The 66841-nt window shown below is 58.1% G+C and overlaps 5 protein-coding genes across 7 annotated transcripts in view; all 5 read left to right on the top strand.

Annotated features, from left to right (window-relative positions):
* Positions 1-3015, top strand: part of LOC115642505 (surfeit locus protein 4-like) — a 10839-nt gene extending 7824 nt beyond the window's left edge. For both annotated transcript variants that reach the window (XM_030546072.1, XM_030546073.1), the window contains 3 exons: positions 934-977; positions 1502-1688; positions 2503-3015. In XM_030546072.1, the coding sequence (XP_030401932.1) occupies positions 934-977; positions 1502-1688; positions 2503-2769 (498 nt within the window). In that variant the 3' untranslated portion in view covers positions 2770-3015. The remainder of the gene's footprint in view (positions 1-933; positions 978-1501; positions 1689-2502) is intronic.
* A 7610-nt stretch (positions 3016-10625) lies between these two features.
* CCDC130 (coiled-coil domain containing 130) lies at positions 10626-18712 on the top strand. Its single transcript, XM_030546046.1, has 10 exons — positions 10626-10691; positions 11799-11841; positions 12190-12243; positions 12870-12952; positions 13641-13696; positions 14900-14960; positions 15824-15966; positions 16059-16231; positions 16768-16906; positions 17516-18712. The coding sequence occupies exons 1-10, from the start codon at positions 10654-10656 to the stop codon at positions 17944-17946; spliced, it is 1221 nt and encodes a 406-aa protein (XP_030401906.1). The 5' UTR covers positions 10626-10653; the 3' UTR covers positions 17947-18712.
* Positions 18713-21288: 2576 nt separating this feature from the next.
* MRI1 (methylthioribose-1-phosphate isomerase 1) lies at positions 21289-24837 on the top strand. The gene is made up of 6 exons (XM_030545952.1): positions 21289-21521; positions 22248-22489; positions 22567-22736; positions 23157-23333; positions 24159-24383; positions 24551-24837. Exons 1-6 carry the CDS (start codon positions 21390-21392, stop codon positions 24682-24684), a joined length of 1080 nt encoding a protein of 359 aa, XP_030401812.1. The 5' UTR covers positions 21289-21389; the 3' UTR covers positions 24685-24837.
* Positions 24838-25491: 654 nt separating this feature from the next.
* On the top strand, positions 25492-30344 carry CUNH19orf53 (chromosome unknown C19orf53 homolog). The gene is made up of 3 exons (XM_030546002.1): positions 25492-25634; positions 26018-26073; positions 29471-30344. The coding sequence occupies exons 1-3, from the start codon at positions 25544-25546 to the stop codon at positions 29612-29614; spliced, it is 291 nt and encodes a 96-aa protein (XP_030401862.1). The 5' UTR covers positions 25492-25543; the 3' UTR covers positions 29615-30344.
* An 8065-nt stretch (positions 30345-38409) lies between these two features.
* Positions 38410-61836, top strand: ZSWIM4 (zinc finger SWIM-type containing 4). 2 transcript variants are annotated; one of them, XM_030546034.1, is made up of 15 exons: positions 38985-39047; positions 40500-40681; positions 42463-42664; positions 51785-52141; positions 52917-53065; positions 53406-53556; positions 53683-53862; positions 54165-54479; positions 54760-54897; positions 55155-55418; positions 55685-55820; positions 57102-57259; positions 58175-58338; positions 58778-58859; positions 59249-61836. In XM_030546034.1, exons 2-15 carry the CDS (start codon positions 40661-40663, stop codon positions 60112-60114), a joined length of 3183 nt encoding a protein of 1060 aa, XP_030401894.1. In that variant the 5' UTR covers positions 38985-39047; positions 40500-40660; the 3' UTR covers positions 60115-61836. The 2 variants fall into 2 exon arrangements, with proteins under 2 accessions (XP_030401895.1, XP_030401894.1); XM_030546035.1 differs by lacking the exons at positions 38985-39047; positions 40500-40681 and adding an exon at positions 38410-38452 and having other exon boundaries at positions 59249-60114.
* Positions 61837-66841: the final 5005 nt, after the last annotated feature.

The raw sequence follows: 66841 nt of genomic DNA, 5'->3' as shown, positions 1-66841 counted from the left end.
CCTTTCTTACTTTCGTTCCTCCTTATCACTCCCCATTCTGTTAAACTAAACTTCTCACCTGTCATGGTGTCCTGCCCCCCTTCAACTATCTTTGTAGATCGTTATGTCCACCGACATCTTAATAATTGCTAAGTCTCTCCCAGCGAGAGGGTTAACTCTTTTAAAGATGGTGCGGTGGATAGAGCACTAGCATGAGACTTGGGAGAGACTCCAGTTCAATTCCCTGCTGTACCATAGACTCCTTATGTGTTCCTGGGCATAAGCGCTGATTCCGTGGGTGCTCCAGGGCTGGAGCACCCATGAAAAAAATCAGTGGGTGCTCAGCGCCCACCCGTGGCCCTGCCAGTCAGCTCCTCCCCCTCGCCGCCAGTACCTCCTGCCTGCCAGCTGGCCCTGCCAATCAGTCGCTCTCCGCTCCCCTCCAGCACCTGCTGCTGATCAGCTGTTTAGCCATGTGCAGGAGGCCCTAGGGGTGAGGAGGCAGAGTGTGTGCGGGGCGGAGTAAGGGCAGGGCATGCTTGGGGGAGGGGATGGGGATAGGAAGAGGCGGGGTGGGGGCCTGGGTCAGCGTGGAGGTTGAGCACCCCTGGGGAAATTAGGAAGTCGGCACCTGTGCTCTTGGGAACTGAAGCCCGGAGAGAGATGTAGATGACTTGCCATCTGCACAGTGGAGATAGTAGCCTTGGCCTGCCTCACAGGATAAATACGCTGAAGACTCTGAGGTGCTCACCATTGACTTGCTGCGGGGCCGTGCGCAAGAGGCCTCGCTGCAGGACCTCTCTGTGCTTCAATTCCCCCTCTGTGACATGAAATTGAAACTGACTCATCTTCCATGGGGCTTAACTTTTGAACAACTCCTTGAGATCATCTGCCGCAAGCAGCTGAACCTGTTACCTGGCCACAGGGTTTAAACTGGTGGTTTCTCTTTTGCAGACAGTCGCTTACAGTATTTTATGGGATCTCAAATTCCTGATGAGGTGAGTTACAGCCAATGAATGGAATTGGTGCCCTCATTTCTTTGTGGCTAAGTAGCAAGGCCTGGCTCCTAAAGGCAATCCCTGACTCCAGCGATTAGAACAGGAAAAATGGAGGAGAGGACTCCTGGGTGCTTAACTGCGCTCTGTCACTGGCTTCCTATCTGACCTTAGTCAAGTCACTGCTACTCTGTGCCTCAGTTTCCCCACCTGTCAATCCCTCCTGGTAGGGTTCAGGTTTCTCTAATGAACCCAAGTGCAATTTGATTCAGGATGGTAAGGGCTAGAGGCAAGCAGTGTTGCTTGGTGGGGGCTTGTGTAACCCGCTGGTGAGTGTGTGCTCCTGGTCCCCTTCTGTGCCCGACCCACAGAGGATACGAGTCTGTTACAGCCCCAGCCAGGGAGACTGGGCTCTTGCTTTTAAGCTGGAGGTGCCCGGTTCGGTCCCTGGCATGATAGTCATCACACTCACGTTAGAAGACAGCAGCTCCATGATCCATTGATCCTTTCACTTCCCCCTGCTGCAGGAACCTTGCCCTAGGAGGTGGGCTGCTGCTGCTGCTGGCAGAGTCCCGCTCTGAAGGGAAGTCCATGTTCGCCGGCGTCCCCACCGTGGATGACATTTCACCGCGACAGTACATGCAGCTGGGGGGGAGGCTCCTGCTGGTGCTCATGTTCATGACACTGCTGCACTTTGAACTCAGCGCTTTCACCGTAAGTAGCCTCTGTTACGCCCTGTCACTTGTCCTGGGGTCCCTCTCTGCTGCAGGCAGCCCATCCAGCAATGGGGCTGCACCCTGCACTTAGCCCTGAAGCAAAGGTGTTGCCACGTCCCTCCATGGTTATGCCTGTGATGTCCTCCCCTTTCACTTCAGGGACCCTTAGTGCCATTGGATTCTCCCCTGTAATCCATGCACAGCAGCAGTGTAGGCAGGTGAGTTGGCTGCTCTGTGTTGCAGGTTCCACGCCTTGTTTGGAATGTGTGTGGGAAGGAGAGCGGGGAGGTTACTCCACTGCTGGTTAGTCACGAGAAGAGTGAGCAGAGGCCTCAGACCTCCCGACCCACCTGACCGTGCCTTGAGCTAGTGCAGTGGGCAGGATAACGTAGTCTTGCATCTCTGCTGCTTCCGCATTCCAGTCTGAACTGCTTGCCTTCCAAGCCCTCCACGTGCAGCCAGCTCCTCTGCCCTGAAGTGTCTAACAAGCAAGACCCAAAAAATGGGGAGAGTAGGCCAGGTATGGGAGGCTGCGGAGAAATAGGGGGGGTGACCAGTGTAGGAAGAATTCCTAGTCGGAACTGGGTTTGAAGGAAGATGGAACTGAGTTGATGATCTTGGGGTTTATTCTCAGTTCTGCGGAAAAGTATTGCTCTAGCTGTGAGCAGGGAACTGAGAGCCAGAACACCTGAGTTCCATTCCTGGCTCTGCCGCTGACTTGCCATTTGTGAAAAAGCCGTTTTATGCTTTCAGTTCCTGGCATAAAAGAGCTGTGCAGGTACTCATGTCTCCTGATATTCTCCCCATCCCAGATCTTCCAGGACATCTTTGGCATGGCACTGATCATCTTGGTGGCCATTGGTTTCAAGACCAAGCTGGCCGCCCTGACCTTGGTCATCTGGCTCTTCGTAATCAATCTGGTACAGAACGCGTTCTGGAACATCCCCACCTACCGGCCTCTCCACGACTTCCTAAAGTATGACTTTTTCCAGACCATGTCGGTAATAGGAGGCCTGCTGCTGGTGGTAGCGCTGGGCCCGGGAGGAGTGTCAATGGACGAGCACAAAAAGAAGTGGTGAAGACAAGAGGACAATGAAGAACGGGAAGGAGGCTTGGGGCAGACGGGGGGGGGGTGGGAATCTTTTTCCTTACAACTTTTTTAAACTTAGTCCCATTTGTATATTTTTTTTTTTCCTCCCCCATTCTGTTCTCTGGAGGTTTATCATTGTTCACTGTTGCCTTATCAGGATAGAAGAGTCTTTTTCTTCCTATCCGGTTGGACACATGTGTAAATTAAAATATATATTCTATTCTACAGCCCTTGAGCCTTGTGTGCTGGTCCGTCCCTCAAGGCCTGGCTTTGTAATGAGCCCCTCTGCTATCCTGAGCTTGGATTGTTATAAAGGGCTCCTTTTGGGATGTAGAAAGAAAGCCCGAAAGGTTTACTGTCCTCTGACCTCTAGTCTCCTTATTGTGGGTCAGCAGAGCCTTGCGGAGACCCGGAATAATTACATGGCTGTGAGCACAATGTAACAGAACAGAACAACTGAAAGAGGGTACAGAGGCAGCTACCTTCCTGCTGCTGGTGTAATCAGCTTCCTTCTCTCCCTGAGCCAGGAGGCACACACATTTCAGAGTTACTTCCTGAGATAGGTGCATCCTGTAGGGGCTGTCTGTCTGTGCTAGACACATGCTCCAAGCCAGCTCAGTAATTCTGTCACAGTGTTACACTGTAAATATTGGAAACGTCAAGGCTTTCCTTCCCTGGCTTTGCTGGAGGACTCCCTGAAGGTCTGAAAGGCAGAGGGTGAGCTTTTGCAAACCTTGACTGAAGGATGCTGCAGTGTTGACTCTTTAACTTTGAGATCTTTTCTCCCAAATATACGTGGGTGTTTGAGTTAAATAGGTATTCAACATCCCCCAAAAGACAGTGTTTTAAACGACTGATCAGCCATTTATACTTCAGTATCTGCAGTGTTATTCTGCCAGTTCTCCATAAAGCCCTCTGAGGCAGATGTGGCCTGACTTTTTAGTGTAAAAAGCAGAAATATGCCCCGTCTTATCTGTCTTCCAAATTCCACTTCCTGGCTTTCTTTACGTGGAAGCACAAGTCACAATTTTTGTTTCCCTGGGAGTGGCGGGGAGGGAAGGTCACCGTTAATAACATTGCAAAGGGTGTCACTTTAACAGTACACAACTTAAGGGGTCCTTTGCCACAAACCCTGCAGCCTCCTCAGTGGACATTTGGCTTAAGGCTTGGATTGTTTGACTTTCTTGGGGGCTGTCTGTTTTGAAGGAAGGCAGCGGCTCCTGAAATGAGCATCGTGCCCAAGGGGGTCTCTGTGCCTGATTTCCAGTTATGTTACCGGGGGCAAAGCTGCTACTTTTGGAGTACGATCCCGACTGCAAATCTGCTGGGGTGGACAGGCTATTTTGAGTGGCAGCTTGGTCTCCAGGTTATGTGGCCTCAGCACTAGACTGTAATAAGTGAATGCTAGCAAAGGTAAAAGTGAGCTGAGATGGGGCGGTCAGGCGCTCTGGCTGTGAGATCCTGAGGGTAGAAGTAGGAGATGCATGTAAGTAGTTTTCTGTCTCTGTACACCAGGTGGGAAGGCTCAAAGCTCTTACTGCTGCTATCCGAGGGGTGTGCATGTATCTGCTAGGAGAATCCTAGAAATATAGGATTGGAAGGTACCTCGAGAGGTCATCTAGTCTAGCTCCCTGAGACAGGACCAAGTAAACCTCTAGACCAGTGGTCCCCAACGTGGCAGGGCATCTATGTGCGCCCGCCTACTGACAAGGGAGCGCCCCGCCGCCGCGGAGCGCGGCCACCAGACAAGCAGCCGCCGAAATGCCGCTGAGAAGCAGCAACGGCAAGAAGCGTCGCTGCTGAAATGCTGCTGCTTCTTGGCAGCATTTCGGTGGCTGCTCGTCCGGCAGCCGCTGCTCCTCACCCACATTTCGGTGGCTGCTGGTCCGGCAGCCGCTGCTCCTCACCCACATTTCGGTGGCTGCTCGTCAGCCGCCCGCCACACTGAGAGATTGGGGACCACTGCTCTAGACCATCCCTGACAGGTGTGTTTAACCTGGTCTTAAAATCCTCCAGTGATGGCGATTCCTCAACCTCCCTTGGAAGTCTGTTCCAGTGCTTAAATGTCCTCACAAAGTTTTTCCTAACATCTAACCTAAATCTCCTTTGCTGCAGATTAAGCTGATTACTTTCTGCCCTACCTTCCGTGGACACAGAGAGCACTCTCTCATCGTGTTCGTTAGAACCACCCTTACATCTTTGAAGCCTGTTACCAGGTCCCTGCTCAGGCTTCTTTTCTCAAGGCTAAACATGCCCAGTTTTTCTAACCTTTCCTCAGAGGTCGGGTGTTCTAGACCTTTCATTATTGTGGGAACTGCCCAATCCCGAACATCTAGAATCTCGCCTGCCACACAGGGACAGAGCTCTTGTCAGTCTGATACTTTTGCCTTTCACTGTTGCCAGTGTCTGGTGCTTCAAAGGAAGGCACAGATTCCTGTGAGGCAGCTTGTCTGCTCTGTGTGGCTATTACATGGCAGGTGGACAGTTTGGCCAAGGGAACCACATTCAGGGGTAGCCTTGAGCTGCTCTTGATAAGCTGCTAGGACTCTGTTGGGGGGGATACAGCTAGCCATGGAGCTGGCTGCTCTGAACCTGCCCCCCACCTTTGTTACTGCTCGGTTCTGGTTTCTAGCGTAGATGGGATTTGCAAACAGTACAGGCCCTGGGCAGGCCAAGCCTTTGACGTATACTCATTGGTCCCTGTCTAGGCTGTTATCCGAGAATTGGAGCATTCTGCTTAGGGGCCGTGATCTTGAGCAAGTTCCTTAACTGGCTGTTCCGTACAGAAGATGATTAAACAAATCCGGCAGCGTTTTATTTCCCCTCTCCTCCAACAAGAGCCTGCCTAGAGAAAAGATTTGACGCATCGTAGTGAGATCAGGGCCGCTGGCCAGTACAGCTGTTCTGCTCTGGGCCTTTTGTGGATGTGGGGTAAAGTTCTGCAGAGCTCCTGCTCTGGAGCACTGAGCCAGGCTGGCTCTTCCGCCCACACCATCCAGCACCTCTACTGCAGCTTGCTGTCTGCAGTAAAGCAGTCTTGGAACCGCTGGCAGAGATTAAGAACGTTGCAAGTGTTTTCCATGGCTACGACTTGCACTGCAGGTTATAAAATCTGATAGGAGCCTGGCTGAATCCTTGGGAGCTCTGATAATATGTCACATTTCCTATAGAGCACTTTGTGCAAGGGTTTGAGAGAGCTTTGGAAACACAAGTCCCATAATCCCTAACTTTCAGATGGGGAGACTGTGGCACGCTGACAGGGGACTTGAGCTGGCTGAGCCGTCTCAGGCTGGGGCCAAGAGAAATGAAATGCCTGCTTTATAATCTTGTGAGTTGCTCAGATACCAGGGAGAGTAACAAGAACCTAGAAAAGGACAGCTGGGAATAGCATCCAGCAATCCTGGTCCAAGCCCTATGCACTAGCCAACAGAGCATGTTGCCTCCAGTTGTAAATTAGCTGGTGTAGGGATCGCCTGTTAAGAATAATCTACTAGCCTGCCCTGTCAGTTCTTAGCTAATTCTCCGGTCTCCCAAGACTCTTTCTAGTCAAGGATGTGAACTCCATTGCTCGTCGTGGTCTCCTGCAATCCCACCCCAGCTGGCAAAGACGTCTTTCATGCTGCTGCTTTCTCCATTCCAGAGACAGCTCTTGGCAATTTCTTCTCTTCTCCCCCCCCCGCCCCCTTTTCAGAAGCTGTCAAACTGGTTTAATGCTCTGACATGTCTCACAGAAAAGGTTGTGACACCTTGTCCTTGAGTCAAACTCCCTGGGCTCTGAGGCCAGAGCAGAGGGAGTGGATGGGCAGTGCCAAAGAGGGAGGTCTCTTCTACTGTCAATAACTCAAAATCCACCTGGGTAAAAAATGTAACGTTTTATAGCGAACTCACTCTGATTTTGTCCCCACACCAACCATGAGACTGGCTTAAAATGTCCAAGAAGTTGGGTTCTGTCCATGTGCCGACTGGTTTCAGAACCTTTTCGGAGAGGTATGTTTCCAGGAGTTCCCCTGCAGCTGTAAGGTCTAGAATTTTTTTGACAAGAACTGGGAGGGATATTCAACCATTTCTTACTTAATCTTGTGACTCCAGGAACTGGGGCTCTAAGGGAAATGTGGCATCCCCGTCCCATGCCGCTCTGTAACCCCATCCCCTGGGATTCACTAACCCTTCCCCCGGTGCCTTCTAACCCTGCCCTCACTTCTACTGCCAATGGCTTGCAATGATGTTTTAAAAGTGAGCAGAATCTTATAATTGGCCAGCAGATGTCCTGACAATAAGACAGAGGTTCTCAAACTGGGGGTCGGGACCCCTCGGGGGTCATGAGGTTATTACATGGGGGTTCGTGAGCTGTCAACCTCCACCCCAAACCCTGCTTTGCCTCCTGCATTTATAATGGTGTTAAATATATAAAAAAGTGTTTTTAATTTATAAGGTGATCGCACTCAGAGGCTTGCTATGTGAAAGGGGTCACCAGTAAAAAAAGTTTGAGCCACTGCAATAAAAAGTGGCATTAGCGTTAAAGAGACATTGGTTTGTTGGGCTTGTTCCATTGTTTCAAAATACAATGGCTTTTTATTCTCTCTGGGGCAAAGCAGCTTGTTAAAACAGGGCATTTTTAAAGTCAAGATTAGATGTTTTTCTAAAAGATATGCTCTAGTTCATATAGGAATTAATTCAAGGAAGTCCTATGGCCTGAGTTGTACAGTAGGTCAGGTCTGATCTACAGCAGAAAATTAGGTCGGTTTAATGACATTGGTCAGGAGTGGTGTGAAAAATCCAAGTGTTAAGCTAACTTAAATCCCCATGTAGTCGGTGCTGGGTTGATGGAAGAATTCCGTCATCGTGTCGACATAGCTACCGCCTCTTGGGGAGGTGGATTACCTATGACAAAGGGACAACCCCTCCTGTCGGTGTAGGTAGTGTCTACATTGATACAGTGCTCCTATAGCATTGTAAGGATAGACAAGCCCTCAGATGAGATGGTCAAAGTGGCCCCTTCTGGCCTTTACAATCTATGAATACGTATAACTCCTGGAGTGCTCTCTTGGTTCAAAGCACTGTTTATTAAGCTTCCCATCATCCCTCTGGTTTACAGTTGTGGAAACGGAGGCACAGAGCCATGACTTGATCAGAGTCATGCAGCAAGTCAGCAGTGGAGCCTGGATTTGAAACCACGACCTTCCATGCTGCTCTCTGCCCCGCAGCTCTAATGAGGGCAATCCTTAAAGCAGAGCTCGTAGGAGGTGACTGGCCCATTTGCCTTCAGCTAATTACACAGCATTGGGTTGCATTTTGTTCTTTGCAATGACAGTGTATGACAAATGTAGGCGAAGTCATAGGTGTGGATTAGGCAGCCTAACTATAGGTGAGAAAACATGCCCTGTTTAAAGGCAATCAGCACTTAAACCTTAGTTTTTCCCAAATTGTCTTAGAGCTTCAGCAACTGCATAAACAAGGGACCAATGCTTAGCACCACAGCCTTCTTTGAGTTGCTGTGAGTGGTGTTCTGCCTCTCTCAGTCTGTCCCCACTGGGGCCGTGGTTCCAGACAAGAGGAAGAGGGGGTCCAATGGTGAGGTCACTCCCCAGCTCCAGTGTAGCCTCACTGTGTGGCCTTGTGCAAGTCACTTAGGCCCACATTTTAAAATATATTTAGGTGCCTAAAGGTACATTTAGACATGGGAACTTTTCAGCATCCCACTTCGGTGCCTATCTGCCTCCTTAAGACACCTAAATACATTTAAAAATCTCATTCTAAAGCCCAGATCCACAAATTAGACTTCTGTTAGTTTGGAGACTTGATACCTTCATGGATCTGGGGCTTAGCGTCTCTGTACCTCCCAGCTACAAAGTGGAGTTGATACTTCCCTACCTCCTCGGGAGGTTGTGAGGATAAATATGACAAAGATTATGAGGTGCTCCTCATGCATCAATAGGGAGCCAGGACTAGAATGTAGGATGACTAGAATGGCCCCCCGTCACCTGCTCAGCAGTGGACCCCTTAGGCAGATGTTCAATACAAAGTTTTCTGAAATGGAACATTTCTGGCTGAACTTGCTCTCTTTTAATGAGGAATAATAATACAACCGTTCCACTTTCCTCCCTTCATCCCAAATTGCTTTACAAAGGCTGGGGAACTCTTGTGATCCTTGATTTACAAGTGGGAGAGGGAGGGAGAGGGGAAGGGACTTGCCCTAAAGGTCACCCACTAAGTTAGCCACGCTGCCTGGGAACAAAAATCAAGGCGTGCTCCCGCTCAGTTCCCCACGCCACACCAGCCACCCTCGCCTGCCAGAGCTGGGGCTAGAACCCAGGAGTCGTGATACCCAGCTTCACCAGGCACTTGCAGCCTGACATGCAGTCTCTTCCTATTACTTGGAAAGATACCCTGCCCGCAAGCCTGATTGTACACAGATCTAACCCTATTGCAGTGAAAATATTCTGCCTCGCACTTTGCTGCTGATTCCCATTAATCTCAGGTTTGCCATGTTTCTTTTATAAACGTGGCCAGCCACTGAGTCATCACCCTAAATCCCTTCCCTGCACGTCTGTCCCATTTCAAATGGCCTCTCGGCTGTTTCGCTGCCCCGAGTGGGGTTATGTTAGTGTCCCTGCATCTGCATTTTCCCTTCCCGCTGTCTTAGTCACTTACAAATGGCCTTATTTGTCATAATCTTGCTTTGTTCCTCAGCAACTGCTATGAGGAGAGGCAGTGTGGTCCAGGGGCTAGAGCGGGTTTAGGATCAATACTCCTGGGTTCCATTGCCATCTCTACCATGATGCCCTAGGTCAGCTCAGGCAAGACACCGTATTCTTTGTATGTCAGCAGTACCTAAAAACTCTGATCAACTTTGGATTCAGGTCCATTGTGCCAGTCTCTTTTCGTGCTCTCTGGCTGTTTTCCCCCTTGATAATGGTATATAATACCTGCCTACTGTGTGTGTGTGGGGAGGGAGCATGCCTCATCCCCTGTGTTAAGAATTACCTAATGAATATGTACCTGTATTGTTACCCCGTTTACCTGATGAGGAAACTGAGGCCTAGAAAGGGGATGTGATGTGCCCACAATTATGGACTGATTCATTGGAGGAGTCAGGGATAGAACTCAGGAGTCCTGCTACCCAGCTACCAGCTGTGGCCACTGGACTCCACTCCCAGCCCAGATCTGGTGTCCAAACCCAGGATTCCTCTAGCCCTTAGATCTCACCAATGGGAAAAGAAACCAGGCATCCTGCCTCTCAACCAGCAGCTTAGCCATGTGCTAAAGCTGGGAAGGGAGCCCAGGACTCCCAAGTCCCAACATGCAGGGGGAGCCCTGGCAAAGGCTCAGGCTATTTCCCCACCCCTACGATTGTGCGAATCGCCCCTTTTGATCCCAAAGCAGGTTTCAATGCTTGTCTGCTGAGAGGGGCTGGGAGTTTATTTCCCAATCCTGCAGGGCAGGGGGCATAAGCCTGAAGTATTCACTGCCTCCCTCCCCCTTGGACCCATTCCCCCAGCGCTAAGACCTGGTTCTTCTCTCCCATGTGGAGACTGCGGACAGGGCAGCAGAGTTTTGGGTTGTTTAGGGTTGCCAACCCTCCAGGATTGTCCTGCAGTCTCCAAGAATTAAGATTTCATGTGATGCAAGTTCCAGGAATTCCGCCAACCAAAGTTGGCAACCCGACGCCTTGTTATTTAGGGCGAAGGGAGGGAGTCTCCTCCCCGGGGCGGGGGTTGCTGGGGCTTGCGGGCTCCCCAATGGAAGCCCCGCTCCCGCCCCATGCGGCACCCAGCCCAGCCAGAGCCCGCCACGTGAGTACTGCAGCAGCTGGGGGGCGGGGCCAGGGGCGGGGCCACACGGGCTTGGGGGGGCCGAGCTAAGGCGGCTGTTGATGACAGGGAGGAAGAGGAGGAGGCAGAGGCGGAGAAGGTTAGCGATCGCCCTTGCGTTGGGGGCGGGAGATCTCAGGGCCCCCCCCGCCCAGATATTGGAGGGGGGGGATTTGCTGTCTGCCCCCTCCCCCACATCCCCGCACACTGGAGGGACCTCTCTGCCCCCCCCATATTGGGGGGCTCCCTCTCTGCCCCCTCCCCCGGGCTGCACACGCACTGGGGAGGGGCCCCTCTCTGTGTGTCCCTCCCCCCGTTATCTGGTGTGTGCGGGTTGAAGGTTCCCTTGAGTGGTCCCCAACTCCCAGAAAGGCCCCTTATTGCCCCCCCCCCGTGTAAGCAGAGGGGGAAGTCACTGGCCCCCCCCCCAGCACACACACTGGTGTTAGCAGCAAAGAGTCCTGTGGCACCTTATAGACTAACAGACGTATTGGAGCAGGAGCTTTCGTGGGTGAATCCCCGCTTCGTCAGATGCATGTTAGTTACTGGCGGGGGGGGGGGGGTTCTGGTGATGCCAACCCCACCCTTGGGCTTGTGTTCCCAAGAGCTTCCTGGTGCTGACTCGTTTAGGGCCCTTTGGCCTTTGCTCTGCTTGGGGGAGGGAGACGGGGGGGCTGCAGCAGCACCCCTTCTCCCTGCCCCATCATAGCTCTGTCTGGTAGCCTCTGAGGCTAGCGTGCTGCTTGGGGACATGCTTAGCCCGCAGATGGGGCCTGTTTACACTACTAAGCCAAAACTTGTTCTGAGTATGTTGGGCATGGGGGGAGGGCAGTGGGGTCAACCGGGCTACAACCAGTCTGTCTCCCCCGACCCCCCAGGACAATGGGAACTGGGAGCTGAGCCAGCCAGCAGGACAGGCTTGCAGTCACCCTTGTGAGATCAGTTTAACAGGCAGCGAAAGAGCTAGAGAAGCAGTGTGGCTGAGTGGACTGGGACTTAGGACGGATGCCCCTAGTCTTCTGGATGATCTTGGGCAAGTCCCTTCCTGCTGCATGCCTCAGTTTCCCCATTTGTAATAGGGGGATAATGATACTGGCTTTCTTTTTTAAAGTGCATTGAGATCTATGGATGAAAAGTGCTTCATAAAAGCAAGTTGTTGTTATTTCTAGCCCCGGAAATGACCTTCTCTCCTTATCTTTTCCCGTAGACTGTGTGTTCCAGGTGCTTGGAGCTGGAGAATTTTCACAATGGTGAGTGGAGCTGATCCCAATGTTGCCATCCCGGGATATTCAAAAATCACAAGTCAGGCCTCAAAAAATCATGAGATTGTTTTTAAAATCGTGAGGTTTCATGAGTTCCTTTTCTTAGCCTTCTGAGCTGTTCCGGTCACTCAGCCCAAGTTTCTAAGCTTTTCGCCATGACTTTCAGGGGCAGGAAACTGCCTTTTTTGTTTTTAATGAAAGCTGAGATTCTCATGAAATCGCTGAGACAGATGGATAAAAAGAATTGAATCTCACCCGAGATAAGAAATCGGCTGCTTGAGTCTTGCATCCTGACGTAGGAGTTTGTTTATTATGTTTTTGCTTGTTTCCTTCTAGGGCGAAAGAAAAGGCGTGAATAAGTATTACCCTCCTGACTTCGATCCAGCAAAGGTAAGAGCAGGGATTGGACAGCAAGGCCTGGTTATAGACACATCAGCTGATGCTTGGTGTCTGGGTTTGCTTTTGCCAGCTTGAATGCTGCATTTACCAGTCAGCCTCATGGACAAAGTTCTGAGCCTGCTGCTGTAGCTGGGAATGAAACCAATAACTGGGAATTAAGCAAGTCAGGCCTCACTTTGTCCCCTTTCCTGTGAAAAAGCAACAGGAGGGCAGCAGATTAAATTCAACGGCTACATATATTAAGTGGATAAAGGGTAACTTACTTTATAAGGAACTGTGGAACTCCCTGCTACAGGATTTTAGTATATTTCAAAGCAGGATTAGGTGTGATATTGGTAAGAACGAAGTCCACCATGGCTAACATCACAAAGGCTGTAGGTCCGCATTCTTCCTTGTATGAGCTGACTTCCAGCTGGGGGGGTGAGGATGAAATTTCCTCCATGGGATATTATGGTGGGTTTACACCCCCCTCTGAACCAACCAGCATTGCCGGCTGCCATGGATGGGATACTGGGCTGGAGGGACTGTCGGTCTGATCCGGTGCTCCAGTTCTAGGAACCAAACTGATGCTGGCCTGTTATGGGTTAACGGCTGCCTTTCTATTCTTTCCCGCACAGCATGTCTCCCTTAATAAATACCGGAACAGTCACCCATTGCGAGAGAGAGCCCGCAAGCTCTCCCAGGGCATCCTTATCATCAGGTAAGAGCCTGTGCTCCCTTACCATCCCTCAGGACCCCTGAATGCACCTCGAGGGGACCCGTGGGTTTCTGCCTTGTAGGTAGAGCGGGGGATTGGGAAGCCAGGACTCCTGGGTTCTATTCCCAGCTCTGGATTAAGAGTGGGGTCTAGGGGCCTCAGGGGCCAGGACTCCTGGGTTCTATTCCCAGCTCTGGATTAAGGTTGGGGTCTAGGGGCCTCAGGGGCCAGGACTCCTGGGTTCTATTCCCAGCTCTGGATTAAGGTTGGGGTCTAGGGGCCTCAGGGGCCAGGACTCCTGGGTTCTATTCCCAGCTCTGGATTAAGGTTGGGGTCTAGGGGCCTCAGGGGCCAGGACTCCTGGGTTCTATTCTCCCAGCTACACTGAGTGGTGCTTTAGGGAGGACACTGGGGTTAGCCCCCAGCTGAGGCAGTGCAGTTGCCTCCCCTAGAAGTAACGGGCACAAACTCTCTGTGTTGGGGATGCTTGACTGTCGGTGGTTAAAGAAGCCAGGTCCCCTCTGCTCCCTGCATTCAGCCTGAGGCAGAATTTGGGTTGTTTGTGGGCTCTTGACTCAGCTGCTGCTATCTGTGCTTCGCCCCTTTGCTCCAGCTCAGTGGTTGTTGGCCGGGGAGGCCGTGGGGTTCTAGCACCAGGGTGACCAGCACCGTCTTGGCTGCTCTCTCCTAGGTTCGAGATGCCCTACAACATCTGGTGCGATGGCTGCAAGAATCACATTGGAATGGGTAAGCTCCCGCTCTCCCAGGGATCTGCCCAGCGCTCACCTAGCACCCTGGGTGTGCCCAGCCTGACTGGAGCTCTGGCCTCCATCCTCCGGATGCTCGGCGCACAGGGCCATGCCCAGGCAGTTGTGCTCCTGGCAGTGGTGGGGGCTGAGCCATGGCAGGATTGAGAAGGTGGACAGGGGATGTCCCAGGGTGTGTGTGGGGGAGGTGCCTTAGGGGGTTGGCTCCTTGATTTTAGGGGAGGGACCAAACCCAGGTTTAATTTACTTTCTCTGATGGTTGCTATTGTGCTGTCCTCTCTGCTGCCTCTGGGCCTTGGCTGAATAACGCCCCCGCCACACACACCCCTCCCATCTCCTACGGAGATATGGCCCTCCCATGTCCTGTGCACTGCCTGGGGCTTTGGCTCGGCCAGCAGCAGCTGTGGGGAAGGCGGTCTGGTGGGTAGGGCACGGGACTCAGACTTGGGAGACTGTGGTTCAGTTCCCAGCTCAGACACAGGCTTCCTGTGAGACTTTGGGCAATACCCAATACCTCCGTTTCCCATCTGTGAAATGGGGGTGATGATACGTCCCCCTGTCTCAGGGTGCTGAAAGGATGGAATCTGTGATGAGAATGGGGAGAGAAGGTTTGTCGTACGAGAGAACAGCCACTTGTTGTGAGATAGTACGGTCTAGTGGTCAGCACAGGGGGGCTAGGAGGAGAGGATGCCTGGGTCCTGCTCCCAGTTCTGAGTGGGGTCCAAGCAAGGGACTGAGGGGCAGGACTCTTCAGGGTTCTGGTCCCAGCTCTGGGAGGGGAGAGTGATAGTGATTACAGCAGGGGCAGGTCAGGACTCCTGGGTTCTCTTGCCAGCGGTGGGAGGACACTGGGGGGCGGGTTTGGGAGCCAGGACTCCTGGGTTCTCTTGCCAGCTGTGGGAGGACACTGGGGGGGCAGTTTTGGGAGCTAGGACTCCTGAGTTCTCTTGCCAGCTCATACCTCAACTCGCTGTGTGAACTGGACTTGTCCAAAAGTGTGTAGTCTTGCTGCTGACAATGTGGAGCGTCTGTGAACCCTGGGATTGAGAGCCAGGACTCCTGGGTCCTATTCCCAGCATAGCTTGAGAGCCCAGGTAGACATGGCATCCTTGCTAGTGCTGGAGGGAAATGCGGGATGTGGGTGGAGTTGGCGCTTCAGGCTCATCAGCTGTGTCTGTCGCAGGTGTCCGGTACAACGCAGAGAAGAAGAAAGTTGGGAATTACTACACCACCCCCATCTACAGGTGGGTGTGGAAAGCTCACATTCCTCCCTGTCTCACCTCCCAGGCGCTGAACCTGGGCAGAGCAGTGACTTGGGTGAGCTGCGTCTGGGGGGGCCACTGGGCCACATCGCAGAATCCCACCATTGTCTCTGGCCCCAAATGGCCTCCCCCAGCAAAGCAGTCAGGGTTAGAATGGGCCCCAGAGCCCCTGCCTGCCTCTTGCCCAGAAGGGGAGGGAACAGCCCCCTGCTGCTGAGCTGAGCTGGATTTAAAGCAACATCCTCTGGGCTCTGTGCGCCGCCACCTGTTCCCCTAGGGATGCGCCTGTGGTTAGAGCACAGGACTGGGAGCCAGGACTCCTGGGATCTCTTCCCAGCTCTGGGAGGGGGGTGGGGTCTAGTGATTAGAGTGGGGGAGACGATTCCCAGCTTTGCCACTCAACTGGATTAGTCCTTGCTCTCTCCCCCTCCCATGCTCGATTTCCCACCCTGCACACACACACCTGCCGGGTGGATAATACTGAGAGGCGAAGTAAGTGTCTGTGGAGCACGTGGCTGGGATGAGCTGGCTCCACAAGTGCATGGCATATTGTGATAGAGGCAGAAGCTGCCCCCCCCCCCCCCGCCAGCCTCCCCATAGCTAAAGAGAAATAAAACTAGCAGCTCCTGGGATTTCTTATGCCCCATGCAGCCACAGCGGCTCAGACTGGGGTCCAGCTAGCACAATATCCTGTCTCTGGCAGGATCACGTGCCAGAGACTTCAGGAGCTGGCGTAAGATCCCTCTAGCAGGGGTCAGGCGCAGAGGCCGGAGAGCTGGAGTCTGGCTGGGGCTTCAAGGAGGTGGCCAGGAGATAACCCCCCAGCCTGTCCCCTTGGGTGCCAGGTTTCGGATGAAGTGCCACCTGTGCGTCAATTACATCGAGATGCAGACGGACCCGGCCAACTGTGACTACGTCATCGTGAGTGGGGCCCAGCGTAAGGAGGAGCGCTGGGACATGCAGGACAACGAGCAGATCCTGACCACAGGTGAGCCCAGGGAGGAGCAGGCCCTGCTCCTGTCAGCGGCTGGGCGGACAGACCCCACCGGTGAGTCCGTGTGTCTGTCCCTCTGCCTCCAGAACACGAGGAGAAGAAGAAGCTAGAGACAGATGCCATGTACCGGCTCGAGCATGGCACCGTGGACCAGAGCAAGCTGCAGAGAGCCATCCCCACCTTGTCCAACATCCAGGAGGCCCAGAGTGCCTGGAAGGACGACTTCGCCATCAACAGTATGCTGCGCAGGAAGTTCAGGGTGAGCAGGGACTGAGAGCCGTGTGATTGCGCATTGCTCCTAGCTGGGACCCTCCTGGCCCTTTGGGAGGCAGTGTGACCTCGTGGATGGAGCACAGGACTGGGACTTGGGAGACCTGAGCTCTGCTGGGTGATCTTGGACAGGTCCCCTCCCCTCCCTGTTCCTCAGTTCCCTCATCTGTAAAATGGGGATAATGATATTGGCCTCCTTTATAGAGTGCTTGACGATCTGGGGCTGGAAGGTGCTAGAGGGGAGAGCTGGGTGGTGGTGCTGGGCTGGAGGAAGGACTTGCTAAGACTGCCCTTTGCACTAGACGTTGTGGCAGTTCAGTGATGTGTCTCTGTTATTCTCTGTCCTGGACAGTCCTTGCAGCATCAGTCTCATGGCCACTAGATCAGGGGCCAAGTCTAACCCTGGCGTAAGCAGGCACAGCTCTGCTCAAGCCAGCGGGATTTACCCAGGGCTGAGCTTCAATGATTTACTGTAGATGCTGCTGGCTGGGCACTCTCTCACCATCCTGTCCCTCCCCTGTTCAGGAGGAGGAGAAGATTCTCCAGGAGGAAGAGGAGAAGGACCTGGCTCTGCAGACCAAGGCCAACCTGAGCATCCCTCTGGTGCAGGAGACGGAGGAGGACCGGCGCCTGGCAGCCCTGCTCAAGTACCACAGCCTGGACTGTATGTGCTGCCGGCTGGGGCTGGGGCTGTGGGTGGGGGCTGCCTCGGGTCTTCTGGGGGGCCCTGTGCATAGAGTGATTCAGGGCCCTGTCTTGGCCTGAGGAATGTGGGCAACGTAGGCTTACGGTCACCACTGATACTGTCAGTTGGATGTGATTTACATTGGGGATGAACAAATCGGGGGAGCCAGGACTCCTGGGTTCTAGTCCTTGCTTTGGAGGGGTAGGGTCTAGTGATTAGAGCAGGAGGAGAGGGAGCCAGGACTCCTGGGTTCTAGTCCTAGCATTGGGGGAGGGAGTGGGAGCCCAGGACTCCTGGGTTCTATTCCCGGCGTTGGTGGAGGGAGTGGGAGCGGGAGCCCGGACTCCTTGGTTCTAGCCCTGGCTTTGTCGCTTACTGACGTGTGATTTGGGGGTGGGCTCTGAGGGGAGCGGCATTCAGGTCTGGGGGTCTCTGAGCCCCGTAGATCAGTGTGTGCTGTTCAGCACAGGAGCATCATGTTGGTCCCAGGGCAGGAGCCCTGAGCCAATGCTCCCAATGACATTGGAGCTTTCAGGTGCCCTCTGTGGATGCCTGTCACTACCCTGCTGCCCCTCCTTCTCCTTCCAGCTTATGAGGACAAACAGAAGCTGAAGCGCACAGAGATCTCTGGCCGCTCCTGGTTCCCCCCTGCTCAGGCTGCAGCTGGCAAAGCCACCAACACGCTTAAGAAGCTGGGGCTCGCCGGGAAAGCCCTGCCCCAGAAGGCGCTCACTGGCGGCTCACACATTGCAATCGGCCACTTGGGCATTGTGCGCCGCAAATCCAGGGAGGGGCCCGAGAGCCTGCGCAGCGCGGGAGAGAGCATGGAGCACGGGGCACGAACTGGCGGGCAGAGCTGCAACAGCGCAGCCCGTGGGACACCCCAGCAGAGCTCCCCCGTGGCCGACAGCGATATCCTCCCCGCAGAGGGCACTGCCAGCACCTCCTGCTCCGTCAGCCTCAGCTCCTCTCTCGTGGCAGACTATTCAAACTCCAGCTCTGATTCTGAAGTGGACTGACACACACCCCGGTTAGGGCTGGACTTAGGGGGCCGCATTTTTTCAATGACTCTAAGCCATAGACCCAGCAAGAACTCTGGCTTCTCCAAGCCACAGCAGGGATCCTGCCTTCTCCACAGAGCTCCCAGCCAGCCAGACCTTCAAACACCCTGTATCAGCTCTGTCGATACCCTTCTGGCGTAACTCTGGAAGGGCAGAGCCTGTATCCTGTGTATATGAGATTCCTCCTCCCAGGATTGCAGGCAACCTCCTCTAGTGGGGATTCACATCTGCCCCTCTGATATTTATACAGTGCCCCTCACCCTTGTGTCCCGCCCCTCGTCCCCTGCATCTGCTCCATTAGTCCTCTGTCCATAGTAAAGGAAAGGACAGACTAAAATAAACCTCCATTAAACTTTGGCCCTAACTGATTAACCATGTGGTTCGCTGACAGCACACACCCGGCTGGTTGTGATGAACCTTCGAGTCTCTCCTGCTTCATAGTAACAAGCCTGAAGAATGGTGGGGGAGGAAAGTAGGTAGCTGGGACTTTGCAGGGAAGGGAAGGGAATAGCTGCAATGGAAACGCTCGCAAGCTGCTGCTATCTTAAACCTGCTAAATGCAGGGCTGCCAAGGGACTTGTCTGCAGGTGCCATTTTCAAACATGGGAGAACCTATGTCCCGTTTTCAGAAATGACCTAGACCCTCAGGTCTGGTTTATGTACAGATCGTGTGTTGCCAGGACAGCCACTTCTCTCCTGAAATCATTAAAACTCTAGAACTCGCCCTGTTGATGGTCAATGAGACTAAGGCCTTGTCCAAACACACACAGATTGTACCACTTTTTAGCTGCACTGGGCTAGTTGAAACTGGTACGCCGCCCCCTCCCCCGGGGTTGTCCGTGTTATTCCCGTATGAAGGTGCAATGTAATTATTCCTATCTGGGAAGGGGAATACACTGTCGAAGGCACTTTTTATAACAGCAGGTGTGTGTGTGTGTGGGAAATGTTGATAGAATAGGTCTGCAGAATCATGACGGGGGTGGAGAAAGTGACTAAGGAAGTATTATTTACCTCTTCACCTAACTCAAGAACGGGTTCACCCAGTGAAATCCATAGGCAACAAGTTTAAAACAAAGTTAAGGCTGTGTTTTTGTCACACAATGCAGTCTACCTGTGGAACTCCTTGCCATGTGATATGTGAAGGCAAAAAGTATAACTGGGTTCAAAAAAGAACTAGATAAGTTCATGGAAGGTAGGTCCCTCAGTGGCTATTGGCCAAGATGCGCAGGGACACAGCCCCATGCTCTGGGTGTTCTGGTTGTCAGAAGCTGGGACTGGACGACAGGCTGGATCACTCAATAATTACCCTGTTCCATTCATTCCATCTGAGGCATCTGGCTCCAGCCACGGTCGGGGGATCCTGAGCTAGATGGACCATTGGTCGGACCCAATGTGGCCATTCTTATGTCCACTAGGTTCTAGAGACAGCATGGTCAGTGGATTGGGGTCGGGAGTCAGGACCCCTGGCTTCCAGCCCCAGCTCAGGGAGAGCAGTGGGGAAGAGGTCAGCACTTGTCTTCTGTCTAGGGTTGTCAGTTTGGGTTGGATGTATTCCTGGAGGTTTCATCATATGAACTGATCTTTAATTAAAGATTATTTTTTAGTTCCTGGAAACTACAGAACAATCCTGGATTGTTGGCAGCCCTAGCTCTGGGAGGGAGGGTGGGCGGGTATAGTGGTTATAGTGTGTGCGCTAGGATGCCTGGATTCTATCCCTAGCTCTGGGAGGGGAGTGGGGTCTGGTGGTCAGAGCAGGGGGCCAGGAGCCAGGACTCCTGGGTTCTCTCCCTAGCTCTGGGAGGGGAGTGGGGTCTGGTGGTCAGAGCAGGGGGCCAGGAGCCAGGACTCCTGGGTTCTCTCCCTAGCTCTGGGAGGGGAGTGGGGTCTGGTGGTCAGAGCAGGGGGCCAGGAGCCAGGACTCCTGGGTTCTCTCCCTAGCTCCAGGAGGGCAGTGGGGGCTGAGTTCTCTCCCTAGCTCTGGGAGGAGAGTGGTATCTAGGGGTTAGAGTGGGAGGCTGGGAGTAAGGTGACCAACTGTCCTGCTTTTGGGGTCTTTTTCTTATATAGGCTCCTATTACCCTCCACCCCTTCCAATTTTTCACATTTGCTGTCTGGTCACCCTAGTTGAGAGCCAGGACACCTGGGTTCTCTCCCCAGCTCTGGAAGGGGAGTGGGGGCTGTTGATTAGCGCAGGCAGCTGGGAATCAGGATGCCTGGGTTCTCTTCCTACCTCTGGGAGGGCAGTGGGGGCTGGTGGTTAGAGCGGGGGGGAGCTGGGACCCAGGACTCCTGGGTTCTCTCCCTAGCTCTGGGGGGTAGTGGGGGCTGGTGGTTACAGCGGGGGTGGGGGCTGGGAGCCATGACTCCTGGGTTCTCCCTAGCTCTGGGAGGGCAGTGGGAGCTAGTGGTTAGAGCAGGGGGCTGGGAGCCAGGACTCCTGGGTTCTCCCTAGCTCTGGGAGGGCAGTGGGGGCTGGTGGTTACAGCGGGGGGGCTGGGAGCCAGGACTCCTGGGTTCTCTCCCTGGCTCTGGGAGGGCAATGGGGGCTGGTGATTACAGAGGGGGGGGCTGGGAGCCAGGACTCCTGGGTTCTCTCCTGACTCTGGGAGGGCAGTGGAGGCTGGTGGTTAGAGCAGAGCACTGGGAGCCAGGCCTCCTGGGTTCTCTCCCTGGCTCTGTGGGGGCTGGTGGTTAGAGCAGGGGGGGCTGGGAGCCAGGACTCCTGGATTCTCTCCCTGTCTCCGGGAGGGCAGTGGGGGCTGGTGGTTAGAGCAGGGGGGGCCGGGAGCCAGGACTCCTGGGTTCTCTCCCCAGCTCCAGGAGGGCAGTGGGAGCTGGTGGTTAGAGCAGAGCGCTGGGAGCCGGGACTTCTGGGTTCTCTCCTGGCTCTGGGCGGGGAGTGGGGGCTAATGGTTAGAGCAGGGGGGCTGCGAGCCAGGACTCCTGGGTTATCTCCCCGGCTCCGGGAGGGCAGTGGGGGCTAGTGGTTAGAGCAGGGGGGCTGCGAGCCAGGACTCCTGGGTTATCTCCCCGGCTCCGGGAGGGCAGTGGGGGCTGGTGGTTAGAGCAGAGCGCTGGGAGCCAGGACTTCTGGGTTCTCTCCTGGCTCTGGGCGGGGAGTGGGGGCTGGTGGTTAGAGCAGGGGGGCTGCGAGCCAGGACTCCTGGGGAGGGCAGTGGTGCCTGGTGGTTAGAGCAGGGGGCCGGCCAGACGCGTGGTCTTGCGGGTTTATAATCCTGGTTTCAGAGGCAGAGCCTAGCCCGGCACTCGGCGGCGCTAGGGCCGCAGCGCAGCGCGGGTCTCCCTGTGCGGAGCCCCGAGGCCCGGGTCCGTCCGGAGCTGCAGCGGCCAAAGCCCGAGTCCCTCCCGGCCGAGCTGCGCCCCCCGCCCGGCCGCGGGCCATGAGCCTGGAGTCCCTGCGCTACCGCCGCGGCTCCCTGCGCGTCCTCAACCAGCTGCTGCTGCCGCAGCGGAGCTGCTACGAGCAGATCGGCGGCGTGCGGCAGGGCTGGGAGGCCATCCGGGCCATGCAGGTGGGGGCACCCCGGGGCGCTGGGCAGGCGGCACCCATGGGCAGAAAGGGGAGTTCAGCGCAGGGGCGAGCTGCGGCAGGGCGCGGGGCTGGGCGCGAAGCTTGGGGGGTGCAGGGCTGGGTATGAAGGGGTAGGGCGTGCGGGGCTGGGCGTGGAGCGGTGGGGGGGTGCGGGGCTGGGTATGGGGTGGTGGGGGGTTGCAGGGCTGGGCGTGGAGTGGTGGGGGGTGCATGGCCGGGTATGGAGTGGGGTGCGTGGTTGGGCGCGGAGTGGTTGGGGGATGCGGGGGTGCGGGCCTGGGCGCAGAGGGGTGGAGGTGCAGGGCTGGGTATAGAGGGGCGGGCAGGGCTGGGCGCAGAGGGGTGGAGGTGCAGGGCTGGGTATAGAGGGGTGGAGGTGCAGGGCTGGGTATGGAGGAGCATGCGGGGCTGGGCGCAGAGGGGTGGAGGTGCGGGGCTGGGTATGGAGGGGGTGCGGGGCTGGGCGCAGAGAGGTTGGGGGTGCAGGGCTGGGAGGTGCAGAGAGGAGGGTGCAGGGCTGGATATGGGCATGGAGACATGGGGTGGGGACTGGATCTGGGCTGGTCTGGGGACAGGCCTAGCTGGCCTCTTGCTCTGACCTGGAGTGGCAGCTCCTCCCCTGCAGCATCTCTCCACCCTACCCCCTAAAGCTTCCCATATGGTCCTTGGATCCCACTCCACCCTGACAGTGCCCCCTGTCCCCCAGGTGCGAGGCGCCCCTGCCATTGCCATCGTGGGGTGCCTGAGCCTGGCAGTGGAGCTGCATGGCGGGGCCGGCATGGGGCAGGGCAAGGCTGGCCTGGAGACCTTCATCCACGACTCCCTCCGCTACCTGGTGACTGCGCGCCCTACGGCTGTGAACATGGCGCGGGCGGCTGAGGAGCTGGGGGCTTTCACTTCCCAGGAGGCCCAGCGTGAGGAGGTCACAGCTGAGAGCCTGCGGGAGAGGTGAGAGCTAGGCCCATGGCCCCTTCCCTTCCTCGGGGTCAAGGGAGCAGTGCCCTAACCTTCCCCCCACCCCCCAGCGTCATCCAGTGGGCAGAGGCCATGCTAGAGAAGGATCTGCGAGACAACAGGAGCATCGGGGAGCACGGGGCACGCCACCTGCTCCAGGCATCACCGCAGGACAAGGTGACAGTGCTGACCCACTGCAACACCGGTTCCCTGGCCACCGCTGGCTATGGCACCGCGCTGGGTAAGTGGGGCTGGGGGGGGGGCATCTGCCCACACTGGGGGGGAGCCACGTTGCCTGTAAACATTGGGTTGGAGGAAGAGGGGGGTTCCGCCAGGTCTGCCAAGTAGAGTCGGGTCTTACTACTAGACCCCTCTCCCCTCCCAGAGCCAGAGAACCCAGGAGTCCTGACTTCCAGTTCCCTCTGCTTTAACCACTAGTCCATCCTCCACCCCCCTACTTAGACCCAGGGAGTAGAACCCAGGAGTCCTGACTCCCAACCTTTGTTCTAAGCACTAGACCCCATTCCCCTCCCAGGTCAGGGGAATTCACCCCAGGGGTCCTGCTACCATGCTCTAACCACTAACCTGCGCTCTCCAATCACTAACCTCTTGCCCTCCTCCTCTCCCTCCCCTCATGCACGATTCCCCTCTCGCCTTGCAGGGGTCATCCGCTCTTTGCACGCCCTGGGTTGTCTGGCACACGTCTACTGCACGGAGACGCGGCCGTACAACCAGGGGGCGCGGCTGACGGCCTACGAGCTGGTGTACGAGCACATCCCGGCCACGCTCATTGTGGATAGCATGGTCTCTGTGGCCATGAAGGAGAAGGGCGTGTCGGGTGAGTGGGAGACACTGCAGCCTGAACCCCACCGCCACAGGCGCCAGCTGGCCTTGTTAGAAGGAGATGTGGATCCTAGGGCTTGTTAAGCTGGTGAGCCCTTCAAGGCAGGGACCATCCTGGAGTCTGGCATGGTAGAGCCCTGATCTCAGTCAAGGGCGGGCATCCGCAAAATGGCACAAGGATGCCCGATCTTGGCCGGGGTCTGTGCAGCATCACGCACGATGGTGATGACGGGGGTGTGGGGGGGACGTCTGTGCCACACCCAGTGCGATGGGGACCCATCTTGGTTGAGTCTCACAGGAATCAAGACATCAGTAGATCCCTCTAATCCAGTATGACACCAACAGGAGCCAGCACCAGTGCTGCCTTGCGCATGGATGAGACAGTAACACCTATTTCTCAATGTAGGGCACTTCATCCCCAGTGTATTAGTACCACTGTCCCCCGTCTGTGAGCGGGGTGGACATGCTGAGGCATAGAGAGGGGTTGTGGCTTGCAACTGCTCTCCTGGCATAGCCAGGAATAGAATCCCGGTGTTCTCCCAGCACGGTATCCTTTCCCCGGACATCACTGCCTCTTGGAGACTCATGCTGGGTGCTCCATAGAGCTGCTTTCTTGGGGCCCTGTGCAGTCCCTGGGGGTGCAGGAGTATTGGGGTCTGCCAGCCACAAGGCTGACTAGCGGCAGGAAGGGGGCAGGAGGAGGGGACCGCGATAGGATCTCACGAATGCTAAGGTGGCCATCTCAATGCTGACTCCTTGGCGGTCGTGTGGCACAGGAATCGCCCCTCCAGGACTTTAAGCGTTGCATTCCCTTGCCCAGCTGTCGTCGTGGGAGCCGACCGGGTGGTGGCCAACGGCGACACCGCCAACAAAGTGGGCACCTACCAGCTGGCCATCGCTGCAAAGCATCATGGGATCCCCTTCTACGTGGCGGCCCCTAGCACCTCATGTGACCTGAGCTTGGCAGAAGGGGCTGAAATCGTGATCGAGGAGCGGCCGAGCCAGGAGCTGACGGACGTCAATGGAGTGAGGATCGCAGCGCCAGGTGCTGCAGTGGGGTCGCATCCCCGAACAGTATTGTGGACCAGTGGGCTATTCTGGTGCAAGAGGAGGTGGCAGTATTGGGCGAAAGGGGCCAGTGGGGGAATTCTTGGTTGGGTATTTGTCACGTTGCTGAGTGGCTCACGGTGTCTCTGTTTTTCTCCTGCCCAGGGATCGGCGTTTGGAACCCGGCCTTCGATGTCACGCCGCATGAGCTCATCACTGGGGGCATCATCACGGAGCTTGGTGTCTTCTGCCCTGAAGAGCTCCGAGAGGCCCTCACCCGAGCAGTGAAAGGAGAGTGAACCCCTTGGGCCAATAACTGCCCTGACTCGGACTACGGGAGAGAGACCTGGCTTTCCCTCCACAGAGACCAGACTCTGTGTGTGCCGGGGTAATACATCCCCTGCCTGGCTCTGTTTTACACGCTGTTAATAAATCCCCATCGCCTTTGACCACCACTTGTCCGCATGGGCTGATGCCTGTAGCTGTCTAAATTAGCAGGGCTTTAAGGAGCTGGGTGTCCTCTACTGGATGGAGTCTGACTACCTCGCTCCCTCCCTGTGTGTCATAGCCCCTCTACTGCCACAGGAGATTCTCCCGTGGCTGGGGTTTGTGCTTTAGGCTCACTTGATGTTCTGAATGGCAGCAGGGGGAAGTGCCCACGTGGCCTGGCAGAACCTGCCACAGCGGTTCCTCCTGACTCACTGATAGCAGAGCAAACGGGGGGCAGAGGGAGCTTCCCCAGGAGGCCCCAGCTGCCCTCAGAGCTTTGAATTGGAGGGTGTGTGGGGGCAGATGAGCATATCTGGAATTGGGTGGGGTGACATCACTGCCCCCAGGGTGTTCGGTATCCCGGCATGCACTGGGGTTAGCGTGCCTCTATGTATCCCGGCATGCACCGGGCGGTTGGGTGCCGTTCTGTATTCAGGCATGCAGCGGAAGTGACGTTTTCCCCTGCCTCTCTGCATCCCGGCGTGCACTGGCACTTGGGTGTCCTGCATGCAGCGGAAGTGACGTTCCCCCCCGCCCCTCTGTATCCCGGCGTGCACTGTGCGCTTGGGTTCCCGTCTGAAAGCCCGCATGCGGCGGAAGTGGCGTTTTTGCCCCGCCCCTCTGCATCCCGGCGTGCACTGGGGCTCCGCCGGATGTGGAGGCCGCCTCATGGCTCAGGGGAAGCAGAAGTTCCAGGCCCAGAAGCCGGGCGGGGGGAAGAAGCCGGCGGCCCAGGGGGTCCGGGGACCCCGGAAGGGAGGTGAGCGGCCTGGGGGCGGGGCCAGGCCCCGAGACCACCGGGCGCCCCCGGGGGGGTTAGCGGGGCCCCGGCTCCCGGGCACGCGGCGGGGGGGGGGGGAGGTTGGCGGGGCCCCGGCTCCCGGGCACGCGGCGGGGGGGGGGGGGGGGTTGGCGGGGCCCCGGCTCCCGGGCACCCCCGGGGGGTAAGTGACCCCTTAGCCCTCCGCACTTCAGAGGCCCCAGCAGCCTCATCTTCCTGCAGTCCCCAGGGAGAGGCTGTTACCCCCCCTGCCCCAGGCCCCTCCCAGGGATCCCCACCCTGGGGCCGTTCAGCTGCTGGCGCTGAGTTCTGCTTCTGTGGGTCCCAATACTGATCTCCCCTCTCCCATGTGTCTCCTCCAGGCCGGATAATTGCTCCCAAAAAAGCTCGGGTGATCCAGCAGCAGAAGCTGAAAAAGGTGAGGTGGGGTGTGAGAAACAGACAGCCCCCAGCAGCAGTGGCAGCTTTTATATGAAATCGGATCTTGTGTGTCCCATTACCCTATACTGTACAGATTTCACAGGGGAGACCAGTTTGTCTCAAAGTGGGGGTCCTCACCCAAAAGGAAGTTGTGTGTGGGGGGGGGGGGGTGCGGGGGTTGCAGTATTGCCACCCTTATTTCTATACTGCCTTCAGAGCTTGTTGGCCAGGCACCACCAGCAGCATCGCAGAAGTAAGGGTAGCAGTACCACGCCCCCCCCCCCAACAATATCCTTGTGACCCCCCCCAACTTTTTGGATCAGGATCCCTACGATTATAACACCATGAAATTTCAGATTTAAATTGTTGAAATCATGATATTTACTATTTTTAAAATCCTACAGCCGTGAAATTGACCAAAATGGACCATGAATTTGGTAGAGACCTAGTTATTAGAGCAGGCTTGGCCAAACAGCAGCTTGTGAGCCACAGTGCAGTTCTTAGACAGTTAAAGTGCAGGGCTTGCAGAGAAACTTCAGGAAATTTTGTTTTTCTGTATTTAGATTTTGTTCTGTGTGGACCTGGTGTGTTCACAGAATACAAGCTCTGTTTATGGTTCATAAGTTGCATTTGAATAGTTTTTAGGTTTAAGTGTTAACCCTACGTTAAGTTCATGAATGACAATATCTTCAAATTGTAAGAAATACAAGTATGAAGAAGAAAACCGAAGTTTTAAGCCAGAATGGGAGGAAGAGTTTGCATTTACTGTTAAAGGTGGCAAACCTCTGTGCCTTATCCGCAATGCATCGCTCATTCACTATGAAGCGAGCAACTTGAAACATCACTGTGAAACAAATCACAATAACTTTTCATCTAATTACCCTCCTGATTCAGAATTAAGGAAAAACAAGCTAACCGCACTAAAATTATGCCTAAACAGTTAACAGACGCTGCTTTCAGCATTCAGTAAGGAAGCCGACACAACGACTGAAGCTAGTTTTATTATGTCATGGAATATCGCTCGTGCTAAACATCCATATTCTGATGAATATTGTGGAAATGGTTGCAATTTTAGATCCAAATAACACACAACTTCAACGACTAATAAAACAAATTCCAATTTTATGCCACACTATGGAGACGTGTATCTTCCCAGATCAATGCTGATGTTGCAAGCAAGATGCAAAACGATCTAAAGAATTCTCTAGCATTCAGCCTAGCTCTCGACAAATCCACAGATATACAAGATAAACCGCAAATAGCCATATTTGTTTGCTACGATTCCATGGAAGGATAAGAATATTTCTGACCTTATTCAGACAGTCTTCAGCTTCCAGAACAAGTTACAGCTTCTGCAAAGAGACACAGTTTCAAGAGACTTCAACCACTTTTTCCATCTCAAGAATAGGGTGAACACATTCCCGAAATCAAAGTGGAAGATCCCAAAGTTGAGGAATGCAGAGGTAAATTACAAGGACTGCTTAATGACTTTCTGGCCAGGTTTGAAGACTTGCAGAAGTTGAGATCCTGATTCGCCTTTCTTGTAACCCCATTCATGATTGATTGTGATCAACGATGGCTGTCCAATTCCCAAAACCATGGTTACGGAAACACTTACTATAGCAATGGAACTCCAGGAGGACCAGGCTCTAAAGATGATGCATAAATCACAGTCTTCAATCAAGTTCTGGAAGCAAGTGCCAGGAACAAAGTATCCTCAACTGAAGAAGACTAGTATGCGACTCATTCAATTTTCGGCACAACATACTGCTGTGAATTGCTGTACTCCCTGACAAAGTTGGTAAAATCAGTCCTTACAAATCAACATCTCTACCGCCTTGACAACTGGATTTCCAAAGACTTACAGCTGGGATGGAGACCCAAAAGGCGTCTAGCTCTAGCAGTAATTATCCAGAATACAGTAAGTAGGGTGTTGTTGTCTTAAAAAAATGCACATGTAAAGGTTGTGCAGCTCTCGAGCTCCTGAATATTATTGTACATGGCTTGGAGGATCAGTAAGTTTGGCCACCCTTGTGTAAAGGTTCCTCTCCAGGGGTAATAGGACAGCTGCTTTTCAGTTTTACAAAGCCCTAACTCGATCCTCTGGTGTAAACACAGAGCAGCGTGTACATCTGCCACACCACCCTACCCAAACAGACTGCACCACTGTTTCTTTGTGCTCATCTGTCAGTCGGCCTGCATCATCTCTTGTCTCTTGCTGTTCATAGTAAATTCTGCGACGGTGAAAACTGCCTGTTCTGTGTCTGTACGTCACTTAGCACAGCGGGGTCCTGGTCTGCGACAGGAGCTCCTAGCCACTACTTGAATACAGCTAATCAATAAAAATGAGGGCTGTTGATTTAATCGCAGTTAACTCATGCAATTAACTCAAAAAAAAATTGTGATTTAAAGAAACTAATCGCAGTTTTAATCACACTGTTAAACAATAGAATGCCATTTATTTACATATTTTTCTACATTTTCAAATATTTTGATTTCGATTACAACAGAATACAAAGTGTGCAGTGCTCACTATATTACTTTTGATTACAAATATTTGCATTGTAAAAATGACTAGTATTTTTCAGTTCAACTCATACAAGTACTGTAGTGCAATGTCTTTAGTGTGAAAGGTGCAACTTACAAATGTCAATTTTTTTAAATTAAATAACTGCACTCAATAACAAAACAATGTAAAACTTTAGGGCCTACAAGTCCACCCAGTCCTACTTCTTGTTCAGCCAATCGCTCAGACAAACAAGTTTGTTTACATTTACAGGAGATAATGCTGCCGACTTATTTACAATGTCACCTGAAAGTGAGAACAGGCATTCACATGGTACTTTTGTAGTCAGCATTGCAAGGTCTTAAGTACCAGATATGCTAAACATTTGTATGCCTTGGCCCCATTCCAGAGGACAAGCTTCTGTGCTGATGATGGATTGTTTTAATCGCTTGGCAGCACTAACAAAAGCATGACTGGAACCATGCTAGACATGGACATGGGAAATGTTAGCCTGGAACCCTGTGTGGGAACACAATTTGAGTTCTGCTCTGTGTGTGCAGACCGTGGTTGTGGAATCTCCGTCACTGGAGATTTTTAAGAGCGGGTTAGATAAACCCGTCAGGGATGATCTAAATACTCACTCCCGTCAGGAGTGTCAGGCAGTGGACTAGATGACTTCTCAAGGTCCCTTCCAGTTCTGTGATTTCCAAAGGTGTCTCACTTGCTCAGGCAGAGACCTGTTTAGTTGCACTTGTTGGTAGAGTGGTGAAGGGAGGTGAGAGGCGGGGGCTGGGCAGGGACTAGGGGGCTCCCATTTAGCTCCTTAGGAGGCCCCTGCTTAGATGGCGGCCACAGGGTTAATTTGCCTCTCGGCCTTCTTCCTCCCCAGAACTTGGAAGTCGGCATCCGGAAGAAGATTGAACACGAGGTGATGATGAAAGCCAGCACCAGCATGGCCAAGAAGCTGACCGTGGTCAAAGCACCAGAGAAGGGAGCCAAGAAGAAGGGCCAGTCCAGCAAGTCTCCCCTGTAACCTGAGTTGCTCAGCTTGAAGCCCTGTGGAGGGATGGGGTAGCTGTGTGTCCCTGAACACAAGTGCTTTTGCAGCAACTTCCTCCTCTAACTTCTCCCGTGGTTCATATTCCCCCAGGGCCTGTTCCATGCCTTGTAGCTGGGGATGGCTTAACCCTATGTGGTTCACCTGCCTCGTGCCACAAATGGCACAAGCGAAGCCTGTCTTGTCACCTGGAAGGACGCTGAGGCTCAACGGGACTGGGCAGCTCGGTCGTTCTCAGCCAGGCCCCATGCGAGGGATTCTCTGTCCCTTCCGTATGGCAGGAAAGTGACTGAGGGCTGTACTCCCACTGCAGAGTCAGGCAGGGTGTTTCCTCGGGCGGCAGCAGGTGTAGCTACAGAAGAGTTAGCAAGAACAGTCTCAAGGCTTTTGGCTGGTGAATTGCTGGCTGTGGGCCCCACCTCCCAAGCCTGGGAGTCCTGTTGGAGTTTGTGGCAGCACCTAGGAAAACCTGCTTGTGTGAGTTACGCACCTGGGGCTAAACTCATTTGCTGTGAGTGGAAGAGGAGCAGCTTGGGCCTGTGGAGCTGGGATGCTAAATCTCATGTTCTCTTACCAGCGCCCTTGACTGACTCCAGCCACACAGATTGGTCTCTGAAAATGCCTGGGGGAAGGAACACACTGCCGGGGTGTCTCCCTGCCCTGACTATCCTCCAGTGCTTTAATAAAATGTACTGGGGGGAACGTCCTCTCCTGTAACTCCTCTGTTCCACCTCCTTGGGGACTATAAAATTAGGATAGCTGTAGGCTCCTGCCCTGGGGGCTTGGATACAGGATCCACTTGGTTCTTGTGAGCTAACCATCCCTAGAGCCTTCTGTGCTCAGGACAGCCTGAGGGAGGTTCCCCTTGGCTTGGCTAGCAGGGATCTGTGGTGGATCTCAACATAAGAAGGGGCCATACTGGGTCAGACCAAAGAACCATCTAGGCCAGTATCCTGTCTTCCAACAGTGGCCAATGTCAGGTGCCACAGAGGGAATAAACAGAACAGGGAATTATCAAGTGATCCATCCCCTGTTGCCCATTCCCAGCTTCTGGCAAACAGGCTAGGGACACCCTCCCTGCCCATCTTGGCTAATAGCCATTGATGGACCTATCCTCCATGAATTTATATAGTTCTTTTCTGAACCCTTTTACAGTCTTGGCCTTCACAACATCCTCTGGCAAGGAGTTCCACAGGTTAACTGTTGTGAGAAAAAAAACTGCATTGTGTGAAATCTGGTCCCTGCAGGACTTCCACCCTGTGCGGGATCTGCATTCGTGACTCCCTGTATGGTTCTGTCTCATGTCCTCATCTGGCCCCATCACCTTGATGTCTGAGCACATCACATGCTGTCTCTGTCAGGCAGTGTGGGGCTAATGTCCCACTTCAGAAGCAGGGGGGTTAGAGATCCAGACCCTCAGAGCAGTTAAGCACCAAACTCCCAGGGAACTCAGAGGATGCCCCTAATGCCTCAGAGGAGCTGGGCCTAAGTGACTTGGCCTAGGTCCCCTAAGGAATTCTGTATCAGGGCTGGGAATGGATCCCAGGGATCCCAATTCCCAGGTTACTGCCCTAACCATTGGGCTGTCCTACCTGCCGTGGCCCTCACAGGGAGAATTAAGGGTACAGTAGAGTCTTCATCAAGGGGGGCATCTTTTGGTAAGGCTGTGGTCTATCTCAGCCATGAGCTTTGGGCTGGTGGGGGCGATTCTCCGGCTTGTGTTCTGCAGGAGCCTGAGCTGGATGATCGCAATAGCCCCTTCAGCCTTAAACGATGACTGTGCTCCCATGTGAATGCCGGCACTCAAACTTTGAGGCACAGATTCCGCCTTGCTGAGGCCTGGTCCACATTAAGGCTGTGTCTGCATGATACTGGAATAGCTAGCTTGCTGTAGCTGTGCTGGCATAACCCCTCAGCGAGGGGAGGGCCTGAGCTGCAGGAAGCTATTTCTGCTGGTGTAGGAACTCCACTACCCCAAGCGATGGCAATGTTTTGCCATTGACATATCTGTGCCTGCGCTGGGAGTTCTGTCCACCTGCCCCTGGTGCTTTGCGGGCAGGGGGATTTTCACAGCTGTGTTGATTTAACTTTCCCATGTTGATGAGCACTGTCCTGCTATGCTACAGCAAGAGAGCCGGCCAAGCGTGGGCGCTGGCAGAGCCGTGCTGTGTACGGGTCTGGCTCACGCGCGAAACCAGCTACGCTAGACTCTTCCGCTGGATGTCGGACAGGGATCACACCTCTTCGTGCCCCCGCTGGCCAGAGCTGTGCACCAGATGGCTGCAGTGTAGCTGTGGCTTGTGCATTTCCTGGTGCTGGTGCCCCCGCCCATGTGCTAGACTGGACTGTGCACACTCTCCAAGGCCCAGCTCAGCTCCTTAACCTGATTAACTCCCATGGAGGCGACTAGTGATGAAGTGCTTTCGGTTCAGGGGCATGGGGGAGATAATCCTGGCTGCTGGAGGTCATGCGGGAGGCGTAGTGAGCCGGGGGGGGAGATTGAGGGAGATAGATCAAAGCATCTTCCCAGGAAGTGGAACAGAGGGATTGGAAGGGAGCAGAATGAATGGAGACTAAAAACGTTGGGTCCCAGTGTGATGAATCCTTCGCCCTTGCCAGCCTTTGTCACACACGTGCTAACAGCCCAGCAGTGGGAAGGAAGGAGGTTTTTATCTGCTCCTGCTGGACCTGGCCTGGTCTTTGGTCTGTTGGAGCCGTGTCAGCCCCCTTCCCTGCGGATAATTGGCTCTGCTAAGCCCGGGCCTGGTTTCTAATCAAATGGGGCAGCCACTGGCATCTGGGGCAGGCGGGAGGGGTGATGGGGATGGAGCCCTTTGCAGCAGGTGCTGAAATTCCAATCCCCTCCCCTCTGCTACTTCTCTGGTGGCCTGGCTGCAATGTGTTTGACTCCCAGCCCAGTTCTCTAGGGAGCAGAGGAGGAAACAGAATAGAGAGTAGAAGCAAATTGAGCAAAGACACATGAGGTGGGGGACTTGGGGATAGACAGAGCTGCGAGCAGGGCCGGTGCAACCATTTAGGCGGACTAGGCGGTTGCCTGGGGCGCCAAAAAGCAGTGCCCCCCAATTTTTTTTAAATGGTTGAGCAGCTGCTGCTGCTGGGACAGAGAGGGAGTCTGAGCTGCTGGCAGCCTAGGGTGTCCCCTGGGTCAGGGCGCTGCCGCGGCAGCTGGCAGCCCAGGGCCTGCCCTGGGTCAGGGCGCTGTCATGGCAGTCCTGGGGCCCCTGTGGGTCAGTGGGCAGCCAGTAGCCCAGGGTCCCCCCTGGCTCAGGGTGCCGCCGCAGCAGCCAGCAGTTCAGGGGGTCCCCTGGGTCAGCGTTCTGCCGTGGCAGCCCAGAGGTTCGGGCTGCCCGCGGCGCGCTGACCCAGGGGAATCCCTGGGCTGTAGGCAGAGGCTCAGAATCCCTCTCCCTCCCAGAGCAGGGGCTCCAGCCTGTGCCATTTTTCTCGTTGCCGGCGGGGGCGCCGGTGGCTGGGCAGAGCTGCGCAGCTCTGCTTAGGGCACGTGGCAGGAGCCCTGCGAGGGCAGCGCGACACCAGGGCTTCTGGAGGAAAGCAGGGGCTGCCCCCTGTTTCAGCCTCCACGTCAGCCCCAGCGAGGGGCAGGAGAAGAAGAGAGTCTCAGCGGTGGTCTGGTGGAGTGGAGGAAGGAAGAGGGCCCCGATGCTCATGCGTTGGGCAATGTAAGCAAGTGCTTCCCCACAGCTTGGCCTCAGGTGCCTGTGCTCCTGCCCCCTTGGTCCTTGGCTGGTCCCTGCTGCTGCTGCTCCCCGTGTGCCTGGATGGCTGGAGAGAAGAGCAGCCTGCAGAGCTGAGCTGCCCCAGTGCCCCCAGGCACCCCCCTGACCCCATCCCCCCCACAGCCCTGACCCCCAGCTCCGAGTCCAGTCTCTCTGAGCTGGAAACCCCCTGACCCCATCCTCCCCACAGCCCTGACCCCCAGCTGACAGATAGTGTCCCTAACACAGTTATTGCTCTTCACATCCTCTTGACTCTCCCAGTTTCTGTGGCCAGTGGTGAGCGAAGCTTCTCGAAGCTCAAGTTGATAAAAACATACATGCGAACATCAATGTTGCAACAAAGACTTGTTGGGCTCTCTACCTTGTCACTAGAACATGATGTTGCTCACAGCGTTGACTTGGAGGAACTTGTTTCTAAATTTGCTAAACTTAAAGCGCGGAAACATAAATTCTAAATTATAACATGTTACTCTGTGACCGTGTATTGTGTATAATGTATGTGATTTGGGGGGGGGGGGGGCGCAAGATGGAAGTTTCACCTAGGGCGCCAAATATCCTTGCACCGGCCCTGCCTGGGGGGTAGAACCCAGGATTCCTGGACCCATCCCCCTGCTCTAACCACTGGGTCCCACTCTGTTATTTCTCAATCCTCCATTGTTTAGCACAGACAATTCCCCACTCGTGCCAAGGCTGTGAGGCATTCAGCAAGGTCCCATCTTTCCTGTGCTAATACTTCACGTGTGGGAGGAACCTCCAGGTTCCGGGGGGCGGGTGTGTGTGGATTCCAAGTGATCTCCGAAGCCGGCTCTGTTTGAAGTAAGTGACCCCTCGCCCCAGGCAATGGGCTGCCTCCAAAGGGAAAGGAATTAGCCTGGGCTGGGGGACCCCATCAGTCCCCAATTGTCTGCAGGGATCAATGGGGATTCCGCAGGGGCCAGTTCAAGGCTGTTCTGAATGCTGGAAGTGACCAAAAGGATCATGCTGTCTTTGCCCTGCTAACCCAGCTCCCAGACCTCACAGCTGGGAGAAGCAGCTGAAACCTCTTTCGGGGGCTTTATTTATACAGTGGATTTAGCCCTGGGGGAAAGCACAGACTAGTGGCTAGGAGAGGGGCCCTGGAGCCAGGACTCCTGGGTTCTATTCCTAGTTCCAGAAAAGGAGTGGGGTCTTGTGGCTGCAGCAGAGAATTGATCCAGGACTCCTGGGTTCTATTCTGAGCTCTGGCAGGGGAATGTGGCCTAGTGGCTAAAGCAGCAGATCGGGGGATCTGGATTCTGTTCCTGGCTCCACTTCTGCCTATTTCCATGACCTCAGACTCAGTCACTTCCTCCATCTGGGCCTCAGCTTCTCATTCTGTAAAGCAGAGATAACGCAGGCCTGTGCCTCCAGGGCTGGTGGATCAATGTTCTCCAAGTTCTTTGGGATCCCAAGGTGCCAGAGAAGGGGCAAAAGGCTGTCAGGGTTACTCTAGCCCAGATTCTGCCTCTGTATGCGCCTCACTTCGTCCCAGGGTGTTAGTTCCTCCTGGCTTCTATTCCCAGCCCTGCCACTGACTTGCTGGGTGACCTTGAGCAAGTCACTTCCCCCTGTGCCTCACTCTCCCTACCTGTACAATGGGGCTAATGTTACTGCTCACCGCTTGGCAGGATTGTGAGGCTCCTCTCATGATGAGATTCCCCAAGAGGACACACCAAGGTACTATCATTATTGCACTTTGGGGAGAGCTGCCATTGGAATGAAGAGTGCCTGGATCCCTTCTTGGCATTCTGGCAGAGCTTGTCAGCTGTGTCACTGCAGGAGCACACCCCTGGCTCTTACAATGGGAGACAACTTGCTACAGCTACGAGTCACACCTGAATCAGGTCTGGGTTTCCAGCTCATTCTGGAGCACATGCCTTAGTTGCATCTTCACTGCAATAGATTAATAACAATCCCTAGTTCCTATCCATCAGCAGCTCTCAAAGCACTTTACAAAGGAGGTCGGCATCCTTATCCCCATTTTACAGAGGGGGAAACGGGGGCACAGAAAGGCAAAGTGGCTTGCCCAATGTCACCCAGTGGCAGACCTAGGAATAAAACGCTGGTCTCCCAAGTCCCTGTCCAGTGCTTTATCCACTATCCCATGGCTCTGAAGAGAAACCAAGTTGCTTTTTAATCATTTTTAGATGGGGAGTCAGTGGGACAATCACCTCATAGCCAGTGTCCCCTGTACACAAGTACCTGCTTGTCCAAGAAAGGCACTAATGCTTCCAAATCCTACCTTGAATCTAGGCCACACTGTGGTTTCTTAACAGGCTCAGACCCAACGAGCGTTGAGATTTGGAACAAGTTTTAGCAAGAATTCCTTTGAACTCGGTTCCTGATTATCTGGCTCCTGACTGGGTCTTAGAAATGCAAAATGAGATGTTTAATACAATGCAAAATTGTATTGCAGTTGGCTACTCTCCTGCAAGCAATCATTAATCATCACTCAGTAATCCAAGTCTGAATTTAAGCTATTACATAGTAAGTGTGACAGAGTTCCACACTCATCGCTTGTCCTGTTCATTCAGCAGCGCCATGTAAATGAAGAAGACTAGAGCACCGGCCTAGGAGACTTGGGTTCTCTTCTTATCTCTGACCGGGGCTTGAGTAAGTCACATCTCTGCCGTACCTCAGTTTCCCCATCTACAAAGGGAGATAATTATACTGGCCTTTCCTACAAAGCGGGAAGATCTGGTGAGAAGCCACCTCTTGTTAGGTCAAGGATCCCTATCTGCTATAACCTCCCCTGGCAAGATATGGAAAGGATGGGATAACCAACACCTGTACCCAGCTGAACCCCCAATTGTTACCCCCACCACAGAGCATGGCATGGAATGGGCTGTATGTACCCTCTCTCCAGGAAGTGGCAGCACTCGGATGTCCTGTGCGCGGCGTGGTGCCTCTAACTCTGCCTCAGACACCGTCCAATATAAAGTGTGTTGCCTCTAAGGGGAAAGGCTACCTGGGCTTCCAAAACTCATTCCGAGTTTCCTTGGGTTTCCCCAAGTTTCTACCCTATGCCAGCAGAATCACAAAGAGCCTCCTCTTGTCTGAAACCTACTGAAATGCAGCCACCTCTAGGGAGGGGGGGGGCGACAGCAGATAGTAACAGAGAAAGGGGCGGGGGACACTCGAGCCATAGGCTCTGGATATTATCCCTCCCTCCCCAGCAGTCCTGTAAAATTAACCGAGCCCTTTTGAGTTCTTCCACAGGGGAAGGGGATTTGCATGCATGGCTCTGGTTTGCATGGGATGGGAGACAGATGGGAACGTGCTGCCCTGGGGTGGGAGGTACGTGCTCCTGGGTGGAACCTGCCCATGGGGTGGGTGATCTGCTTGCAGCAGGAGGAATAGGAGAGGTGCTTAGCTAGAAGTGGGAACTGCAGCAGGTGGATCCCGCTGGGGCCGAGGGATCCCCTAGTCTGGAAGATGAAGTAGGAGGACGAAGAGCCAGGGGGATGTCCATGGTGTGGGGCATGCGGGAGGAGGAGAAGAAACTGGGGGGGGGGGTGTCCCTGGGCTGGGAGACGCAGGGCGGGGGAAGAGCTGGGCTGGGAGACGTGTGGGGGAGGGTAATTGGGGGGTCCCTGAACTGGGAGACGCAGGGCGGGGGAAGAGCTGGGCTGGGAGACGTGTGTGTGGGGGTAATTGGGGGGTCCCTGAACTGGGAGACGCAGGGGGGAGGAGGAGCTGTGGGATCCCTGGGTTGGGAGACGCACGGCGGGGGAAAACTAGGGGGGTCCTGGGCTGGGAGACGAGGGGGAGGAGGAGCTGGGGGGAGGTCCCTGGGCTGGGAGACGAGGGGGAGGAGGAGCTGGGGGGGTCCCTGGGCTGGAAGATGGCGGGGAGAAGGAGCTGGGGGGTCCCTGGGCTGGGAGACGCAGTGAGGGGGAGGAGCTGTGGGATCCCTGGGCTGGGAGACGCAGGGCGGGGGAAAACTAGGGGAGTCCCTGGGCTGGGAGACGGGGGAGGAGAACTAGGGGGGTCCCTGGGCTGGGAGACGCCGGGGGGGGAGGAGAGCTAGGGGGGTCCCTGGGCTGGGAGACGCCGGGGGGGGGGAGAGCTAGGGGGGTCCCTGGGCTGGGAGACGCCGGGGGGGGAGGAGAGCTAGGGGGGTCCCTGGGCTGGGAGACGCCGGGGGGGGGAGGAGAGCTAGGGGGGTCCCTGGGCTGGGAGACGCCGGGGGGGGGGAGGAGAGCTAGGGGGGTCCCTGGGCTGGGAGACGCCGGGGGGGGGGAGGAGAGCTAGGGGGGTCCCTGGGCTGGGAGACGCCGGGGGGGGGGGGGAGGAGAGCTAGGGGGGTCCCTGGGCTGGGAGACGCCGGGGGGGGGGGAGGAGAGCTAGGGGGGTCCCTGGGCTGGGAGACGCCGGGGGGGGGGGGAGGAGAGCTGAGCTAGGGGGGTCCCTGGGCTGGGAGACGCCGGGGGGGGGGAGGAGAGCTAGGGGGGTCCCTGGGCTGGGAGGACGCCGGGGGGGGGAGGAGAGCTAGGGGGGGTCCCTGGGCTGGGAGACGCCGGGGGGGGGGAGAGCTAGGGGGGTCCCTGGGCTGGGAGACGCCGGGGGGGGGAGGAGAGCTAGGGGGGTCCCTGGGCTGGGAGACGCCGGGGGGGGGGAGGAGAGCTAGGGGGGTCCCTGGGCTGGGAGACGCGGGGGGGGGGAGGAGAGCTAGGGGGGTCCCTGGGCTGGGAGACGCGGGGGGGGGAAGGAGAGCTAGGGGGGTCCCTGGGCTGGGAGACAGCGGGGGCGGGGGGAGCTAGTCTGGGGGGGTCCCTGGAAGGGGCTGATAGATAAAGGGGGAGGAGCTAGGGGGAGAGCTAAGGGAGTCCCTGGGCTGGGAGACGCCGCGGGGGGAGAGTTAGCCTGGGGGGGGTCCCTGGAAGGGACTGATAGATAAAGGGGGAGGAGCTGGGGGGGTACCTGGGCGGGGAGGGGGCGGAACCTGCTTCCTGAGTCCTGGGCCGGAACCCACCGCAACCTCCCGCTTGCTACATTTGTTGCCATATCCAGCCTCTTTCGAATGTTGTGAATGAAGGTTCGTCGGCCACGCCCACCTTCCCCATATATGGGCACCACCTCCCGGTCCCGTGCTCTCTGATTGGTGGACCTCCCGCCCTGATTGACGGCTCTCCCCAGACTTCCCACGTGGGGGAGGGGGCCCAGTCACTGATTGACAGCGGGAACAGCCATTGGCAAGCGGGAGCTGCCGCCCGGCGGCCAATGGGAGCCGGGCAAGGGGAGGGGAAGCCGGGGATCAAGCAGCCGTCGAGCTCATTGTTGTGGAGCTTCTTAAAGGGGCCGCATCGCGGGGCTGGAGGAAGCGGCGGGGGATCTGCGCGGCGAGCGGCTCGGCCCGAGGGAGACCTCGTCCCCCCACCCCCCCGCGTACGGGAGCCGCCGAGCTCGGGACCCGGGGATCGAGCCCGAGCGCCGGGCCGCGGGGGAGCCCGAGGCCGCCCGAGCCCATGGAGCACCCGGCCGCCAAGCGGCGCTGCGGCCCCCCCGGCGGCGGGCGGGGGTCCGAGGGGCCCGGGCCCGGGGCCGCCGCGGAGGGCGGAGGAGGCGGCCGGGCCGAGACGCTGCTGGATCTCAGCGCCAAGAGGGTGGCGGAGACGTGGGCCTTCGAGCAGGTGAGGGGGGCCGGCCCCGGCGGGGATCCCCGGCCCGTCACGTGTCCCCGAGGCGGTGTCCCCCCCGTGTCAGCCCTCCTGGGGGAGCCCGGGGAGTCCCCCTTCCTCCCCCCACCGTGTCTGCCCTCCTGGGGGTACCCTAGTGTCCACCCATTTTTCTATCCCTTATTCCCCCCCCGCCCCATGTCCTGTCACCCCCTGGCTTCTGATGGCTGCCCCTATAACCCCACCGGGGCATTTTCCCCAGCCTCTTCCCTTGGGGTGCCTCTGCCTGATTCTCTTCCCCAGCCCCTGGTCCCTTCTCACCCTGTCGTGCGATGCTCCTACAGCAGGTGTCAGCCATTGGGGCAACCCCCCTACTGACCTTCTCACCCTCTGTGCCAGCAGCAGCCCCCGCACCCCGCTGGCTGAGCAGCCTCTTGCCACCCACGCCTCCTCCCCTGCCCCAAAGCGGGTGCCTGCTTGCGGGCAAGGTGATACTGGTTGGGGTCAGAGGAAGTGGTTACTCACACCCAGGACAGACCAGCCCTCTTTAAATTGCTGGGTGGCTCTTTGACCTCCTTTTGGGGTGACGGGGAATCCTGGCCCAGCCCCTCCTCCGGCTTCCCCAGCTTGGCTGCCCCAGTGGGGAGCACTGGTGGGGAGGGGGCTGTTCGTCTATTGGGGAGGATGGCAGCTGAGCAAAGGGGAGTTTCAGGGGTTGCCTCTGGAACTGGAGGCAATGACCCAGGAGGCCCCTGCATGCCCTGGATTCCTGAGTTCGAGCTGGGTACCAGGGAAATTATGTGCTGAGAGCGAGAGCTGGGAACAGATGGGCACCCCATCGCTTGGGACTTCTAAACTAGTCCGGGCAAAACTCTGGAGACGTGACCCCAGAGGGAGCCTTGGCAAGCGGTTGGGCAGGGGGGTGGGGACCAGACTTGGGGTGTGTCTCCCTGCTTGTCTGAATGTGGGCCTGACTCCCCCCACCCTCGAAACCGGTGCTTAACCCCCCTTTCTCCACCCCCACGCCCCCCCGAGAATCCAGGCTGCTGGGACGATTCTCTCCCAGGGAAGGGATTTGGTTTCGGTCAGGCTGGGAAACTTGTCAAATGGGAGTCTCCTGTCATGACACTCCTCCCCGAGATGAATGAACCCTTCCCCGCTAGCCCCCGCCACCAGGACATGCTGAGGCTTCATGCTCTGGAACATGTGAGAGAGGTGGCTTTAAAAAGGGCAGCTTCCTTTCATCCAAGGATCAGCCCCAGAGACTCATTTAGCAGAGGGCTGACAGGACCTGCTAAAAATAAAGACTGCTCAGACCTCAGCTGTGTTCTGGGTGCTGCCTGGCTTTACCCTTCTGCTGGAGAGGGGCTGTGCTGAGGGCCTGCTGTAAAGACCCACAAGTGGGTGAGATTTTGCCCTGCAGAGAATTGGTCCCTCCAATGCTTAGATCATCCGTTTTTGTCCTAGGTGCCACGTCATGCCCTTCCCCGTTGCTGGATGAGGGGCTGAAGGTGGCGAGGGGCTGGTTGCAGAGATAGAGAGAGATCCTGGGGTCAGAGATCGTCAGCACTGGGATGGCCCTGGAAAGGCGCGATCCTTTTTTTTGGACGCTGAGGGTCCAGCTGTAAATGAAGAGTCCACACCTCACTGTGAGATCCTAAATGCGCCTCTTGCCCCATTCCTCCTAGCCCAGACCCAGATGGCCCGCCCAGCTTGGGGGCTGCATGCTGAGGGAGAAGAAAGTGGTTAGTGCGTGAGCCAGGAGCCAGGGTCAGTTCCTTGCTCTGCCACCGATGCCCTTGCCGGGAACAAGTTCCAGCACTGCTCTGTGCCTCGGTTTCCCCTCTGTTTCTTGGAGGTTCCAGCTCTGCCCTGTCTCACAGGGGAGGGGTGAGGATAAATACAGTAAAGATTGCGAGGCCCTCACATAAAATAGACACCCCCTTCCTCAGGGTGTATTTCACACCTCGCGTATCCGTGCTGGTGTCTAATGAATCTGTTGGGGCTCTTTCTGTCTGTGTGATGGCCCGGATGCTCCCCAGTTCTGTAACACAGTTTATTTTTAAGTGGCAAGCACTTTCTTGTTCAAGTCTCTGCTTTTAACACTGGCTGGCTCCTTGTTTGCGGGGGCCACTCAGCTGAATCCAGCCCCCCACTGCCCCCTCCTCCCAGTCACCAATCGCTCCGCTTTGAGGGGGTTGACAGAGGAAAACATGCAAACGAGGGCGGCCTGTTTTTTTCTGTGGTGAAACTGACAGTGGTTTTCTTTTTCTTTGCTCTGAGCCCCTGCGTCATGGAGACCTAAATCTGCCTTTTTGAACCTCATCTGTAATTAATTTCTGACCCCCTGACATTTCCCTGGTGGGGGGAAATAGACCGCAGACGGTACTTGAAAATAACACACTCTGGGGCTTTAATGTAATTGCATAGCCCAGCCTTCCAATTTACGGATGGAGGGCTAGTCACAAGGAGCCCTGATCCTGCACCTCTCGCTTGGGGGAAGCTCCCAGGAGCTTTGCCTATTCAATATGTAGGATTGGGCCCACAGTGAGAAATGAGCTCATTGATCACGAGGGGGTTGAGTCTAGGGGCTGTGTGAGCGGCATGCTGGACCCAGCCTCACCCTGCGTGGCCTCAGACAAGTTACTTCCCCTCTCTGCGGTTCTGTTTTCCTCCTCTGTGAAGTGGGGGGGCATGATCCTTCCCTTGTGTGTCTGTTGTGTTGTGTGGGGCAGGGAGGGCCCTTCAGCCTGGGGCTGTGCAGCGCCGGGCGCGGTGGGGCGCTGGCGTCAGCCCGGCTATGAGAACGCAGGTCAGACTGGAAAATCTCACTGAGAGGAAACTGACGGTTCGTTGCTGAGGTGCTGTTTCATTCCCTGGCCTGGTGTGTCTCCAGGGCCTGGGTTGTTGTCATGGTCCTTGCTCCCCACACACCTTGTCTCCGTTCCCCTTTGAGTCTTCCAAGCCAGCAGAGCCACGGTGGCCGTTTTTAGCCAGCGGCCACTGGGTTGGGCTTGTAGTGATGGGGAGCATTCCACAGGATCTATGAGTCGTCCCCTGCTCTAGCCACTAGACCCCACTTCCCTCCCATCATGCTCTAGGGAGAATGCTTCAGAGATGCCCCATGTGCACCTTGCTCTGGAGGGTGTCTAGGAACAGCAGCTGAGCTGCCTCCCTGCTCAACCTAACTGGCTCCCCAAGGCGGCATCTCCTCAGCCTTGGCTCCCAGGTGCAGGCTCATCCTAGCTAGCGGCTGGGCCGGGCCAGTGACTGAAACATCCCTGCTACTCTGGTGCCACTTGGAAGATTGTTGGCCTATAAGTTTCCACAGGCCTTTGCCTGCCTAGGGGAGGAAGAGCTGGAGCCGCTGGCTGAGACCAGGTGGGTAACTGATGCTGTGTCCCTTCCTCCCCGGCCCTGTGCGCTGCAGGTGGAGGAGCGATTCTCCCGCGTCCCGGAGCCTGTGCAGAAGCGGATTGTGTTCTGGTCCTTCCCACGCAGCGAGCGTGAGATCTGCATGTACTCGTCCCTTGGCTGCCACCCCCCCGAAGGCGAGCGAGACTCCCGGGTGCCTTTCAACCGTGGCCTGCACCTGCTGCAATCGGGGGCTGTGGACCGGGTGCTGCAAGTGGGTGAGTGTCACCTGCTGGGGCTTGGGAGCGGGGCAGGGTGGGGGCCGGGACAGAGGGCAGTTGGGGCTGGCGAAAGCAACTGCATAGGTAGATCCTCGCTGCGAGGGCATCGGCAGGGAACCCCTCGGTCCCCCGGCTGCGCCTGCCTGAGAGAGAGGAATTGGCACAGGATTGGGACCGGAGTTTCACTGCCTGGCTCTGCCACAGACTCCTTGGGCAAGTCGCTGCGTCTCTCTGGGCCTGTTTCCCCAGATCGAAAACAGGGGCTGATCCTTCCTCTGTTGTCTCCATTTAGCTGTCGCTCTGTGTCTGTGCAGCCCATGCTAGCTGGAGGGGGGAGGATCTTTGTGGTGCCTGGCATGAGGGGCCGGATCGTGGTTGTGGAGTGCCCCTGTGTGGCATGTGGCATGACAGGGGTCTCCAGTCATGGACAGGGGGCTCCATGAGGCACCCAGAACGACAGGGACCCCCACGTCAGGGGTGTCTGTGCAGCACCCAGAACAGGTCCCTAATTGTGATCAAGGATTGTGAGTGCGCAGCACCTGGTACAACAGGGACCCCAATCAGTCGGGCGGGGGGATGGGACTCTGGGGCTGATCACTCCGCTAAACCCAGGGTTGTGAGTTCAATCCTTGAGGGGGCGATTTGGGGATTGGTCCTGCTTTGTGCAGAGGGTTGGACTAGATGATCTCCTGAGGTCCCTTCCAACCCTGATATTCTATGATTCCCATTCCTGGGGTTTGTGACATGGACAATTGCTGCCCTAAGAACCAGGCTGAATCTCAGCTGCTGAGATGGGACAGGCCCACACCCTGGGATCCAGACCTCTCCCCCAGCCGGTATTGCTCTCTATGACCCGTTCCCCAGGGCTGGGTCCCGTCCCGCTTGCAGCATCCCCCAGCCCTTTGCTGTCCCAACACTAGCACCTTCAGATCAGCAGCGGCCAGGCCCCTGGGAGAAGCCCCATGTCCTGTGGACCCTCCACTCCCTGTCTCTAGTGTGGTGTGTCAGGTTGTCTTCCTGGTCCTGGCTGCTTAGCCCAAAATACTTGGCTTTGCCTGTGTCTGAGCTCTCCCCATTCGACTCTATCCTGCCCCCAAAGGGCTGTTCCAGGTGCTACAGGAGAAACTGTAGGCAGCTGGGGGTTGGTGGGGTCTGTGTGTCTGCGCTAGCAACTCCTCAACCAACTTCCAGAGCTTCCCGTCCCAGTCTCAGTTAGGAAACAAAAGTCTGTCTGTCTCTTTCAAACGTGGTTCCAGTTGGGGCCGGTGTTGTGTGAAATCAGGTTCTTCTCCCTGACACTGGAGAAAACTACGATCCCTTTCGCCCCAGTGGGGAAAATAACCTCAAATATTTCCCCTTGCCCCAGGGAAGTGCCTGGGAATAAACTCTCCAAACTGGCTGAGGGGAGGTCTGGTACAGACAAGCGTGCTCGCAAAAATGGCTTTGCCTTGTGTGTGCTGAGAATCCGACACTCCTGTGGGTGGACTTGAAATTTGCTCCTCACTGGATCTGAGGGTCTGAAAATGCTCAACAGAGTCCCATTGTTGTACAAGTGGATGCCCTCAGGGGTTCCTGCAGTGAGAGACCCATGGACATAAGGGGCTCTGTCTTGCTCTGACGTCTCTCGCTGGAGGGTTGCGTGCCACAAGGCCGCAAGCTTTCACCCTCCCTCCCCGCCCAGTTGTTGTCCCAGAAGTAACTCCATGGAATGAGGACACAGCAGCATCTCCAGCACCCAGCTTTGCAAATTCAGCTCCCAGGAAGGTGTCGGGTCTGGCACTCGCTTGGCTATTTCACGCCAGCAGCCCTCTGATAGGGAAAGGCCCAGGCAGACCTGGGAATTAAGGCCTTGTGAGCCTGTATGTGCAGCTGCGTGCAGGGAGCCGGCTCCAGGTTTCACGCCTGACACTGCTTTGTATTAGGACCCGATTGTGTGTCCGGCATCTCTGAGCTACTAATGGAAAGGCCGATTTATTTGGTAGGTGTCGTACATGCGGGAATGCAGTATGGGAGGTGCTGAATGGGGTGGCAGTGTGACCTCATGGCTAGAGCATTGGATGGGGACCCAGGAGCCCTGGGTTCTGTTCCCAGTTCTGCCGTTGGCCTGCTGGGTGACAAAGGGCAAGTCAGATCCTGGCTCCATGCCTCAGTTTCCCCACATGTAAAACAGGGATATAATTCCGACCTTGTTCGTGAAGTGCTTTGAGACATACTGCTGAGGGTCACTGAACTGGGGATTTGTTGTTCGCATGCGGTAGAAACACAGGCTGATATAGCCACCTTGGCAGAGGATCCATTTCCAACCCCTGGTTGTGATTTTGTGTGGACTGGTCCTAGCCATGTCCCTGGGCTGTGCTCCTGCCCTGATCTGCTCAGGTGGGCCCCGTTGCTATTACAGAGCTGTGTCTGGGAAGCCATGTGGAGCCAGCTACCTGGATGCAGCTGGACCTGCAGGGCTCACATGCCCTTCATCCCCAGCTCTTCTGAATGCGGCCTGTGCCTGCCTTCAAGGCAGGATTGCTGATGTGAAATATCCAGGTGGGGGCAGACCCAGCACCTTCTCCACTAGCTGAATTTGCAAAGCTGAGGCCAGAGCCCTCCTGCCTGTCTCTAAGACACTGCTGTGTCCTCGTTCTGCAGAGTTACTGCTGGGGCCAATGGGGTGGCTTAAGCTCATGTGTTCTTGGTGTAAAAGCTCACGGAGGGAAGGAAAGATGCTAGCAGATGTCTGAGCTGAAGAGTGTTTGGCTGCGGGGACTCTGTCTTGCAGCATGAGATCAAGGGGACACTCGTGAAATGAAAATGCATCTTCTTCCAAACTGCTCAAAGGAACGACTGTCTGACAGTTGTGTTAGCCTGTGGAACCCCTGGCCACTGGATGGCAGCGGGCTGAGAATTTAGCAAGGGTCAGAGGGATTGGATGTTTTACCTGGGTAACAACGATAGCTGCAGTTACTGCTCGCAGCCATCTTGGAAGGGATGGACCACCTCTTTCTTCTGAGTAGAAGAGTATCGGCTACACTACCGTGTAAACCTGGGCTCTGACTCTCGGCGTTGGGCCCAGGACACATCAGTCTGACTCTGTTCAGGCACCGGTCCCGAGACCCTGCTGTGGGGGGGTCAGGGGTTCTCAGCCCAAGCCCTGCTGTGGCTTTGGTCCGAGCCCTGTCATTTCGCACTGTGGACTCGGGGCAAGGTGCAGACTGGAGGCAGAAGACGGTGCAGCGCGGAGGCGTCAGCGCCACCAGGGTCCAGCCGTTGTAAACCCAGGCTTATGCTGCAGTGTGGATGCCCTGGGGGAGACCTCATGTGGGGGCAGGTTATCCCTCAGGGGGCTGCTTCTGTGCCCAGAAGCAGAGGGAGGTGGACAGCTGGGTCTCTGCCCTGATCCAGGCAGGCAGTCCCTGTTCCCCTTTGAACTCCAGAGCCTCCCCAGCATCCAGGCCCTGGGAAGTCGGCTCCTCGAGCTCTTGGCCCTTTGCCGCCCGAGCAGGCTGGCGACGCCCCGGGCAGCGTCGGTTCCCAGGCCAGCCTGTGTGGCTCAGTGCCCACCGGTTCCTAGAGCAGCTGGGTTAGAAACACGTCCGCTCTGGGGCTGGGGCTGGCGCAGCTGCCAGGCCCCCCAGGAGCTCGTTCTCGGGGTGATAAATGCAGGCCCAGTTTGGGGTGGGGCCGGGCACTCTTGGAGCTGCAAAGGGATGAGCGGCTCCCCTTTGGGGCCAGGAGGGGAACAGTGGCCGATTTCCAAGGGGATAGTGAGCCGCGGAGATGGGAAGTGGGCTGGAGAGCTGGGGAGGGGTTGTGCGTTGGGACGGGGGGGAGGACTAACCTCAGTTGACTGCTTGCCCCCAGTCCTTCTGCCCCAGAGCTCCCGTGGGTGCTGGGGATTTCTGGGCGTGCTGTCCCAGAATGGGGGGAGCAGTCCCCGTGTGCTCACCTCATGTGAGGGGGGTGGGCAGAGCCCATGGGGTGAAAGTTAGAACTTGGCTTCTCCTGCTCCCCTGCTCCAAGCCGCAGGCAGGGCGGCTTTGAGTGCTCCTGGAGCCGAGATGCAACTCCCACCGCTGACCTGACGCCGTGTCTGGAGTGGAACTAGAGGCAGCTTGGCCCAGGCACCAGGCTGGGAGTCAGGACGCCGGGGTTCTTTTCCTGGCTCTGCCATGTGAGCTTGGGCACATCCCTGCCCCGTGCCTCAGTTTCCCCTCCCACCCTGTGTCTTTTTGGACTGTGAGCTCTTCAAGGCAGGGACTCGCTGTCTTTGCAGCACCTGACACAATGGGGCCCCAGTCTTGACTAGGGCCACCGTAATATCCCTAATAGTCACTGAAATCAGCCTGGTTGTAGCTGTTTGGCTGGCTCCTACGGCCAGGGCTGTGTATTTCTAACCCCCTTTGTGCTCCCTGGATTGTAATGCTCCCCCCGCCCCCGAGATCTCAGAGCAGGTGCTGTGGCATTTACTGTGTTTGAAACACAATCCAGTGTCCAGGGTCACAGGCTCTGGGGGAGTGAGACATTTAATGGAGTTTCCGTATTCAGGCTGGAAGCTTGTCGGGTCTGTTTCTGTATTTCATCTCCGAGGACCCCACCATCTAAATCTCGCCTGTCTCTGAGATGCAGCTGCTTCTAGGGTGGAGAGCTGGGAGCGGGAGGAGGATCTTACCCAAACCGCATGAGAGCGGCCATTGCAGTGCAACTGCCCGTCTGAATCCAGCTCGAACGCCGGGGTTCACGCCGCCCTCCTTGAGGAAGGAACGTCGTTAGCGGGTGCTTGCTGGTGGAGCCGAGGGCTGTGAGGGCCAGTGGGGATTGCTGAACAGATCTGGAAAGTTTGCCATTTGTCTATATAATGGCGGTGGTTAGAGGCAGCTGCCTCTGGGATGGGACGCAGGGGCTGTTAGCACAGGGATCCCTCCACCCGGCACTGAAATACAGCAGCTGTGTACAAGCCACACCCCTGTTTAAGACAGGAAGTGAAGAATCCTGCATCCCAGTGAAGGTTATAAGCTTGTTCTCCACTGTGGTTTCTGGTTCTCTGTGCTAGGGATCTGGGTGCTGCAGCTCCCCACGCCTTAGTGAGAGACTGTCCCTGCCCCACAGAGCTCTCACTCCCAGTAGAGGATTGATTATTAGCCTGTCCTTGTAGATTTGGGGGGAGGGGGGAAACTGAGGCACAGATTGACACTGACTTGCTGGACAACACCCAGAGTCTGGCAGAGCTGGGAACTGAGCATGGATCTCCCTGAGCCCAGCTCCTTCACCACCACCCCGCCCGGCCTTCCGAGCCAGCCACGCGGGACCCCAGCCCAGGACTGTGGGTGGTGTCTCTCTCCGGGGTGGGTGGGTGAAGTGCCTGGATTTCTCTCTGGCCAGGGGTGTGACGGGTCCCCTCTGGGCTATGGGGACTGCAGCCGGGCTGAAGCACAGTCCCTGGGTGGTAACTGTGTCTGTCTACTCCCCGCAGTCTCAGTCAGGGGAGGGTGGCCTGGGTGGTTTCTGTGTCCCGGCACCCACCCTTCCCACTGCTTGTTCCTCTTCCTGGTTCTAGCCCCTCCCGTGTGTGCCACTGGCTCCAGTCCAGCCTGTGGCGTGCGGGGACATGAGCCGGCAGCCATGGGTTCCACCCCCAGCTGCGCCACCGTGAGTCACCGGCTGGCCCCGGGCCAGTCTCGGTCAGACGTCAGCACCTGCCACCCGTGCCTGCCGCGGACTGGTTCCATCAGGGTGTCTGTGTCACCCCCTCCCATCTCCCCAATACCCGTCTCACCCGTGTGATTCACCGCAGTGCTGGGTGTGTGCCACGCGGGCTGACCTCCCCTGCCCCGTCCCCCGGGCAAGCCAGCGCTCGTCGGCCCAGCCTCCCGGGGATTCACCCGCAAACACCTGCTCCTGGCCGGGGGGGCTGCAGGTGACCCAGGGAGGGGAAGGGAATGGCTTTTAATGACTTGAAACTGCGAAAGGGCCCCTGCCAAAAGTGGGAACAAATGCGGAGAAGGAGCCCGGGCTGGCAGGGACAGACTGAGAACGGCCAGGGCAGTGCAAGGATGTTTTGTGTCCTAGGCAAAACTTCCACCTTGCGCCCTCCCCCCCCCAGCACCCCCACCCTGAGGCTTCCCCCCCACAGCAGCTCCCCCCCTCTGCCTTGAGGCACCCCCCTTGAAGCAGCTCCCCCCCTCTGCCTTGAGGCACCCCCCTTGAAGCAGCTCACCCCTGCCCCGCCTCCTTGCTGCTTCATTTCTCCCGCCTCCCAGGCTTGCCGTGCCAATCGGCTTAGGTACCGCAAGCCTGGGAGGCAGGAGAAGTGAAGCAGCCCCGGCGTGCTCGGGGAGGAGGTGGGGCAGGGGTGAGCTGGGGCGGGGAGTTCCCCTCCGTGCCACCCCCCCCTTACTTGCTGCAGGTGGCCCTCCCCGCACTCCTCTGCCCCAGTTCCCTCCACCTAAATGCCGGTAGCGAGCGGGGTGGCTGAAGATCCAGCCACTGCGGTCGCTGCCAAAGAAAATGGTGCCCCCCGAATGCCAGCGGGCAGTAGCCTAAATGGTTGCCCCGGCCCTGAGAATGGCTAAGGCACAAAACGAGTTACCCGGGCGAGGGACGCGAGCCGCAATACCAAGAGATTCCTTAAAAGCAGCAGGAGCAAAAGAAAGGCGAAGGAAAGAGCCGGGCCGCTACTCAGCAGGGCCGGAGAGCCCATCGCTGGTGACCTCAGGAGGGCTGAGGCGTTTAGAGCCTGTTTGGCTTCAGTCATTGCTTCAGCGGCTAATGGCGAGCGGGGGCTCAGCACCGTTCATACTAACACGAAAGGCGCAAGGAGACTTGGCGCAATTAGCTGTGTGCAAGTCGGCAGGGCCCGGTGCATTCGTCCTGGGGACTTGCAGAAGTAGCTGAAGCAATGTCACCCCTTGGAGAGCTCCTGGAGGCCCGGTGAGGGCCCAGAGGACCCGAGCGGGCAAACGTGTCTCTTAAAAAGGGGAAGGAGGAGGCCTGGGAACCTGAGACCAGTCAGCCCGACCCTGATAGCAGGAAAGATACTGGAACAAACAAACAGTTGATAAGAGGTGGCCAGCATCTGTCAAGGGCAGACCACGCTAATGGCCTCCTTTGACCGCGTTCCTGGCCTGGGGGGTGGGGTGGGGTGATCTTATGCAGGCTTTTGGCCCAGGCCCACGTGACACTCTCTTGAGCAGACTTGGGGGATGTGGTCTAGATGGAATTACAATAAGGTGGGGGCACAGCAGCTTGAATGACTGTACTCAGGCTGGTTTGGCCTCTAGTGGGGAGGACGTATCTGGTGGGGTCCCACAGGGCTGAGTCCTGGGTCCAGCACCATTGGCCAGTTTCGTTAATGACGCGGATGAGGGAGGGGATGCTGATGAAATCTGTGGATGGCGGCGAGGGGCGGGTCGCGCTTTGGAGGCAGGATTCGAATTCAGGATGATGGCGACAGATCAGAGAATGGGTCTGAAATCAGCAAGATGCACTTCAGTAAAAAGAGGAAAACCCTGTGCTGAGGACGGAAAAAGCAAAAGGCTCAGCTCCAAGACGGGGCCAGCGCCGGCCCCATGGGGTGCAGGGCCCGGGACAGGGGTGCAGAGTTTCTAATCTGCCAGGGGGTCCTTCCCCTCCCCCGGCTCTGCCCAGGCCCCACTCCCAGTCAACCCCTTTCCCAAGGCCTCACCCTGCCTCTTCCCCACCAAGTTCTGCCCCCTCCCCCAAGTGCTCTGTGCCCTGTCTTCTCCCCCCTGCTCCCCCAGCGCTTCCTGCTGCCACGAAACAGCTGGCAGGCGGTAGGCACAGACGGGGAGACACTGACTGGCAGGCCCCACTGGTGGCAGGAGGCCCTGTGGGGAGGGGGATGTTCTGGTAGGGGGGCTCCTCTTTGCCCTCCCCCACTCGCCTGCCTGCTGCTTGCCTCCCCATTCACCACCTCACCCCGGCTGCCTGCTTCCCCCCTCACCTTCCCGCCAGCTCCTCATGATTTTATGGAAGCGTGGGGAGGCCCCCCAAAGTGCAGGGCCCAGGGCGATCTCCCCAATTCGCCGTACCCAAGGGGTGGCTCTGAAGGGGGAAATAAAGGACCTGAGGTGATAGTGGCTCACAAATTGAATATGGGCCCCACAATGGTGCACAACGTGGGGTGAGGTCCCAGGTCGGGGGGGTGTCTGGCCTGGGAGGTCAGTGCTGGAGGGGCCGCCCTGGCGGGAAGAGGTGGGGCAGTTGGGGAGAGTCCGGAGGAGAGCGTTGGCCTGCGAGGAAAGGGGAGAAAATGGGGCTCGGAGGAATTGCCAGCGTGGATTTGTCAGGTGCCCTGGAGCTCCTGGCCTCCTGCAGGCTGGAAGTCGGTTACCAGAGGACCGGGAGGGATTGTTCTCCGCAGCCGCTGGAGGCAGGACAGGAAGCCCTGAGCTTCACCTGCAGCAGGGGAGATTTTGGCTGGATATTAGGGGAACCGTCTAACTCTCAGGGCCAGGCGTCCCGGGGGGCTGCGGGATCCCCGTCCCTGGAGGGTTTCAGAGCCAGTCGAGGTTTCCTTGGCCCTGCCTCGGCGCAGGGGTGGGAGGTGGTGACCTCATGGGGCGGCTTCCCGACCGACCTGGTGATTCTGTGCCAGAGAAGCTGAGGGGGGAGCCCGGGGCCGACTCCTTGGCAGCACCTAGAGACCTCAGCTGAGACTGGGGCCTTCGTTGGGCCAAGCGCTGCACAGATTCCCCACGGCAGCTCCACGGGGCCGACTCCCTGGCAGCACCTAGAGACCTCAGCTGGGATCGGGGCCCCCTGTTAGGCCAGGCCCTGTGCAGGCTCCAACCGAGATCGGGGGACCCACTGCTCCAGGTGCGGCCCAGACACACGGGGAGAGATGGGCCCTCCCCCAGAGAGCTCCCAGTCTCCATAGACAATGGGCAGGAGGTGTCTAGTGGTTAGAGCAGGGGGTATGGGACCCATAACTCCTGGTTTCTACCACCAGCTCTGAGAGGGCAGTGGTGTCTAGTGGTTAGAGCAGGGGTCTGGGACCCATAAGTACTGGGTTCTACCCCCGGCTCTGGGAGGAGAGTGGGGTCTAGTGGCTGGAGCAGGGGATCACCTCCCCCTTCCCACAGCAACCCTGTCCCCTCCTGTCCCCAGGCTTCCACCTGAGTGGGACAGTGACGGAGCCGGCTGGCCCTAGCGAGCCGGAGCTGAGCTTCCTCGTCTCCATCAGCTTTGACCGTTGCAAGATCACGTCGGTGAGCTGCGCCTGCGACAACCGGGACATCTTCTACTGCGCCCACGTGGTGGCACTGTCGCTCTACCGCATCCGCAACGCCCGGCAGGTGGAGCTGCGCCTGCCCATCTCCGAGACCCTCTCCCAGATGAACCGCGACCAGCTGCAGAAGTTCGTACAGTACCTGATCAGCGCCCACCACACCGAGGTGCTGCCTACTGCCCAGCGGCTGGCCGACGAGATCCTTCTGCTGGGCTCTGAGATCAACCGCGTGCACGGTACGGAGGGAGCGCCTCCCATTGGCTACGGAGTGGGGGGACCCCTAGGTCGCTCTTGGCTCTGGGATCCGCCTTCCATTGGCTATGGAGTGGGGGGACCCCTGGGTCGCTCTTGGCTCTGGGATCCGCCTTCCATTGGCTACGGAGTGGGGGGACCCCTGGGTCGCTCTTGGCTCTGGGATCCGCCTTCCATTGGCTACGGAGTGGGGGGACCCCTGGGTCGCTCTTGGCTCTGGGATCTGCCTCCCATTGGCTATGGAGTGGGAGGACCCCTGGGTCGCTCTTGGCTCTGAGATCTGCCTTCCATTGGCTACGGGGTGGGGGGACCCCTGGGTCGCTCTTGGCTCTGGGATCTGCCTTCCATTGGCTACGGAGTGGGGAGACCCCTGGGTCGCTCTTGGCTCTGGGATCCGCCTCCCATTGGCTACGGAGTGGGGGGACCCTGGGTCGCTCTCGGCCCTGGGATCCGCCTCCCATTGGCTATGGAGTGGGGGGACCCCTGGGTCGCTCTCGGCCCTGGGATCCACCTCCCATTGGCTACAGAGTAGGGGGACCCCGGGTTGCTGTAGAATCTGGAATCTGCCTCCCCCCACCCATTGGCTGCTGGGTGGGGCCCCTAAATTGCTCTAGAGCCCAGGCCCTGCCCCTGGTTGGCTGCAGAGCAGGGGCCTCTGTCATGCCCTCCCCCACGCCTGTGCCCAAGAGGGGAGGTGGAGTCCCAGGGGAGCAAGGGGTTCTGTCCTGCTGACTTTGTGTGTGTCACCCCCACCTCCAGGCGCCCCAGACCCCACGGCTGGTGCCGGCATCGAGGACGCCAATTGCTGGCACCTGGACGAAGAGCAGATCCAAGAGCAGGTCAGGCAGCTCCTGTCCAGCGGCGGGTACTATGGAGCCAGCAAGCAGCTGCAGTCCATGTTCAACAAGGTAACTCCTGCCCCCCCCGTGCCCCCCTCCAAGGGTCCACAGCCTCAGCAGGCCCACAACCTCCCTGCCCCCGGCCTGGCTGTGTCCTCTCCCTTCCGCCCCCCAAGTTGGGGTCCTGTCTCCTCCATGACTTCCCCCAGAACCGAGGGGGGGGACCCATGGAGGGGGCACTGCCTGCCCCTTTTTTGCCCTGCAGTGTGGGGGTCTCTGCTGTAGCTAAGGGGGAACCTCCCTGGCTGGGGGCCTCCTGGCCTCCCCCCTCCCCTCCCCAGGCTCTGGCTCCATCTGCCTCGGGCCATAGAGGTTGCAAGCCCCCCCTGAGTTGCTCCCACCCCCCCAGGTACGCGAGATGCTGCGGATGCGGGACTCCAACGGTGCCCGAATGCTGATCCTGATGACGGAGCAGTTCCTGGAGGACCCGCGCCTGGCCCTGTGGAGGCAGCAGGGAGCCGGCATGACGGACAAGTGCCGGCAGCTGTGGGACGAGCTGGGTAAGGGAGGGAGACGCGTGGACTAGCATCTCCCAGGCTAATCTGCTGATGCCCCTCACTCCCGACCCGCAGCACCTGCAGCCTGGTTTGCCTGACACCTGCGTCACCCCCTTCTCCCTGCTGCAGGGGCCCTGTGGGTGTGTGTGGTCCTGAACCCCCATTGCAAACCTGAGGAGCGCGCCCCGTGGCTGGCGCTGCTGAAGAAATGGAACAAGCTGGATGTCTGCCCCTTGGAGGAGGGGAACTATTCCTTTGATGTGCCTGGAGCCACCGTGGCCCTGCAGCTCCCCTCAGTCCCCAGCGCAGGTACGGGGGGGGGGACACAGAATCTGGGCCCCATGCGGGGGACAGGAGTGGGAACTTGGAGTGGAGATGCAGGGGATAGGCTGGAGGGACCCTTGGGTGGGGATGGATGGAGCTGGGAGCAGGGCAGTGTGGGGAGGGTCTGCTTCCTTCCCATGGCTCACATCTCAGGGGAGCTCCTAGAGGGGAAAGGCCCTGAACCCCATTCCCCACCCCCCTGGGGCTGGATCAGAGCTGGTGCCCCCTAGTGGGGACAGGCTTAGTCTCATGCTGCCCTGCCCTGATTCTGGCTTTCCCCCCCTCAGCCGGCGCCCACCAGACCGTCTTCGGCCGCGCCATCAAGGCCGGGGAGCTGCGCTGGGGCGACTGCCACCTGCAGAAGATCCTCGGCAGCGACTGCTACGGCCTGGGCATGAAGACAGGCGGCGACAAGCTCTGCTTCGACCCCCAGGGCCGCCCGCTCTGGCTGGGCGACCCCTTCCCCACAGCCTGCGCCCGCGTGGACGCCCTGCGCTCCCATGGCTACCCCCGCGAGGCCCTGCGCCTGGCCACCGCCGTGGGCAACACCATGCGCCTGCAGCGCCGCCACCAGCTCGAGAGCTACAAGCAGCAGAAGAAAGGTGGGGGAGGGGCTGGGAGGCAGGACACCTGGGTTCTATTCCCAGTCCTGGGGGGCGTGGGGGGAAGGTCTAGTGGGTGGAGCCAGCTGGAAGCCAGGACGCCTGGGTTCCTTGCTCTGCTCATGGTCTTGACGTCTAATAGTGGGAGATGGACGTGCCAGCCCCAGCCGGGGGCTCTGGGCTGGAAGGGGCTCCCGTGCAACGAGTTTGGCCGGTCTCAGCTGGGGGGGTCGGGGGGGAGCTGAGTCAGTGTCTCATGGGCCTTCCCCCCTCCCCACAGAGATATTGCACAAGGGCAGCACGTCCATCACCAACCTGGAGGGCTGGGTGGGCCACCCCCTGGACCCCATCGGCTGCCTGTGCCGGACCCTCCTGGAGCCCTGCCGCACGGACCAGGAGGGGATGTCGCTCTATCCAGGTATGGGGTGGGATGTACCACGCTCTGTGACTGGGGGGGGGATGGGGCATTATGTACCACGCTCTGTGACGGGAGGGTTGCAAGCAGAGATCCTGGTGACTCCCCCCTTGGCAATGGGGAGGGGGCGTGCTGGCACAGACTGGAGGGTCTGCATTGGTGTCTGTACTCCTGGGTCAGTCCAGGGCTCCCATTTCCTCCTGCACCGGAGGGGGAGGGGGCATACCGCCCGTGGCTGACCCCCACCCCCCCGTTTGCAGATGCAGCGGTGGATGGGAAGAAGAAGGTGCTGTACCAGCACGTGCCCGTCCCCTCCAGCCCCGGCTCGGGCGAGTCGTACCTGGCGCTGGCACTGGAGGTGGCGCTGGCGGGGCTGGGGCAGCAGCGGGCCATGCCCGAGGGGCTCTATGCCCAGGACAAGGTGGTGCGGAGCGAGGAGCAGCTCATCGCCCTGCTGGACGAGATGGAGCCGGACGAGAGGCTGGTGCAGGTGCTCCGCAAGCAGGCGGCGCTGCTGCTGGAAGGTACCGGGCAAGGCAGGGCCTGCAGCACCCTGGGGGGCTGGGATCCAGGGCCCCGTCGCCGGCTAGGGAGGGATCCTGCCCTCCCTGCTCCAAGCTGGGGGCAACCTGCGAGGAGAGGGGCTCGGCTCCATCGGGAGGCTGCCCCTCGAGGCAGGCTGTGCTGTGATTGGCTGATGCACTGCCCAGCTGTGCTCTGGGATTCCAGTGGCGCGGGGCAGGGTGCTCAGCCCGGCCAGCCCCTCACCCTGGCGTCTGTCCCCTGCCAGGCGGCCCGTTCAGCGGCTTCGGGGAGGTGGTGTTCCGGGAGAGTGTGCCCATGCACACCTTCGCCCGCTACCTCTTCTCCGCCCTGCTGCCCCACGACGCCGACCTGGCCTATCGCCTGGCACTGAGAGCCATGAGGTATGTACCTGGGGGGGCTCTGCCCACCAGCTGGCCCTGGCATCAGCTGCCTAACCGGGCTGCCCCACTCACTGCCTTGGTGGTCACCCCCCATCCTGCAGCGCAGCCTGGGTACCCCCAGCCGCTCCCCCCCACCCCAGCTCTCTGAGCCACACACCCCCCCCGCCCTGCAGCGCAGCCTGGCTACCCCCAGCCGCTCCCCCCCACCCCAGCTCTCTGAGCCACCTCCCTCCCTGCCCTGCAGCGCAGCCTGGGTACCCCCAGCCGCTCCCCCCCACCCCAGCTCTCTGAGCCACATCCACCCCCCCGCCCTGCAGCGCAGCCTGGCTACCCCCAGCTGCTTTCCCCCCGCTTCAGCTCTCTGAGCCCCCCCCCGCCCTGCAGTGCAGCCTGGGTACCCCCAGCCGCTCCTCCCCACCCCAGCTCTCTGAGGCACCTCCCCCCTTCCCCTGCAGCGCAGCCTGGGTACCCCCAGCTGCTTCCCCCCCTCCAGCTCTCTGAGCCACATTCCCCCCCCGCCCTGCAGCGCAGCCTGGGTACCCCCAGCTGCTGCTCCCCCCACCCATGTTGCGCAGCTATTCCTCCCCTGCCCTCTCTGGGTCTGAGATGCTCCCTCCCCCCAAACTGCTCCTAGAGGCCTGAGGAGAGCCCAGGCAGTGGCTGCAATGGGTACCCCCCCCAAACCCCATGCCTTTGAGCCACCCAGCGGGGGCACAGGGACATGTGGGGAGGGGCCCATCCACCCCCCCCCCCCCACTGAATGAGCCGTACCCCTAGGAGATGTCGAGGGGGGCGATATCCAGTGTGTCTCCCCTCCTGTTGCCTTAGGGACCAGGGAGGGGCTGGGACGCCTGGGTTCTCTCCCTGGCTCGGGGGGGGGCAGGGGGGGTGCCTTGAGGTTAACATAAGAACGGCCAGACTGGGTCAGACCAAAGGTCCATCTAGCCCAGTATCTGTCTAATGACAGTGGCCAATGCCGGGTGCCCCAGAGGGAGTGAACCTAACAGACAATGATCAAGTGATCTCTCTCCTGCCATCCATCTCCACCCTCTGACAAACAGAGGCTAGGGACACCATTCCTTACCCAGCCTGGCTAAGAGCCGTTAACGGACGTAACCTCCATGAATTTATCCAGTTCTCTTAAGCCCTGTTGCAGTCCTGGCCTTCGCTAGCTTAGTGCTGGGGGGACTGGGAGCCAGGACTCCTGGTTCTTTTGCTGCCTGTCCTGCTGAGCCCAGGCTTGGGGGAGCTCCCCTGACCGGCCCCTTCTCCCATCCGCAGGCTCCCTGTGCTGGAGACGGTGATGCCGACCGGGGACATCCTCCACCAGAACCCACTGGACTCCATGATGGCCAATCGCTTTCCCCGCTGGTTCATCCTGGGCCACCTGGAGACGCGCCAGTGCGAGCTGGCATCGGCCATGCTCACCGCAGCCAAAGGTGAAGCCAGATGCTGGGCCAGTGCTTGGAGCACAGGCCTGGGAGCCAGGACTCCTGGGTTCTGCCCCGGCTCCGAGAGGGGAGTGAGGTCTAATCGTCACAGTGCAGGGGGTAGAATTGGGCACTGGATCTCCAGGGATCTAATCCCTCCTCTGCCACTGACTGAGTGCCCAGGTCAAGTCCCTTGCACAGCCCCATGCTGATCCCATAGGAGGACGAGGAGACCCCAGAGCCCTGAGCTTCTGTGATAGATGCTTGTTCCTCTGGGCCAGGCAGGCCCCCCCACGCCCCCGATCCCCTTCCTGTGGGAAAGGATGTGAGATCTCAGCCTGGGGCCGGATGGGAGCTGGCGACCCCTAGAGAGGGCAGGCCCCTGCCCCATTCCCCGTCCCACTCGACCAGTCAGTCCCTGCCCTGGGGCTGTCTGGGAATCTGGCATTCCCCAGAGAGGGCAGGCCCCAGCCCCATTCCCTGCCTCCCTGGGCCACCCAGTCCATGCCCTGGGGCTGGCTGGGAATCTGGCACCCCCTAGAGGGGAAAGGCCCCTGCCCCATTCCCCGCCCCCCTGGGCCACCCAGTCCCTGCCTTGGGGCTGTCTGGGAATCTGGCACCCCCTAAAGGGGAAAGGCCCCTGCCCCATTCCCCGCCCCCCCTGGGCCACCCAGTCCCCACCCTGCTGCCAGATGGGAGCTGGCGCCCCCTACAGCGGGAAGTCTTTGTAGCCCCTTTGTGCAGCTCGGGAGCTGGGCCCCTGTGATCGCTGGGAGCTGCAGGCGTCAGCCCCTCTGGGAACCAGGACTGTGGGGGCTCGAGTTGGGCTCCCCCAGTTCCTAGCCCTGCAGCTTTGCAGATCCTCTTCCCCTGGGCATCCCAGCCACCCCTGGGGCTAATCTCTGCCCCCCATCCCTGGTCTAGGAGACCCCAAGTGGCTGCACACGGTTCTGGGGTCCATCCAGCAGAACATCCACTCCCCTGCCCTCCTGTTCAAACTGGCCCAGGACGCCTGTAAGACTGCGACGCCGGCCAGCGCCTCACCGGACACCACGCTGCTCAACATCTCCCTGGAGCTCGGCCTGCAGGTATGGGGCAGGGGGAAGGATGGCTGCGTCCTCACTGGAGGAGCGTGAAGATCTTGACAGACGCTATCGCTGCGGTCGCTTGACCAGCACTGACATGCAGCCACCTCTGGGTGGGGCGCAGCAGCTGCTTAACAGCACGCAGTGAGAAGGGGGTCGCATCTAGTGGTGAGAGTGCGGGTGGGCTAGGAGTCAGGACTCCTGGGTTCTGCTCCCAGCTCTACCACAGATTCACTGAGAGATCTTGAGCCAGTCCCTTCCCCCGTTGTGCCTCAGTTTCCCTTTCCATGCAGTGAGTCCTCCCCGTGTGCTCTCAGCCCCTCTGGTGCAAGGCTCCGAGCACACGGCAGCTGTAGATGGGCTCCCCGCCGTGGGGGCTCTGTCTTGTGGGGGCTGTGGTCCGGCCACTGTCACGAGCTGCGTCCCCCCCGCCCCCCCACAGGTGATGCGGATGACTTTGAATACCATGACGTGGCGCCGGAGGGAGATGGTGCGCTGGCTGGTGAGCTGTGCCACTGAGATCGGTGAGTGGGTTAGCGGGGGGGGGGGGCAATGGACACCCTCCCCCCGTAGTGATACCCATGAATGGTCCTCAGCCCAGCCGACCCTCCACCCCATCCCACTTGTCCCCACCCCTCTAACATGGCACCTGGTGCTCCCGGCTCATAGCATGGATCTACCAACCCAGCATGGCTGGGAGCCAGGACTCCTGGTTCTCGTCCCTGCCCTGGGAGGGGAGCGGGGTCTAGTGGTGAGAGCAGGGGACCGGTAGGGCCCCCAGACTCCTGGGTTCTCGTCCCGGCTGGAGTTGGGCAAGTTGCTGTCTCTTTGGATGGGGCTGATCCCTGCCTGCTGGGGGGTTGGCGGGCGGGCGGAGACCCGTGAGCTGCACTGACCCTGCCCCTCCCCCCAGGAGTGCAGGCGCTGATGAACATCATGCAGAACTGGTACAGCCTCTTCACCCCCATCGAAGCCACCACCATCGTGGCTGTGACGGGCACCACCCCGGCCACCCTGCTGCGCCTCAACCTGGCCTTCGGGCAGCAGGACGAGCTGTGTGCCCGGGCCCGGGCCGTAGCCCTGCAGTGCGCCATGAAGGACCCGCAGAACTGCTCGCTGCCGGCCCTGACCCTGTGCGAGAAGGACCACGCCGCCTTCGAGGCCGCCTACCAGATCGTGCTGGACTCGGCCGCCGCGGCCGGCATGGGCCACTCCCACCTCTTCACCGTGGCCCGCTACATGGAGCACCGGGGGCTGCCCCTCCGCGCCTACAAACTGGCCACCCTGGCCTTCTCCCACCTCAGCATCGCCTTCAACCAGGACACGCACCCGGCCGTGAACGACGTGCTGTGGGCCTGCTCGCTCAGCCACTCGCTGGGCAAGAACCAGCTCTCGGCCATTGTGCCCCTCATCATCCAGAGCGTGCAGTGCGCCCCCATGCTCTCCGACATCCTTCACCGCTGGAGCCTGCCCCCGCCAGGCCTGGCCCCCCTCTCGGGCCGCCGCCATGCCCCCAAGCCCCCCGGCCTGGACAAAGCCCCCCTCTGCCAGCTGCTGGAAGCAGCCATCGCCGCCTACGTCAGCACCACCCACTCCCGCCTCACCCACATCAGCCCCCGGCACTACAGCGAGTTCATCGAATTCCTGTGCAAGGCCCGCGAGACCTTCCTGCTGGCCCCCGACGGGCACCTGCAGTTCGGCCAGTTCCTCGACAACCTCAAACAGACCTACAAGGGCAAGAAGAAACTCATGCTCCTGGTGCGGGAGCGATTTGGCTAGGGGCCTGGGCCACAGGCTGATCCCCCCCTGCCCCCCGGCTTGGATCAGTTGGGGGTCTGTGGAGTCAGCTGGGGAACCCCCACATCACTACCCCTTGAGGGTGGGGCTGGTTTGACAAAAGCCCATCTGACTGGGGGTCCCTGGGCCAGGACCTGGTCAATGGGGTTGGGGGGGACTCTACCCTCTTGAAGGACCCGTTTCTCTCCAGTGTTTAATTGATAGTTGGGGGGGCGGACTCATGGTGGGGTTGTAGGAGTTGCAGATTTCAGTATTACCGCAGGCTGGCTGCGGCTACCGGCTGGCTGCCTTGAAGGATCGTCTCTGAGAGCCGAGCCCGGGGCTCGGAGCTGGGCAGAAGCAGCTGGCGGTGGGACTAGCCTGGGTTTGATGGGGAGGGGCTGGGGGCCCGATCCTCAGGCAGAAGGGGCTGGGCCTGGGCTTGGCAGCAGCTGCGAGATGCTTCTGATCTTAGCCAGCCCCTGGGGGGCTCTGCTGGCTTCCTGCTGCTCTTGAGCGAGGTGGGGGATCCGTAATTCTTGGAAATCAGCCCTGTCTCCACCCTGGCGCTCTCTACCATTTTTGCCCATAAATTCCCCTTTGGGAATTTGAACCTGTGACAGCTGAAGCCCCCACCGCTGGACCAGCCGTCGTTCAGATCTGGGAGAGGCTGGGGAGCTCCAGCTGCAGGGCTCGTCTACCCTTGTTTCTAGCCTGACCGTTCCCCTGCTATCTCCCAAAACCATCTCCAGGAATGGGGGGCTCCGGCCCTGATCCCTGGGCCTGGCCCCTGCAACCTCCGACCTCTGGGCCTGCCTCTCCCCCGGCTGCCCCATGCTGGGAGAGGGGCACAAGCGCCTGCCTGCCAGTCTGGTGCTCCCAGCCCCAAGCCACAGTCCTGGTGGATTTCCGGCAGTTCTTCAGTTCTTTTCCAGCTGGTGGGGGGGGGGGGGCTTTCCAGTTGAATATTTAGGGACCAACCCCCCCTGTTATCTCTGGTCCTGTCTTCCCCCCACCCCCAGTATTTCTGCTCTGACCCCTGGAGGGAGGGAAGATGTAGATGAATCCAGGACTCAGTTGCAAGGGATTGGGGAGCTAAATCGATGCCAGTAAAGAAAGGGGGGGGACCCTGATCCAGCCTGTGTTGCACCCCTGTGGGGCTGGGGGTGTGATCTGTTCTGCAGACACCCCCAAGTGAAGGATTCCTAATCTGGCCTTTCCTAGTGCAAGGCTCGGGGGGGCCGGAAGCTTTCCTGGCTTGTAGCAGTGCTCGTTTCATACCTCAACCCTCCCCCTGCTTCAGGCCAGAACAAGACTTAGGAGACTGGAGGGTTTTTGTTTCTTTTTCCACCCTGGTGGTGGGGAGGGTAATTTCTCAATCTCCAGCAGAGGGTGCGCTCCCCCCTCTCCAAAACTCCATTTTCCTCTGGCTAAATTCTACTCAGGAAAGACGCCCGGGCACGTTACAAACTCGATTCTTGTGAAGACGAGAGAATCTAAAAGAAATTAATATATATGAAGAGAGGGTCTGAAATGACGTGGGGGTGGGGGCTGTTTGACTGTAATGCTCCGTGTCCCTTGAGAGCCGAGGAGGGGCAGCCGCTATTGTTCTGTATTGCACAGCTCTGGTGAGGAGCCCTCCTGCTCTGGTTTGTACTTCCCGGTCATTGTTGGGTTGTTTGTTGGTTTGTTTTGTTTCCCTGCCTATATTACAAAAAAACAAGAAAAAAAATCCTGTAATTTTGTAATTTTTTTCTATTTATTGAATTGTTTATTGTATTGTATTTTTTGTAAAAGTTTTAACATTAAAAAAATGACTTTTTTGGTTTCTTCTTGGTGCCAGCGGTGGGGGCGGTTGAGTCTTTTCATGGCGCGGCCAAGCCGCGGCTGGGGGCAGTGGAGGATGGAGATTTAGAAGAAGGGTTTTCTCTGGCCGCAGGATGGGGGGGGACGGGATGAATGTGTCACAGGCACAGCCTCTGCTGGGAACAGTGGAGGCCAGGCTGAGCGTAGTCACGGGTGCTGGTTACACTGTGGCTGCCTGGCACAGGGACAAGGACGTGCAGAGGCCTGGGCCCGGTGCAGGGATCACGGGGCAGGGGAGTCCCAGCCTCCATATGAGGCAGGGCTGGTGAAGGAAATTGGGGGGCAAATTCAAAAGTGATCAAAGGAAACACATTTCTCACCAGTGTGGCATTAGCCTGCGGCACCTACTGCCCCTTGAGCAGGGCCCGACCCTGACCCAGGCATTGGCCTGGGGGGTTGCTAACAGCTGTGGTGCTAAAGAACTGAATTACCTGCCCCCAGGCCGAGGAAGCGACGTCCCTGGGCAGAGCTGGGGATAGAACCAGCTTGGAGACCCCATGACCTTCCCCTAGGACCCTGCTGTGGCTGGTCGTAGCCCCCACTCTAGCCGGGGACCAAGGCCCAGTGGTTTCCCACTGGTGCTTGGATGGAGGAGGTGGTCATGACGCCTGGGTTCTCTGGGGGGCTGAGGGGAGGGCTGGGAATCAGGACACCTGGGTACCATGCCCAGCTGTGGGGGGTAGGGGTTAGATGGGGGGGGGTCAGGATGCCTGGGTTCTATGCTGGCCTGTGGGGGGGAGGGGTTAGGACGCCTGGGTTCTATGCCCAGCTGGGGGGATGAGGGGAGGGCTGGGAATAAGGACACCTGGGTGCTATGCCCAGCTGTGGGGGGTAGGGGTTAGATGGGGGGGTCAGGACGCCTGGGTTCTATGCTGGCCTGTGGGGGGGGGGGGGGAGGAAGGGTTAGATGGGGGGAGGGGTCAGGACAACTGGGTTCTATGCCCAGCTGGGGGGGTGAAGGGAGGGCTGGGAATCAGGACACCTGGGTTCTATGCCCAACTGTGGGGGGTTGGGGTTAGATAGGGGGGGTCAGGACGCCTGGGTTCTATGCCCAGCTGTGGGGGGTAGGGGTTAGATGGGGGGGTTCATGACACCTGGGTTCTATGCCCAGCGGTGGGGGGTAGGGGTTAGATGGGGGGGTTCAGGACACCTGGGTTCTATGCCCAGCGGTGGGGGGGGGGTAAGGGTTAGATGGGGGGAGGGGTCAGGACACCTGGGTTCTATGCCCAGCGGTGGGAGGAGGGGGGGGTAAGGGTTAGATGGAGGGAGGGGTCAGGACACCTGGGTTCTATGCCCAGCGGTGGGAGGAGGGGGGTAAGGGCTAGATGGAGGGAGGGGTCAGGACACCTGGGTTCTATGCCCAGCGGTGGGGGGTAGGGGTTAGATGGGGGGGGTCAGGACTCCTGGGTTCTACGCCCAGCTGTGGGGGGTAGGGGTTAGATGGGGGGGTTCAGGACACCTGAGTTCTATGCCCAGCAGTGGGAGGAGGGGGGAGTAAGGGTTAGATGGGGGGAGGGGTCAGGACACCTGGGTTCTATGCCCAGCGGTGGGAGGAGGGGGGGGTCAGGACACCTGGGTCCTATGCCCAGCGGTGGGAGGAGAGGGGGGTAAGGGCTAGATGGAGGGAGGGGTCAGGACACCTGGGTTCTATGCCCAGCGGTGGGAGGAGGGGGGGGGTAAAGGTTAGATGGAGGGAGGGGTCAGGACACCTGGGTCCTATGCCCAGCGGTGGGAGGAGAGGGGGGTAAGGGCTAGATGGAGGGAGGGGTCAGGACACCTGGGTTCTATGCCCAGCGGTGGGGGGGGTAAGGGTTAGATGGGGGGAGGGGTCAGGACACCTGGGTTCTATGCCCAGTGGTGGGAGGAGGGGGGATAAGGGCTAGATGGAGGGAGGGGTCAGGACACCTGGGTTCTATGCCCAGCGGTGGGAGGAGGGGGGATAAGGGCTAGATGGAGGGAGGGGTCAGGACACCTGGGTTCTATGCCCAGCGGTGGGAGGAGGGGGGGTAAGGGTTAGATGGGGGGAGGGGTCAGGACACCTGGGTTCTATGCCCAGCGTAGGGAGGAGGGGGGATAAGGGCTAGATGGAGGGAGGGGTCAGGACACCTGGGTTCTATGCCCAGCGGTGGGAGGAGGGGGGGGTTAGGGTTAGATGGAGGGAGGGGTCAGGACACCTGGGTTCTATGCCCAGCGGTGGGAGGAGGGGGGGGTAAGGGTTAGATGGAGGGAGGGGTCAGGACACCTGGGTTCTATGCCCAGCGGTGGGAGGGGTCAGGACACCTGGGTTCTATGCCCAGCGGTGGGAGGAGGGGGGGGTAAGGGTTAGATGGAGGGAGGGGTCAGGACACCTGGGTTCTATGCCCAGCGGTGGGAGGAGGGGGGGTAAGGGGTAGATGGAGGGAGGGGTCAGGACACCTGGGTTCTATGCCCAGCGGTGGGAGGAGGGGGGGGTAAGGGTTAGATGGAGGGAGGGGTCAGGACACCTGGGTTCTATGCCCAGCGGTGGGAGGAGGGGGGGGTAAGGGTTAGATGGAGGGAGGGGTCAGGACACCTGGGTTCTATGCCCAGCGGTGGGAGGGGGGGGTAAGGGTTAGATGGAGGGAGGGGTCAGGACACCTGGGTTCTATGCCCAGCGGTGGGAGGAGGGGGGGCGTAAGGGTTAGATGGAGGGAGGGGTCAGGACACCTGGGTTCTATGCCCAGCGGTGGGAGGAGGGGGGGGTAAGGGTTAGATGGAGGGAGGGGTCAGGACACCTGGGTTCTATGCCCAGCGGTGGGAGGAGGGGGGGGGTAAGGGTTAGATGGAGGGAGGGGTCAGGACACCTGGGTTCTATGCCCAGCGGTGGGAGGACGGGGGGGTAAGGGTTAGATGGAGGGAGGGGTCAGGACACCTGGGTTCTATGCCCAGTGGTGGGAGGAGGGGGGGTAAGGGTTAGATGGAGGGAGGGGTCAGGACACCTGGGTTCTATGCCCAGCGGTGGGAGGAGGGGGGTAAGGGTTAGATGGGGGGAGGGGTCAGGACACCTGGGTTCTATGCCCAGCGGTGGGAGGAGGGGGGGGTAAGGGTAGATGGAGGGAGGGGTCAGGACACCTGGGTTCTATGCCCAGCGGTGGGAGGAGGGGGGGGTAAGGGGTAGATGGAGGGAGGGGTCAGGACACCTGGGTTCTATGCCCAGCGGTGGGAGGAGGGGGGGTAAGGGTTAGATGGAGGGAGGGGTCAGGACACCTGGGTTCTATGCCCAGCGGTGGGAAGGGGGGGGTAAGGGTTAGATGGGGGAGGGGTCAGGACACCTGGGTTCTATGCCCAGCGGTGGGAGGAGGGGGGGGTAAGGGTTAGATGGAGGGAGGGGTCAGGACACCTGGGTTCTATGCCCAGCGGTGGGAGGAGGGGGGGTAAGGGTTAGATGGAGGGAGGGGTCAGGACACCTGGGTTCTATGCCCAGCGGTGGGAGGAGGGGGGGTAAGGGGTAGATGGAGGGAGGGGTCAGGACACCTGGGTTCTATGCCCAGCGGTGGGAGGAGGGGGGGGGTCAGGACACCTGGGTTCTATGCCCAGCGGTGGGAGGAGGGGGGGTAAGGGTTAGATGGAGGGAGGGGTCAGGACACCTGGGTTCTATGCCCAGCGGTGGGAGGAGGGGGGGTAAGGGTTAGATGGAGGGAGGGGTCAGGACACCTGGGTTCTATGCCCAGCGGTGGGAGGAGGGGGGGTAAGGGTTAGATGGAGGGAGGGGTCAGGACACCTGGGTTCTATGCCCAGCGGTGGGAGGAGGGGGGGTAAGGGTTAGATGGAGGGAGGGGTCAGGACACCTGGGTTCTATGCCCAGCGGTGGGAGGAGGGGGGGGGAAGGGTTAGATGGAAGGAGGGGTCAGGACACCTGGGTTCTATGCCCAGCGGTGGGAGGAGGGGGGGGGAAGGGTTAGATGGAGGGAGGGGTCAGGACACCTGGGTTCTATGCCCAGCGGTGGGAGGAGGGGGGGGGTAAGGGTTAGATGGAGGGAGGGGTCAGGACACCTGGGTTCTATGCCCAGCGGTGGGAGGAGGGGAGGGTAAGGGTTAGATGGAGGGAGGGGTCAGGACACCTGGGTTCTATGCCCAGCGGTGGGAGGAGGGGGGTAAGGGTTAGATGGAGGGAGGGGTCAGGACACCTGGGTTCTATGCCCAGCGGTGGGAGGAGGGGGGGTAAGGGTTAGATGGGGGGGAGGGGTCAGGACACCTGGGTTCTATGCCCAGCGGTGGGAGGAGGGGGGGGGGTAAGGGTTAGATGGAGGGAGGGGTCAGGACACCTGGGTTCTATGCCCAGCGGTGGGAGGAGGGGGGGGTAAGGGGTATATGGAGGTGACATAACCTTAGTGGGGTTCTGATTGGGTGAGCGTTACCTGTATCAATGGAGTGGTATGCCCGTTCAGTCCGTCCTGGGGTGGCTGAGAACAATGGGGCGAAGCTAGTGCACAGCTCCTTGATTTGTTGCCGCTGCAGACGTTCCAGGGTGGTTGAGAGGTTCACCTCTTCCACGCCACCGTCTTTTTTCCCGTCGTAGTAGACACCGTCAGGCCACTCAGCATCATCTCCCTGGACTGTAAACTGACAAACCTGTAAGTCTCTGGAATAGAAAGGCTTGAGAGAATTAACATGGTACACTTTAGGCTTTAGTGAGGAATTGGGAAATGCTATGAGGTAGTTTACAGCTCCCAGGCGCTCTTGGACCGTGAATGGCCCTTCCCATGATGCTTCCATCTTATGGGCCTGTTGCGCCTTCAAGACCATAACCTGGTCTCCTCCCTTGAAGGAACGTTCTCTGGCATGTCTGTCATACCAGGCCTTTTGCTCTTCTTGAGCATCCTTTAGGTTCTCTCTAGCAAGGGCT

This window comes from Gopherus evgoodei, unplaced genomic scaffold (genome assembly GCF_007399415.2).
Source record: "Gopherus evgoodei ecotype Sinaloan lineage unplaced genomic scaffold, rGopEvg1_v1.p scaffold_40_arrow_ctg1, whole genome shotgun sequence".
Lineage (NCBI taxonomy): Eukaryota > Metazoa > Chordata > Testudines > Testudinidae > Gopherus > Gopherus evgoodei.
The sequence above is the reverse complement of the archived record's forward strand: the minus strand, read 5'-3'. Positions and strand labels throughout refer to the sequence as shown.

What these genes read in the sequence shown, in the direction of transcription:
- CCDC130 (XM_030546046.1), top strand. Translation starts at nt 10,654, where the DNA reads ATGACAGGGAGGAAGAGGAGGAGGCAGAGGCGGAGAAG. An exon ending in AGGAGGCAGAGGCGGAGAAG is followed by an intron (nt 10,692 to 11,798) that starts GTTAGCGATCGC and finishes CTTTTCCCGTAG; the next exon opens with ACTGTGTGTTCCAGGTGCTT. An exon ending in CAGGGCATCCTTATCATCAG is followed by an intron (nt 12,953 to 13,640) that starts GTAAGAGCCTGT and finishes GCTCTCTCCTAG; the next exon opens with GTTCGAGATGCCCTACAACA.
- MRI1 (XM_030545952.1), top strand. Translation starts at nt 21,390, where the DNA reads ATGAGCCTGGAGTCCCTGCGCTACCGCCGCGGCTCCCTGCGCGTCCTC. An exon ending in GAAGGAGAAGGGCGTGTCGG is followed by an intron (nt 23,334 to 24,158) that starts GTGAGTGGGAGA and finishes TCCCTTGCCCAG; the next exon opens with CTGTCGTCGTGGGAGCCGAC. An exon ending in AGTGAGGATCGCAGCGCCAG is followed by an intron (nt 24,384 to 24,550) that starts GTGCTGCAGTGG and finishes TCTCCTGCCCAG; the next exon opens with GGATCGGCGTTTGGAACCCG.
- CUNH19orf53 (XM_030546002.1), top strand. Translation starts at nt 25,544, where the DNA reads ATGGCTCAGGGGAAGCAGAAGTTCCAGGCCCAGAAGCCGGGCGGGGGG. An exon ending in CCGGGGACCCCGGAAGGGAG is followed by an intron (nt 25,635 to 26,017) that starts GTGAGCGGCCTG and finishes TGTCTCCTCCAG; the next exon opens with GCCGGATAATTGCTCCCAAA. An exon ending in AGCAGCAGAAGCTGAAAAAG is followed by an intron (nt 26,074 to 29,470) that starts GTGAGGTGGGGT and finishes CTTCCTCCCCAG; the next exon opens with AACTTGGAAGTCGGCATCCG.
- ZSWIM4 (XM_030546034.1), top strand. Translation starts at nt 40,661, where the DNA reads ATGAAGAGTCCACACCTCACT. An exon ending in GCAGCTGTGGGACGAGCTGG is followed by an intron (nt 53,557 to 53,682) that starts GTAAGGGAGGGA and finishes TCCCTGCTGCAG; the next exon opens with GGGCCCTGTGGGTGTGTGTG. An exon ending in GAGCTGTGCCACTGAGATCG is followed by an intron (nt 58,860 to 59,248) that starts GTGAGTGGGTTA and finishes CCCTCCCCCCAG; the next exon opens with GAGTGCAGGCGCTGATGAAC.